Consider the following 71,130-nt stretch of genomic DNA (forward strand, 5'->3'; position numbering starts at 1 on the left):
CCCCCCAAAAGCTGATTAGTGATGCTCCTAGACATTTGCAAGTGCCCACTGGAAGACGAAACACCCCTCTGGTTGGGAACCACTGGGATAAATGAAATATATTATTAAAACTTATACCACTATTTTATTTACCTTTTTAATGTAGTTATTAAAAGCAGAAACGTGGCTTGTGTTGCATTTCTACTGAACAGCACTGCCCTAGACTGAGCATCTTTTTTAAAAAAATATTTTTCTGGGCCTGACCTGTGGTGGCGCAGTGGATAAAGCGTCGACCTGGAAATGCTGAGGTCGCCGGTTCAAAACCCTGGGCTTGCCTGGTCAAGGCACATATGGGAGTTGATGCTTCCTGCTCCTCCTCCTTCTCTCTCTCTCTGTTTCTCTCTCTCTCCTCTCTAAAAATGAATAAATAAAATTAAAAAATAAATAAATAAAAATGTGTTTAAAAAAATATATATTAAAAAATATTTTTCTGTATTGATTTAGAGAGGGGGAAGAAAGAGGGGAGGAGAGAGGGAAAGGGACGGAGAGAGAGAACCATCGATTTGTTGTTTCACTTATTTATGCATTCATTGCTTAGTTCTTACATGTGCTCTAACCCGGAATCAAACCTGCAAGAGCCTGGGCATCTTAAGAACAAGACTCTTGGCTTTTCATTACTGCACCACAGCACTGAGAACAGAGACCCTCAGGGCCCGGCACTGGGAAGGGGGCAGAGCCCCAGTAGGGAACGTTTACAGGTAGCACCTGTAGGTAATGGCCCAGTGAAGAGACTCAACGAGTAAGAGGAAAGAAATGGGACAGAGACCAGAAAGTCACAGGTCAGGCCCACACGTAGTGGAAGAACACGCTTGCAACAAACTCTGGGCCCTGAGGAAAGAGAATTCTTAGTAATTACTGTGAAATCAGTGGCTGCCTGGAGGGCGGACATACCTCTGCACAAAGACCACCTCAGAGCCCTATTGTCTTTTCATTATTATTATTCATTTTAGAGAGGAGAGAGAGAGAGAGAGAGAGAGAGAGAGAAAGGCGGGAGGAGCAGGAAGCATCAACTCCCATATGTGCCTTGACCAGACAAGTGCAGGTTTCGAACCAGCAACCTCAGCATTCCAGGTCTACATTTTATCCACTGTGCCACCACAGGTCAGGCCCTATTGTCTTTTAATTAAAAAAACTTCTCTGATGTCAAAACAATAGAACAGGGGTAGTCAACCCTTTTTATACCTACCACCCACTTTTGTATCTCTGTTAGTAGTAAAATTTTCTAACCATCCACCGGTTCCACAGTAACGGTGATTTATAAAGTAGGGAAGTAACTTTACTTTATAAAATTTATAAAGCAGAGTTACAGCAAGTTAAAGCATATAATAATAATTACTTATCAAGTACTTTATGTCGGATTTTCGCTAAGTTTGGCAGAATAAATCTTTATAAAACAACTTACTATAGTTAAATTTATCTTTTTATTTATACTTTGGTTGCTCTGCTACCGCCCACCATGAAAGCTGGAACGCCCACTAGTGGGCGGTAGGGACCAGGTTGACTACCACTGCAATAGAAAATAATGTATCATTTGAGGGTATTGACTGACTCACAGTCAGCACACAAGCTGCCAAGTCCCCTTGCCTTTTTTATTTTCTTCTGCTTTCCAGTTCTAATCCCCTTGGTCTGCCTTTCCTCAGTTCTTCTTCCCAGTCCCGGGCTCCCCATTCCACCCACCATGTCCCTCTCAGACCACAAGATCCCCAGAACATTACTGTTCTTTAGGCGCTGAGCCCGCCTTTCCGCCCCCACATGTGCCCCCAATCTACTCTAATGTGGTTGCATCTCCCAGGCTGGGAACCTGACACCAGCCCTTCCCAACATGGCTCCCTTCTGGATTCTTCTCCCGGTAGTTGGACCTTGTCATCGGTACATGATGTGTGGCTGAGTGTAATCTCTAGCACCAGGCACCTCCATTTCCTCTGGGCTGGCTCAGGGCCCCTCTCCCATCACCTAAGTACCATGTCCCCAGGAGGGAAAAGAGATTTCAGTGTTGTCACTTAATCCATTAAGTTCCATTTGAGGGAAGGTAACAAAAAATGCCAACTCAAAATGGCTCAGCAAACAACAGGTGGGCTGCTCCACCACTAATTTAGCAACTCAGTAACAGCCTTAAGAACCAAGGTGCTTTTCCTCATTTCCACTTGGTCATTCTGAGAGTGTCCACTTTGTCTTTAGAGTTGTTCCCTTTATAGCCCCAAATTACCTGCAGCCGTCCCAGGTGCTCCATCCATAGACCAGTCCAGAGGTAGAAGAACCATCTCTCCCTGTGTCTCTTTTGAAGCGTGAAAAACCTTTCCCCTAATCCCCTAGGAGACTTGTTGCATCTCATTGGCCAGAACTGCATCATGTATCTATAACTAACCAATAACTGGCAAGGAAAATGGGACCTCCCACCATGGTTAGCTGAGACAGTGGCTCTCAAAGCATGGTCTCTGGACCAGTGGTATCAGCTGATGCAAATTTTCTGACCTCTTCCAGATCTGTTAAATCAAAAATTCTAAAAGTAGAGTTCAGCAATTGACATGTTAAGCCCTGCAGGTGATTCTGATGCACACTGAAGTTTAAGAACCACTCGCATAAGCCAATCAAGACTTGCTTCTGGGTTAAAGCCCGCTGCCCTTGAAACATGTGGTTATGATGAATGATGGTGGACAGGCAAGCAAAATCAGAGTTCTCTTACAAAGAAGAAAGAAGCAATGGAAGACATAAAATAGGTAGCCAACCTCATCTGCTATAATCACCATGTCCATTTTTTTTCCTTTCTGACTAGAGAAGAAGCCTTTCTTTATTATAAGCTTTTATTGCACATACCCCATAACCACTTTGAATTTTTTTAGAAAGAATTTTTTTAGAAAAACTTTGGCTAACTCTATTTCTATACACGAATCCAACCAAAACAATAACCCTTTCACAATGCAAGAGTTTCATATTGTCCTCAGGACAAGTCAAGAAGGTAGAAAGAGCCTGACCAGGCAGTAGCACAGTGGATAGAGCATCGGAATGGGATGCAAAAGACCCAGGTTTAAAACCCCAAGGTCACTGGCTTAAGCACGGACTCATCTGGCTTGAGCATGAGCTCACCAGCTTGAGTGTGAGATCATTGACATGACCCCATGATTGCTGACTTGAGCCCAAAGGTCACTAACTTGAAGCCCAAAGTCACTGGCTTGAGCAAGGGGTCACTCACTCTGCTGTGGCCACCCCGGTCAAAGCACATATGAGAAAGCAATCAATGAACAACTAAGGTGCCGCAACAAAGAATTGATGCTTCTCATCTCTCTCCCTTCCTGTTTGTCTGTCCCTATCTGTCCCTCTCTCTGTCTCTCTGTTTCTGTCACAAAAAAAGAAAAGAAAAAGAAAAGAAGGTAGAAAGAGCAATTGTTACTTTTATTTTCATTTTCCACATGGGAAAACCGAAGCTCAGACAGGGCAGAATAACACAGCGACCACATTTCAGAGCCAAGCTTCACTGTGTCGATTTTTCTGGCTTCAACTCTTTCCCTCTAACTTCCGTGATGATACCACGCTGCCTCCCAAGGAAGCATTGCTAAGCAGAGGCTGCTGTGACCCAAAGCATCCCACGTCAGAGCTCTGCAGGGGAATGACCTCCTGCAGTCAAGTCATTTAGGGAGAACGCCATGACAGTTTTTGTGACTTTCATTGGCATGGGCTGCTCTGGTGCAAGACATCGGCCTTGCAACTACAAGCAAACCTAATGGCAAGAGGACGGGGCCCAGAGTCCCACACCACTGTTCATTGTGCAGCGGAGAGATTTTGCATGCTGCTGCCCAAGAAAATTAGCCTATTCATTAACACCACAGACTTAATGCGTGACCTCAAGGGCAGCCAAAGAGATGCTGCCTTGCTCACATTGAAATTGCCTAAGAAGATTATTTTTCTCTAGAAAATTCCAAAGATTTTTAATTTTATTTTTGGGAGCTAGAGAGAGGGATGAGTTTTAAATCCTAAATAAGAGGAGACTGGGGGAAGGGCACATATAATAGCCATTAAAATAAATTCAGCAGTGGCTTTTCAGCTAGGTGCCCAGGCTGTTGTGGGCTTGAGCAACCATCAAATGAGGGGCTCAACCCCCAAAGTTGAACCCCATATGGGGTACCTGGGTAATAGAACCCAAGAAACCAGGTGTCATGTTGCTCAACGCCAAGGCCTCTGGTCTCCTGCACTCTGTCTAGTCTATGCCTCACAGAAATCCCCTTTGAGTCCCGGGAGCACTTGTGACAAGAACAGGACTGGCCGAGACAGGGACCCTATGAGCTCTGTCACAGCCTGGGCCAACCCTGTCAGATCCTCTGCAGGTAGCCAGAGGCCCATGGCGCAGACAGTGGCATCTACTTTGAGATTTCCAGGAACAAAGGACATTCACTGAGAAGAATAAGTCAGTAGGCTTCAATGGAAACCCTGAATACAGGACAGAGGTGACATTTTCCTGATGTCCCTGGCCCCAAGACTCTCCTATGGAAATGGTCATCTCCAGAGTCTCTACTCCTGGCCCTGACACTGACTCCACTGCCTCCTATGTGCTCTCAGTTTACCCAGAATGGTGAGCTCGGAGCTCTGAAGTTCCGTGGGTCGGTGCTGAGCTCTCCAGCCCCCAATTCCAACATCACACCAACCTGACTTGTCTTAGAACCAATGCACCTGATTACAAGGATGCTGTCACCAAGACCTTCCTTTTTGATGAAGAGAAATCCCAGCTCCAGCTCCACTGGGTCCTGGCACATCTGCCAAGTCGTGTCCCTGACGTGTTCCTGCTGGAGCCCAGGTGGAGGAGGGCACGTTCCGCACCTCAGCCCTGCAGGAGCGCTGCAGTTCAAAGCCCCGGGAAGAGCTCCACCTAAGCTGGGTTCATGAATGCTTTATTATTGTTCTGCTGAGCAGTTACCCCCATGCCAAGCAAGTCGGAACAAGCCTTCTAAGCCGTGGTGATAGATGTTTGCAGGAAACCCAGGGGAGTTATTAATATTCATGTTCCCGTCACACTTTCGCAAGTCATGAAAGCTTGTTTTCTGTAACACATCATTAGGCGAGGAAGACAAGTGACCTCTAAGACTTTTGAAACACAAAGGTGGCCACCCAAGACCCAGAAGGACTGTGGGGGAGAGAAGACAAGGTGAGAGGCTTGAAGGTGTTAAACTTCCTCCTTCTAGCGACTCCCCAAAGACCCTTGCAGTGGATGCAGACCTCCATGGGCCCCGCAGAGTGGCATCAGGGCTGGTCACAGTCTCTCCCCTCTCTGCAGAAGGCAGGAGGACTCAGGGCAGGTGTCTGAGGTCACAACTTTGAGAGCACAGAGTGGGGAATTGGGACGTCCGAGCTGAGCCATCTGTGCATTAGGGCACTGGAGGACTCTGCAGTCTCAGTGTCCACGCAGCAGAAATCATGAGGGTTGAAACGAGAGCATTGGCTAAGCTCAGGGGAGACCGGGTTCCCAGCAACAGGAATTGGAGTGAGAGAGGATAGATGTGTCAGCCAATGGAGACAGGAGTAGGAGAGCCAGCGATGATGACTATTGGGCCTCTCCAAGCCACCCCCTGCCCCTGCCCCTGCCCACCCTGGAAGTGCCCAGTTCAAATACAAGCTGTTTATCACCCCATTTACACCTCAGAGCACTTCTCGCACTGCATCACAATTAGATGTGTAGCCTCTTTGTGCCTCAGTTTCCTCATCTGCAAATTGAGCATGATTCTTATAACCTCATTTTGTTGCAAGAATTAGAAGAATTGATATGCATAAAGATGCTTAGAATAACACCTGGCACATCGTACGCCCCATTAAATGAGCTATCATCATTATTACAATTAGTATTATTTATGCGTCCATTCCCTCAGCCGACTAAGTTCTGGAAGCAGAACCGTGTCTCATTATATCTGTTACCCCAAAGCCCAGCACCATGCCACGCACAATTGAATTGCACAACAAATACTTAGTAGGTGAATGAATCAACGTTGAATGGTACCTTCTCTAATCCTGCCCTAGTAGCAAAAAGCCTCTCTCCATCCTCAGGCTGCACAAAGCCATTTCTTCCTAATAGCGTTGGGCCGTTAATCCATTCAACAAATAATTACTGATCACCCGCTCTGGTCCAGGTGCGGTTCTGGGCGCTGACAACACAACACAGCAGAGAAGCACCAACTACAAGACCCCCAGAGCTTGTGGAGGGAGCTTAGCTTTTATGGGTGAAACGGAGGAGACAAGTGAAATAGCAACATAAACAAGTAGAGTATGTGATGTTAGATGATTTGTGCTGCAGAGGAAACCACTGTGGCAAGAATTCCAGGGAGCGGCCTTGGCAGGTTGGCTCAGTGGTAGAGCATCGGCCTGGCATGCAGGAGTCCCGGGTTTGATTCCCAGCCAAGGCACACAGGAGAAGCACCCATCTGCTTCTCCGCACCCATCTGCTTCTCCACCCTTCCCCCCTCCTTCCTGTCTCTCTTTCTCTCTCTTCCCTTCCTGCAGCCAAGGTTCCACTGGAGCAAAGTTGGCCCCGGGCACTGAGGATGGCTCTGGGGCCTCTGCCTCAGGCACCAGAATGGCTCCGGTTACAGCGGAGCAACAGCCCAAATGGGCAGAGCCTCGCCCCCTGGTGGGCATGCTGTGTAAATCCTGGTCGGGCGCATGCAGGAGTCTGTCTGTCTGCTGCCCCCCCAACCCCGCTTCTCCCGCTTCTCACTTCAGAAAAATACCCCCCAAAATTAAATAAATAAATAAAAAAGAATGCCAGGGAGCAGGGGAGCTCAGGGTAATAAGCCCAATGCAGAGAGAAGACTTGCCTGAGAAGGGATCCTCACATCAGCTGAAGCAGTGAGGGGGTCAGCCAGGAGGATGAGACTTCAGTTAGAGAAAATATCACCCACCTCTTTCCCTCCGGGAAGTCGCCATTAAATGAGGTATATATAAAATGCCCAGTGCTATGCCTGGTACACTATAATAGCTTTAAATGGCTATTGTAATCTTACTCCCTCCCCCTCCCCAACTTGCACCCTTCCAAAATGCTTCAAGGGAAACTTCTGGAGGAGGCACTACTCTGTTGATACTAGGGCAGCGTGGGTGGGGGAGGGGAGGAAAGGTATGAGTGACTTTTAATGTATGTGTTCTGCATCAGACCATGAACAGCTTACCACCGGCAACCTCCAACTCTGTAACTACGCCCAGCAGAGGACTTGCCACATAGTAGGTACTCCACGAATGCTTGATAAGTGGAATTGCAGTGTGGTGATGTGCAGTGGGCATGTCCCGCAATGTGCCTGCTTCCATGAGCCCGGCTAGGGTTCTCAGTCACCATGAGATGGTGACACTCATGGGACGAGGCTTGGCAGAGCCCTCACCTCCCAGGAGCTTAACTCTCTTGCTACCGTGTGTGTGCACTCCCTCAAATGCCACCTGGTATTGCAGGTGGCATGTGAATGGCAGACCACAAAGAGGGTCCAGGTGATTGTACTACAGTTTAGCTTTGTTGGCATTTAGATAAATCAGCCCTTCCTGTAATTTTAAACTTTAGCTCAGGGTTCTCAGAGAAGATATAAATTATTAAACAAAGGAAAGCAACTCTGGCTTCAGATCATATGGCAATTAGCATCACCTAGCACTGAGAAAAGTCACATCATGTGGTCCACGGGTCAGCAGAGGGAGCTTTCGATTTGGCAACGATGCTTGCATTCTGGCTGATGTTAATCTCAGATGTGCCTGGAACCCAGAAGGACTCATTAAAATGATGCGGGCATTTGCCTCCACTACCAGAGAAAAGAAAAGGAAACTAAAAAGAAAAAAGACAAAGTAAATCTCAGTTTAAGAACAGAGGGAATTCACACTAACTGTTCATTTTCTATGTACCACATGAGGTACATCTATCTATGTGTCATTTGAATTTTCACATCACGAGGTGGGTGCTACTAGCTCTGTTTTGCAAATGATGAGGCTGAAATTTACAGAGGTTGAGTAACTCACCCAAAGGCAAAGGCACCCAGAAAGTGGAGGAGCCAGGAGATGGCAGCGGACCGACCCTGTTGGCAGCCACAAAGTGCGTCCCAGAGGGTTCGTGGGCACTGAGCCACTATGCCCTGGGAATGGGGCACATCGGGGCTACCCCCTCTAAATGAGTACACTGGGCGGGAGCTTTAGCCATTTTAGTAACATCAGAATGATGAAAAAGATGTTTCTTCATAACAAACTGAGCAAAAGTCACAAGGTCCTGGGACACCATTTCTCACCCTTGTCTTCACTGTGGTCTCTCAATTCTGTATATACATGTCTCCTCGATTTGGTTTGAATCTGTATTGTGTGGATAGATACAGAGCTAAAGATATACAGTTTATAGGCCCTGTAAATATTAGAACCAGGCCATAGGAAATATTTGTTAAATTCATAAGTAAATTGTATCATAGGAAATAAAAGATTATAACTGATCCAACTAAATAGGGTTCAAAAGAGAAACGCCTATAAGCACTGGTTGTTTTTTTTTAAAAACTTCTTTTTTTTAAGATTTTATTTATTCATTTTTTTAGAGAAGGGGGGAGAGAGAGGAGGGGGAGGAGCAGGAAACATCAACTCCCATATGTGCCTTGACTGGGCAAGCCCAGGGTTTCGAACCGGCGACCTCAGCATTCCAGGTCGAGGTTTTATCCATTGCGCCACCACAAGTCAGACAGCATTGATTTTTTTGTTGTTGTTGTTCTGATTCCAAAGGTAAATCCTCCTCTTGGAATTCAGGAAGTGACAGGAGTTGTTGACACTGGAATGTGGGAAGAGAGAGGTTGAATTAATCAGCTATCAAAACAAAAGCCTTTATTTACCTAAGAGTCCCTCTTCCCCTGCCAGGCGCCTCTTAACCATAAAGAGTTTCACTTCTGGGGGTGATCTCCATAGAAATGACGGGAAATGTGGTTTTAAAAGGTAAACAAAGGAGTTAAAAAGACACCATTAGAAAGGTGCATAGGATTCCCAGGCTGGACTTCTGCTGGGCCAGGCGAATACTAACAGAAAGGAGAAAGAGCAGGCTACCAAGCCCAAGATGAAATTCTGAACAATGCAGGCCAGGAAAGTTGGGAAGAAAATGCTGCTTCAGAGATTCCTAGCAAGAACCTCCATCCCCCTCTAGAAAGACCACACACACACACACACACACACACACACACACACACACACACACACGGCTGCTGAGAATGTTCCTGGACTTTGATAACCTTCCAACAACCATTGTTGCCAGCTGCTATGCCCTTTGTCCCCAGCCACCTGCTTGGTGTGACACAGCCAGAGACTCCAGCTGAGCGTCCTGGGACCACCGGGGTTGACATTAGCCAGGTGATTTCTGAGCCTGAGGAACAAGCCAGCTCAAACATCTCACTTGGGATCACGCCAAACAGCAGCTGTCTGAGTAACAGCCCCCATCCCCAGTGCTGAGCAGAGGTTCCCACTGGACGAGAAGGGTCATTTCTGCTGTCGAGATATGGGCTGAGAGGCAGGGAGAAATACTCAGGCAAAAGAGACTGAGGATGTGATAAAGGCTGTGTGTTTCTTCCTTGGAAACTTCAAACCTTCTCAGAACCAAGACCTTTCTTCTGACTCAGTGGCTCTCTGCCATTCTATAGCTCATCCGTTTTTATAAAACAGCTAGAATGGATCAAACAGCACTATTACAAGTATTTACAAGTATTAACTCTAATCAATGCAAAAAATTCTATGATATGTAAAAGATCATTACTCCCATTTATGAAGAAGGTAACTGCGGCCCTGGAAGGTTAACTTGTCCAAGGTCACACAGGCCCAGAGCCCTCGCTCTTACCCACAACGCTACACAGTGTCTGCTATTAGGGTCCCAGGGACACACCCTTAGGTTTTATCTCTCTTGCTGTCATTGACACAAGTCTTTTCACGGGATATTCCTGTGTGCCTGAGGATTTATCCAATTCAGCCAACACAATAAAACCGTATTGAGCACCTGCTGGGTGAACATCGGGGCTAGATGCCGGGGTGGGCTCCACCTGGAGTGGGAGTCAGGGCCCTCCTCACTGCAGCCCACTCCCAAGGAGGAGGTGCCCTGAGACAGCACGCAGCTGAGAACACCAGCGGACCGGTGGGTTGTTCTGTGGGGTGAGGAAGAAGTTAGACACTCTCGCATCCCTGACCTGCTGTCTCTCCTCCGTATTTAGTCCCTGCCTTTTATTTTCAGATTGTGCCCTCATGTTTGGTTATGTGATGTTAAGCCTCTGGCTTCCTGCCAACACCTTCTCTCATATCTCCCAGGGGAACTACTGAGGCCAGCTCTGCTCTAGGCTGTATCTCCCTGTCTCCTTGTAAGATTCAGTTGGCCTTGTCCTCCTCCCTTCAGAATGGCGAAGACTTGAACGCAGCCTCAGAAAAGGGACCAAGAAGGCCTGTTTTTAGTCCAATTCTTGATCCCTTCAGGAGGCAAAGAAGAAACTATGGCTCACCCAGTGAAGCCAGCTCACCCAGGCCATGGGTTCCACGTGAGGGTCTTGGTCACCACCCAGTGGTAATCAGTAGTGACTGTCATGACTATTATCCGCCATGTCCTCTGTGTGTATCTACCTCAAACCCAGCTGCGGTGAACAGTGACTGATTGAGGACTGGGGTTTTCAGGATCCTATCCAAGGCAATATCCTTCTTGGAGACAGCTTTGGGATATGAAAATCAATAAATCAAGGTCTTCCCTATGTTCAAGGAACTGACAATCTGGTGGGGACGTAGACTTAAATGTAGGTAGCCAGATGTAAGGTTACAGAGAACACATAGTCCACCTGCGAACACAGAGGGGGGCATGATGGATTTCATCTAAAGCAATCAGAAGAGGCTTCACCGGCCTTGAAGGACGAGCAGGATTTTGACAGCAAGGGAGGGAAGCTCATTTCAGGCCAAGGGAGACTATGACGTGCCAAAGGGCACTGGGCTTTGAGGACGGTCAGTGATCGAAGCAGTGGGCGTCGGAGAAGCTCAGTGAGCGACGAGGCTGAAACCAGCGCACTGAAAACCTGAACTGTTGCAAAGGGTGTGGCCTCTGTCTTCTGACACATAAGCAGACGTTACAGATTGAGTATTTATTTTCCTGAGGACTCTTCACTACTTCTCCCGTGGCCCTGGGACTACAGAACCCGCTGCACTGACATGGCACATCTGCACCTGCCAATCTCATCACATCCCAAACCGAAAATGTCCAAACCGAACTCTTGACCTTCTCCCCACACCTGCTCCTCCTAGAGTCTTCCCCACTTTCCTGCTGCTAGAGCCAAATGTCCAGGAATAGGGTTTTACTCCTTTCTCCCACAGCCAATCCTAATAGCTCAACCAACCCTGAAATATATCCAGAACTCTACCACTTCCTCCCATCTCCATGGCTAGCAGGTTGGTCCCACCACCATGATCTATGGCCTGGATTAGTGCAAGAGCTTCCTGTCTGCCACCCGGGGTCCAGGCTTCACCCAACAGCCAGAATGATCCTTGGAAGGTGTAAGTCAAATCATACCAGTTACAACTCTGCTCAAAACCTGTCAGCAGCTCCCCTCTCATGGAAAGTAAAGACCTTGACCTGTACATTCTACATGACCTGCCCCTTCTCCCTTCTCTGTGATCCTCTCCTACAGCCCCCTCCCCCTGCATCACCCCCAGCATGCTGGCCTCTTGGCTGCCATTCACACACCAAGCATTCTCTACCCCAGGACCCTTACACTTGCTCTCCCCTTGGATGGGAATAGGGGTGCAATGTAATCAAAAGGCATCTTCTAAGAGGGAAGCAGAAGGAGATTTAGAAAAGAAGAGGAGCAGGCACTGTGAGTATGGAAGCAGAGATTGGAGTGGTGTGGTCGTAAGCCAAGGAAACTGGCAGTCACCAAAATCTAGAAGAAACAAGGAACAGAGCCTCCCCTGGAGTCTCCGGAAGGAAGCAGCGCTGCTGAGACATTGATTTCAGCCCCCTGAGGCTCATTTCAGATGTCTGGCCTCAAAAACAATAAGATGGTGAAATTTTGTTGTTTTAAGCCACAATAACAAAGTCTGTAGCAATTTGTTACAGCAGTAAAAGACTGATACAACTGGGAAGCCCTTAGCACCTGTCACAAGTAGTGAGGACACTGGACAAGGATTCTTGGATCTCCAAAATCCTTTTACTCTTAAAATTCAAAGAAACTAAAGGGGCTTCTTTAAAAAGTTATTTCACCCTGGCCAGTTGGATCAGTGGGAGAGCGTCAGCCTGGTGTGTGGAAGTCCCAGGTTTGATTCCCTACCAGGGCACACAAAAGAAGTGCCCATCTGCTTCTCCATCCTTCCCCCTCTCCTTTCTCTCTATCTCTCTCTTCCCCTCCCACATCCAAGGCTCCATTGGAGCAAAGTTGGCCTGGGTGCTGAGGATGGCTCCAAGGACTCCGCCTCAGGTGCTAGAATGGCTCCGGTTGCAAGGGAGCAACGCCCTAGATGGGCATCGCCCCCTGGTGGGCATGCGGGGTGGATCCCAGTCGGGTGCATGCGGGTGCAGGAATCTGTCTGTCTGTCTACCTTCCTGTTTCTAACTTCAGAAAAAAAAATTTTTTTAAGTTATTTCAGCTTCTTCTGCTTCTGGCTCCTTCCATGGCAAGATGTCGGAGACTGAGGTCAGCTCTGTGCCAGTTCCTGTCCACCCAGCTGGGCCTCTTTTGTGGCTAGAGCTTTAGAAGATACTGTTTCCAGGCCTGCCGATAAAAACCATCTTATTTCTTAAGAGCACTCGTATTCCTAACCTTTTCTTCCTTTCTTTTCTCCCCGGATGGGAGGACAAAGAGAAGACTTCGTGCTCTGGAGGAAAAAGAATTACCTGCAGGACTCTAAGATTGCCGTCCTACTGTGCGTGCCGTTCCCATCAAAATCCATCGTGAATTAAGAACAAACCAGAGCCTTCTGCTCGCTGTTTCTTTAAATAACCTTCTGCCTTCCCTCCTTGAGGAAAAGAACATTTTAACCCAAAGACTAGTATTAACTGTCATGATAATGTTTCGTGTGTGTACTCTCAAAGAGCGTTGGCATTGTTAGGCAGTTAATGCACATGACACCTCCCCCAGGGAGGCAGGTCAACACTGTTACGCCCTCCCAGCGACAGGGACCCGGGTGCCCTGAGACTCAGCACCCACTCACTCACTCACACACCTGTCAACCATCAGTCCTGCAGCCAGGGCTGGAAACCAGGTCAACAGAATCTCAGATCTTCCCGACAGGTAGGACCCTTAGCGGCCAACAGCCTTCAGAAAAGATTGTGTTTACAAAAAAAAAAAAAAAAACTATCAATTAATAACAGGATTCAAACAGAGTGTTCTCATTCTTCAGGGGAGATAAGACTCTTGAATGACAGAGAACAGACAACAATGCAAAATCCAAGGGCGATGCCATGAAGCCCAGGGAGTGAGAGCTGGGGAACTCAGAGAAAGCAACTGTGTCTCGGCAGAGTGTTTCTCACACACACACACACACACACACACACACACACACACACACGTTTTATACCAACTAGGATCCTGGTGGCTCGGGGAGGTGCTCTGCATTTACAGTCAGAGCTCACACGTACATGTTCTCTACCTAAGGACGAAGCTGCAGGAGAGAGAGCCTTAGACATGAAGACTCTGTTCCAGTGCCTGACCTGGATTTCAGAAATCTCCTCGAGCTTAGTGACAGCATTACTACAAGACTTACGTGGCCCAGCCTGGATCCCCGCTCCAAAAAGACAAGGCAGGGAATCACTCCGAGGGCTTGAAGCGTCTTATCATTAGCTGAAATGAGCTAAAATTATTTTAAGCAGCTCATTGTCTCACTTAAGGCCAGCTAGTGATTTTGGTGAATTTTTTTTCCCCAAAAAGGAAGAGATGAGTTAAAGCAATGAGATTTCACAGAACAATCAAACTTCCCCTCCTTCTCCCCCCCAAAAATATGAGGGACTCAGAAAGGATTAGTTTTGCCAAGTGAAGGCATTTTTTCAAAATGCTATCATCTACTACTGCCCTCAATTTATAAAAGAAAGAGCATTTTCATGTCAAATCAAGTAGAAGGGCCGAATCTCCGGATTCTAACAGAGAATTCATGGAGCTTCACGGAAACTCACTATGTTGTTCTCATTTTTCTCATCGTATCGCCAACTGGTGCAAACTTTGCAATGAATGTCCTTGCCCTAGCTGCAGACCTATGTTTGGAAATCTTGGGTTAAATGCTCAATAAGGTCTCCGATGCCTCTTAGTTCAGAGATCTCATTTGCCATTTTACCATTTGTGTGCAAACTCAAGGAAAGCCACGCCACATACTTGTTTTGTTCCTTGAAGCCACCATGACAGGTAGGGTGTACCTGCAGAGAGTAGTCTCTGAGGAAACAAACACTTTCATCCACCCACCTACTCATGCATTCATTCATTCATTCAACGTGTAAAGAGCGCTGACTGAATACCGGGGACTATTTTAAGAAATAGAGAAGCAAAGAAGAATCTCCAAGCCCCGCTGACACATAAGTCATGAAACACGGTGACCAAGTTGCAAGACACAAGAGCTGTGAAGAGCAGTGCGGGGGCCCATGCGGGTGTGGTCAGAGAGGAGGGCTCTGAGGGCATGGGGATGGAGGGATCGTGGGTGCCTGCTGCACCCACCACAATTCCCATATCGCACTGCGTACACCCTGGTAACGATGCTGACAGCAGGCGTAGCTGCAGATAAGGCAATGATACATCCCACTGTTCTAATTCTGGGACTGCTCTGCCACCTCATTAATATGTGAAAAGGTGTTAAAAAGCTGCTGATAAACAGTTGCACAGAGGCAGAAGTACTGGCTCCCCTCATACCTGCAAGCTTTATTGGCTCTCAGACACCGTGAGGGAAACGGGGCTTTGCCTGCATGGAGAAGACAGGTAATTTGCTGTAATCCTCCGCTTTACTGGCAGACATTTTGCCAAATCATGGCTCCCCAATCACAGTTTAAGGACACTTCTGATTTGCACAGCTCTGGAAACTGCCTCTTTCTTAGAAAGAACTGTCATGTCGACCGGCGTAGTTGTTTTTTAACAATCCAATTTGTCAATAAAACGGAAGATTGACTAGCTTCCATGCATGGCACGGTTTCTAATCACGGAATTTCTATTCACTTCAGAAAGCGTTTGATTAAGGAATTAGATACTAGTTATATGGAAATCAGTACAAGCCCTAAACCTACCAAGGCTCTTTTAGGTGTGGGAGGGTATTTTTATCCCAATCCAGAACCAAAGAGGGTCGTCTGAAACATTATAGCCAGAGCAGATTGTCACTTCTCCCAGACACCCCTCCCCAAGGCCAGTGGCAAAAGCCCCAATGTCCCTTACCTTGGGGATGGCTCTGCTCCCTATTTCTCTAGCTACACCCCCAGCTGGAGGGAAAGTCTCCATCCCCAGTGACGCTCGATTTCAATTACTTCCTTTCTGCATCTCCCATCTCTCCCCTTTCTGGTGACAGATTGATGGCCTCCTCAGATGCCTCCTGAGTGCACCCTGTGACGAGGGACAGCAACACTGAGCTGGCTGGATTAATTTCTGCCGTGTCCCTGTTCAGGCCGGGCCTGCGAGGCAGATTTCCATCCCTGACCTCCCCACCCCCCCCTCCCCACCCCACTCCCGCCCTACAGAGGAGTGTCAGCCTGGTGAGGATCCTCTCTGCCAGATAAATATTCAGCCCCTTTCTGCTTGGTACCAGGTGGCAGCTGCTCCTTCCCTTCTGGGTCGGGGATTATGTATTTGTGTAATTTTTATATCGTGTTTGTTTTTTGGGGGGGGGGATTGGCAGATGGCTTACTTCTCATTACGGGGGTGGCAGGGTGGGGAAGGACAGGTGTGACTCTCCGGGGCGTGTTCTGCTTGGTAAAAGGCAGAAAATTAGAAGGTAGCGTTTAAAAAAGCACAGAGAGCAACACTGTGTAATTTTAACTGAACATGAACAACAGCCTTGCATCCTGCAATTACCCAACAACATCCAAGCAGAGTTTGGAACCAGGTACCTTAGAGACGGGTTTTCTTTCTAGACGCATTTAGATGATTCTCCTGGCCCACACAGCTCCTTTGGCCGAGTTCCCCTGGACCCCCTCGCCAGCCCAGCCCCGAGAGGAGTGCAGAACTAGCCCCTTTTTCCCACACCTGGAAACAGTGAATGTTTTCTGGGCAGTGTTGAGAGTCCAGGTCTCAGACTTGCAAATGCAGCGTTAAGTGAAAGCCCTGGGTATAAAACTTGACCTAATTAAGACACTACCGGGGCAAAGCAGTCCAATAGCAATTACACAGGTTGTAAAGGGGTGAAGTACCTTTTACAACCAAGAAATGCTTCTGCCAGAAATGAGCACCCGTGAGGGTCAAATGAAGAGCTGTAAATGCAGGACATCACTTGCCTTGACCTCAAGCGAAGCACTTCCCTTCCATCAGCTGTCAGGAGGGCTGCCTGCCTGGTGTCTCTCCAAGGAGCCCTGGGCTCCCTCTTCCCAAGATCTCCATCAGTTTTTCAAAGCTGCAATGATCCGCTCCTTTGTGTCCCTTACTGAGCCATTCATTCATTCACAGATTATTTTTTTGAGCATGTAGTATATCCCAAGACTTGTCTTGGCTTCTAAAAGATGCAGAGATGGATCAAAGTCTAACAATAGGATGTACCCACCCCCAGTGTCCTCCTCTAGGCCAGAAATAATTTATAGACATTTTCTTGTAAACAGTTTTGAGGTTCTCAATGATGGGCAATTATTCATTTGGGTCTATTTTGAATATTTAGCTCTTAGTAGGCATCGACACCGGGCAAGGTCCTGGAAATATAAAGATGAGTAAGTTATCTCACCCCTGTCCCTGAGAAGTCACAAGTATAATGGCAGAACTAGTCATATGTATAAATACATAAGATAATGAGTAGCATCCCTCAGCGGCAGATGGGAAACAGAGGAATGGATTCACCCTAGCTGAGACAGCAGCATAGGACTGGGAAAAAGGTTCAGTGGTCCTGCTTTAAGTAAACAAGAGGTATGGATCTAGGTTCTGGGCCCAAGTGTATAGGTTCAAATCCCAGCTCCTCTACTTACGCTGTGATCTCAGAAAAGTCACCTGAACTCTCTAGCCCTCCATGTCCCCATCTGCGAAGTGAAGCTAATAAAGCCACCTCTCTGAGTTTTGCTAAGAGTTAAAGAAGACGGCGTGTAAAGGATGAAGCATGGTGCCTTCACAGCTCCATCTTTAGCTGTGAAATGTTGGTCAGGTTATTTTCACTCTCTGCTTAATTCCTTCATTGTAAGTTAAGAGAACTGAATACACAAACACATTGTAAGCTCTTACAACAATGTCTACCTAGTACATGTACAAGATGTAAGTTACTATTATTGATGTTTCATTACCACAAACACACCCTCAATGTAATCATGAAAAAGCGCTTCATTTGACAATGTGTCCTCCATCGTCAAAGGAAAAGACCTCCAGCCTGGAAATCAGAACTTTAAAGAAAAGGATTTAGGAAAATTGATTAACCTCTCCAGGCTATGGGCTTCTCATTGATAAGGTTCCCCCTTCTAGAACTTTCCCAGTCAAGCAGGAGCCTTAGCCACACAGCAGGAGCACCTAGAGCAGGCGTCCCCAAACTACGGTCCGTGGGCCTCATGCAGCCCCCTAAGGCCATTTATCCGGCCCCCTGCCGCACTTCCAGAAGGGGCACCTCTTTCATTGGTGGTCAGTGAGAGGAGCACTGTATGTGGCGGCCCTCCAGCGGTCTGAGGGACAGTGAACTGGCCCCCTGTGTAAAAAGTTTGGGGACCCCTGATAGAGCAACAGTTACCCTGGGACATATGGGTCAATTGTCACCCAACTCCCACATGAGCTCTTGGAGAGATGACTCTCACCCATCTATCCCATGGGAGGTCCTAAATCCATGTTTATTGAATGAGAAACTCCAATTTATTAGCTGAGGAGTTTGGGGACGCTAAGAAATTCAATTCACTTACATAAAGTCACCAGATTAACCACTGGGAAATGTGAGCTTAGAACTGAAAGTCTTATTGTGACTAGTAGTGTCTTCCCTGAGACTACAAAGTCAGCCTCGACAAAGTGATGGAGGAGAATGATTGGTTTTTTTTGCAAGTAATTCTTTATTTTAGGGATTTAGCATCAATTGCCTTTTCAATTGCAAGCTACTCCAGTGCATTCAAAAAGTAATTCAATTCAGCAAATGTCAATGTATCTGCAACTTGTCGGTAGTATACCTGTTCACAAAGCAAGTGTGACTGCATCCTGACTCCGGATATTAAGTGATGTGCATTATCGGGATGACTAATGGTTTATTGTCATTGCCTACAACGCAAAGAAGCTAAAAAAACTGTATAAAGGAGTCACGGCAGTGAGACTCTGGCGCGTTCTTATTTCAGTGGGAATCCATCCAAATACCCAGAGAGGTGGGAAATGAAATCTTGAAACCCAAAACACAGCGCTTTCTACTCCATCCAGGAAAACGAGGTCTCCTCCTGACCACGGATCATGATTGTGGAGCACAAGAACAGTGAAAAAGGAACAGTGATTCTCTTTTATGTTCCAAAATGGGCTCTTAGAACTCAGGGACAAGTTTTAAAAGTCAAGGCCTCTGATTTCCAAGAAGCAGGGGACATTAAAATTTAGCTAGTTTTCTAGCCAAAAGTTTGGGTTTCCGACACAGGATCTGTTGCATCCTCTTCTGGTGAGCGGACTCCGTGGGAAGCTACACAGTCTCAGCCACCTGGGAGATGCTTAACGCACAGCCTGTCTTCTCTCCTCCCTTGGCAGTACACAGCAATTGTGACAGACAGGAAACAAAGGGCTGGGGGAGGAGTTTAGGTGAAAAGATACCTCTGGGGAAAGATCCTAAAGGGATGGCCTGTGTGTGTGTGTGTGTGCGCGCGCGCTTGCACACGATGTCACACACGCTTGCCACCTTGGACCCTTTCCTTCGGAGACCTCGACTGCAATCCTCAGTCTTTTCCTGCCTCAGAATCCTGTAAGGGGCAGGAAGAAGCCAGAAGAGACTCTCTCATGGCCGTTTGGCGAGTCTAAATCACATGTTCTCCCTTTCAGATGCCACCCCGTGGCCTTTGTGATCACAGTGCACGATCACCCTTGTTCCTTCCAACTTCACACACACCCACCGATTCTCAATGCCACTTTGAACTCTAGCCAACAGATTCGCTCTTCTACACACTAGCAACAAACTGAACTTTGGTCTTAACCAACAAGAGGCGGTACAACTTGACCATATTCCATATCAGCCCCCAAATTATATAAGTAGATGAAACCCCTATATTATGAAGGGATGGCAAAGCACTAAGTTCTCTGAATATAGCTTTAAGTATAACTGTTATCGCATTAGGCAGTCATTTCTGTATTTATACGTCTCTCTTCCTCACTAGACTGTGAGTATCTTAAGTGTCAAGATCATCTTGTTAGGAAAGCTGTGCAATGCCTGACACATTATTCAATTAATATTTGATGAATAACAGAACAGATAAATGTACACATGTACAGGGACAATGTGGCTAAAAGCCCAGATTCAGAGGTCAGACTACCTGGATTCCAACCCCAGCTCCATCCTTAGTAGCTGTATGACCTTGGATAAATTGCTTAATCTCTCCCTTGTATTTTCAGATGCCTTATCTATAACACATTGAAATAATAATATATACTTCATACAATGCATACCACTGTGCCGGACACAAAATAAATACTCAATAAATATTACTATTGAAAATAAAAATGTGTGGGCACTCTAGCTACCAAAGCCTCTAAGTGTTTAGTGGTTGGATTCCCAACTCTAGTCAAGAAAAAGCCATTCTGTGAGCCTTCATTTCATACGCTGAGACATGATATAATGGCCTTGGAGAATGTGAAGGGGTTCCAGGCACAGGTGGTGGTGAGCAGCTGTTTCATCTTCACCGAGGACCAGCTGAGAGTCTTCAAAGAGCCACACGAGTGATCTGGGTATAAAGTATTAAGAATAGCTGCCTAATGTCGAAGGTATAACACTCTAGGCTGAAGCTACAAGGGAAGCCATGGAATCCCCCTCTCTTGAGATTCTTTAAAAATTGGATACTTAATCGGCTCTCTCTCCAAGATGGTTAAAAGCCAGGAAAGCATCTCACATTAAAATAACAAGCAGCTTGCCCAGATCAGTCAAGCTTGAGTTGCATTGCTGTTGACCTAGTTTCAGCCAAGTACTATTATTACCTGGAGATAGATACAAAAAAAAAAAAAAAAAAAAAAAAGGAAGAAAGTGTAGAAAGCAGAGTCTCCTGCTTAGTGAGACTGCAATGAAACATTTAATATGCTGCTAGTCCTCATTCAGAATAACATTCAGTCTCACTAAGAAGCCACTTCTGAAGGACCCGAATGAACAGTGCCTGGTAGAACTACTTCGTGGGAGTGCACCGCCTTTGGGACCATGCTTAGAGGCAATCTCAGAGAAGCACCTAACACCCTATTGTCTGAAAATCATGATAAATGTGCTTGCAGATTAAGATGGCAACCAAAGGGGGGACACTTCCTTTGCACTCTCTGCATCCCAGAAACTCCTGGGAATGGCAGACCCAAATTACACCCCTATTATTCCTGTCAAGCCCAAGTGTTTTGCATATTTCCTCTCGGGAAGAAAATATTCTGATTTTAGTGAAGAAGTGGGTGCCATCTCTTGCTCTTCCTCTTGGTTGCTCAGAGGGAGAAACCAAAGAGAGAGGAGATCTGGGGGTGGGTGGAGCTAGCCGAAGCTTTGACCCTGAGCATCTGGGGCTCCAGTGAAGGCTGGGGGCGGGGTGGGGGGAGTGTGTACCGTACAGTGACTGGGGAAACCCGGTTCGCTTGCAGGTTTATAGCCACACAAGGGGGTTGGACAGAAGGCTGGAATGGTTATATGTAATAAAGACACTTAAATGGAATTTAACGGTTTGTTCTCTTCCAAATTACTTAACATTAAGTTTAAATGTTTTCGTATAAATACTAAGTTATATGTATATTGCAAGATCGCAAATTCACCCATTACCACTCAATGTTTTAAGGAAAATGTCGTGTCTTTACTTATGAAAGCTATTCTTCCTCCAAGATCGCACCCCAGTGAGGAGTGGGGCAGGGGGGAACAAGCTTGCCAATTAATGGTATCTTTCTCTTCCCCTTTTAAACAGGGTCTTTGGGAAATTCCTTTGTTTCAAGAGAGAAGTCTGTTTATTCTCTTTCCCCAAACGGTGATGGGCCAATACAGTGGGCACTAACTATTCATTTTGGGCAACTGGTCTGGCCCTGCCCTGACCTGGTGTCTGCTGGGGCACAACGGGTCCCTGTGGCCTTTTGGGACACTGTGCAATCATCCCCTACAGGAGTCCACATACACCAGGCTGCAGTGAGGTCAGGCCCTGCCTCGGACCACAGTCACCCCCAAGGCCAAGCCGCTAGGCTCCCAAGCCACACTGGACAAGAGACCAAGCCAGAGCCAGCTCCTCCTCAAGGCTGGCAAGCCTTCTGCACCGCCAAGGCACCCCACGCTCTCGGGGTTTGGGGGGGCCTTCCCCACACGTATGTATTTCTATCACTACCGGCTCCACTCCCCAAACTTCTGTCTCACAAAGGAAGAAAATACTATTTTTCTCTTACGGCTCAGTTTTAGCACTTCTGGTTTTAACCAGCTGAAGCTATAAAACAATTGTGACCTTTAGCAACCTCATCAGCATCACCATTGCTAAGAAACGCTAAGAAACAACTAAGACCTCTGAGTGACCCCAGTTCTCACTGGACCCAACTGAGGGCTCTCTCCTGACCAACGAACCACAGGGCTTGTTTTAACCGACCACGCGCAGGTGAACGGGGGCATTCTGGCTCTGCCAGAGCACAAGCCTTCGATCATGAACTGTGTAAATGCCCTGACCTCCTCCCTTGCTAGTATCTAAAACCCCCCAATGTGCCCCCTCCGCAAATGTGTGCACTGCTGCATTTGCCTTCCCCTGGGAAGTAACCCATTCCGGTGCTCGTTCTGTTCATACTGTTGTCACTGGTTTTCCATTTATACATCCAGCAGGAGGAGGAAGTGAGGTCACAGGCAGGCATCTGACGTCTTCACCTTCCTCTTCGGTCCTCACTCTCCTCCTCTAAAGCGCTTCTTTCTATGGGGGGCAAGACTGCCCCCTACATCTTTGTGCCGGGGGGGGGGGGCACTGAGCCGTGTGACCCAGCACTGGTGGCAGATGGGATGTGGGAAAAGAGACAAGCTTAGTAATAAGGACATATATCGGGTAGTTTCAAAATACCGTTTCCATTATATACCTCTATCAAGAATGAAAAATCCATAGTTTAATCTGGTAGGCAACAAGACAGTCAAGATTTTTACTTATAGATTATATAATGATAATTTTTTTAAAAACCTCTTACATAGTGGTTAGCATGTACCAGGTGCTTTTCTACAAAAGACTCATTTCATTCTGGCAACATCCCTCTGTAGTAGGTGCTATCGCAATTACTGCCTTGTGTTAGAGATGAGAGGCACGGGCCAGTCTGGTAAGCATGGCCAAGGTGACAAGGTGAACTGGGTGTGAGCCAGGACTCAGGTCTAAGCAGGGTGACTCCCGGAGACCACCACTGCCGCTGTGCAGCCCTGGGTGCTGGCCTCCCAGCGTCCCGACCTGCAGAAGCAGCAGTCTTTTCGGGAAGAAAAGGGAGCGGCATTTACCGAGGGCCTTCGAGATGCAAAAACACTTAGGCATGCACTTCCTAATTTAATCTGAGAGATGAACAGACTTATTTAGAAAAACCAGAATATGCAATATTTAGTTAATGAAGTGATGACTTGCACCAGGGGAGCTTTTGTCCATATTTTCTTAACTGAATAAAATAACAACATTAGAGCAGACGTGGAAGTTAGGAGGGTCTGTCCCTCGATTCTTCATTGACAAAGGGTTCTGTCTAGCTCGGGCGGCCGGCCACACGGTGACGCCGTCATCAGGAGAGACTTCAGGGAAGGAGACCGCCCAGTGGGCCGCAGACAAGCATTTGCTATAAAATCATCTGGTTTAATCGCTACTAACATTAGTAGTGTGGCACATCAGAGTAGAAAACCTGTATGTACAATTACACTTACAAAAAATGTTCTTTGTGAGGGGCACTTTTCAGCAAATCTGACAAAACACCAAGAGTCACTACTATTTGGGGCCTGAAAAAACAGATGGAAATTTGCGAGACATTCCCCCTCCTCCCCCGCGCTCCGCTGACCCTCCCCTCTGAACATTGATTTGCAAACACCCGAAGCAGGGAGGGAGAGATGAACAGTATCACACACTCATTTCTCCTCTCTTAGGGAAAGGGGTGAATTTTTAGAAAATGTTTTTCCATCATTTATTAGACTGATGCTCCATCCATCTGCATCGTTAGGTTCAGCAGTTTCCATGACAATATGCTGTAGATGCCTACAGCAATCTAACTTGATAGCCAGATGCCAGAACGTGGGAAAATAGGACCAGCTAAGAAAGTAAGAGAAATATAATTAATCTGAACCACATAAAAATGTGCCCCAAACGAGGACCAACAGGGAAACTGTTGATGTGCCGCTGAAGAGGGAACTATGACAAGAAGAACCAAGTTTCCGTATAAAAACGTTTGCTAAGGAGCCGTGAACTGGTCTATAAGTAAGGTTGAGAAAGGAATCAAATTCAGTCCAGGGTGTTGCTCTCAGTGCCCTCCCATAATTCCCTGCGGCAAGGCCCGTGGTGTCCTCGTTCACTCCAGCAGTGGAATTTGCAGGTCTTGACTGGCCTGAGACCCTGAGCCACCATCCTCGGTGCCGCCACCAGGCCATCCTGCTCGCCTCCAGATTGCTAGCCAGCCCAGCTTTCCCATCTGAGGAAGTAATTTCCGTCGGGGGAAGCTGATCTTAGGAGACTGGGCTGATCTGTATCCTGGGGGACCATGTCCCCTTGCCCCCTCTGTGCCCAGTGGAGCCAATAGGCCAGCACAACCCTCCGGGGGGCCCCCACATGGCAGAGGGGCTGGGAGGCTTAAGAAAGGAGGGCGACGTCGAAGCTGTGCTCCAGGGAGACCCGCCTGGGATGGTGGTGGTCCGTCAGGGCTGGGTGGGGTAGCGGCGCTGGGCTAGCCGATTGGGCCGACTCAGGCTGGTCACCGCGGGGAGCTGGAGGAGGAGACACAGCACCCTGGGTTAGAGCCCCCAGCCTGCCTCCTCCCGGGGCCGACTGCTGGGGCTGAGCAGTCCGGGGGGTCTGGAACACTCCAGCTGCATCTGGCTTCCTCGTGCGATGTTCTAATGATTCACTTCCACCCTCACCTCTTAGGTCAGGCAAAAGAAAAGAGGGGAGGCCAGGTGACGCATTAGAGCTATCAGTGTGCCCGAGGAGCAGGGAGTTTAGCTTCTCTCAACGTCTGCAATGACCCCCGCACCCCAGGACAGAGGGACCGTGCACGCACACCACTGATGTCAACACCACTTGTGTCCCCTCAGTCTCAAGATTTAGGAAAGGTCAAGAGCAATACTGATAATTGCCACATTGACTGACCCTCTTCTGTGTACCAGGCAGTTCACATACACAGCACCCCTACCGAATCCTCACAACTGCTCGGTGAGGTAACTAGTACTCCTAAGCCCATTTCACAGATGCAAACACTGAGACTTAGAAAGGGTCAGTCAATGCTCAAGAATTCATGCACAGTAAGTGGTAAAGTAGAATTATAAACCTAAGTCTCCTAAATCCAACACCCGTGCTAAGCCCGTCCCTCCAGGCTTCCTTCCTTACCTGGGGGACCTGAGATGGGTTGTAGAGAGGAACAGACCCTGTCAGGGGCGGTGGGGGAGGCAGGCCACCAGGGCTGAAGTAGCACTCAGAGGAAACACCCTGTGACAGGAAACAACAGAAAATCCTATTAGCCCCCGTTCCCCAGATTCCAGCACGCCAAGGGCTCCCCGGAATGTCAGCTTTAGTCAGGAGATGCGGATGGGAAGGGTCTCTTGATAGAACTCAGGGAGCCTTGAGCAGACAAGCATGGTTCAAGTGGGCACAGCCAGCCCCCGGATCTGAACTGGCTACGCGGAGGCTCTGGAGCACGCAAGAAGGAAAAGCCACCATCAGTTATATTGATAGCACCATAAAAAGTCATATCATAATCTCTGAAAGGCCAAAAGTATTATATGAGTGCTCTAACCAGGCCACAGGAAATAAAAATGTCCTCCTAGCAATCAGCATGAAAGCGAACCAGTACAACAATTCATCAAGAATGCGTTACAGCCCCTGCCAAAGATGCTGGGGTACTCTGGCCCCTTCTGGGACACGGGCAGTTCTGCAGATTTCTTCTGTGGAAGCAGGTATCCGCTATATCATGTCCCCCCCCCTCAAACTCCATATGCTGAAATCCAAAACCCAGTACTTCAGAATGTATTTGGATATAGGGTCTCTAGAGAGGTAGTGAAGACAAAATGAGGTCATTAGGATGGGCCCTAACCCAGCATGACTGATGGGTGTCTTTGTAAGAAGAGCAAATGTGGATACAGCCACACCCAGAGGGAAGGCCGGGTGAAGACTTCAGGAGAAGGCCAACATCTCCCAGGCAAGGAGCGGGGCCCAGGAGAAACTCACCCTGCCTTCACCTTGATCTCAGATTTCCAGCCTTTGGGGCAGTGAGGAAATACCATATTTCCCCATGCATAAGACACACCATTTTTCAAAAAGTTTGGGGTCTAAAAACTGGGTGCATCTTACACAGTGGTTGTCGATATTTTTACTTGCATTTCCCGCTTTTTCATGCTTATTTTTTGTTTTGTCTTGTTTTCGTGGCAGAAACAGAGAGAGTCAGAGAGAGGGACAGACAGATAGGAAGGGAGAGAGATGAGAAACATCAATTCTTCGTTGCAGCTCCTTAGTTGTTCATTGATTGCTTTCTCATATGTGCCTTGACTGGAGGGCTACAGCAGACCGAGTGAGCCTTTGCTCGAGCCAGCAACCTTGGGCTCAAGCTGGTGAGCTTTGCTCAAACCAGATGATCCCGCGCTAAAGCTGGTGACCTCGGGTCTCAAACCTGGGTCCTCCGCATCCCAGTCCAACACTATCCACTGCGCCACCACCTGGTCAGGCTGCACTCATTGTTGAAGACAGTGATTCATCATCAGACACCTGAGGACAAGCTACTGGGTGGGAGTTTTGACAGTAATGAGGAGTTGTATGCTTTTTATGATGAATAAAACTTGAGTTCAATAACTTTATGTAATACACTCTTTTGCAAATTTCAGGCCCCCAAATTAAGGTGCGTCTTATAATTGGGAGTGTCTTATACATGGGGAAATACGGTCAATGTCTGTGGCTTTGTATAAGCTGCACAGTCTGTGACCCCTTGTCATGACAACCTCAGCAAACACATAGAGACACTCTCCCCACATTCCCCATGAGTCGGGCCCCCACACAGAAGGGTCAGTCCTTGTACACCCAGGCATCTGGTGGGGCCCAGCCTCCAGCCCGTGGGCTGCTCACCTGGGGCCCAGACACGTCTCCATTTCCAGTCACCTCAGCTGATCCCCCACCGGACGCTGGTCCTCGGACGTCACCCCCACCTAGATAGCAATGAGTGAGACCTATTTCCACTGCTCAGGACTGAGGAGTCCCCACTCACAGAAGGACCCCCCAACCCCGGGGAGCACAGAGCAGACCTCTGATGGCCCAGAGGACATAAGGTTGGCATACCTGTGCCCCTGGGGAAGGCGCTGGTGCCCGGCAGAGACAGGGGCTCTGGGAGAGGTGTCCGTGACAGGCCTGAGCCAGCCTGGGGAGGAGGAGGTGGTCGGCGGGTCTCCTACCCAGTGGAGAAAGAAAGGCGGTGCCAGAGGTTGACAAGGCCCTGCAGTGCCCGCAACGCTGTGGGGTTTCCTCCCCTAAACCCTGTGCCACTCCCTGCTCAATAACCCAAAGATCACGGGTCCTCTAAAATCAAAACTCCTCATTCTAACCTCAAAGGCCTTTCATCGTCTGCCTTTTCCCCTCATGGGACCAATTTATTTCCCATCATCTCTGTCCTTTCACAAAACTGCCCTTCCATCCAGGCTGGGGTGGAGTCCAGCACCACCTCTGGCCCTCTGGGTGCTGAGGAGCCATCCCCGTCCCCGGAAGGCCCACAGAGGATGGTGCCTCCCTGTGCTTCCGCCACTCACCTCTGAGTCTGGGCTGTCAGAGTCATCGTCGTCGTCATCTCCGGAGGGGGACGTGTCCTCGGTAGGCTTCGAGCGAAACCAGCTGAACCAGCCAAACCCTGAGCTCTGGGGGGAGGGGGTGTCAAAGGCCTACTGTAGGTGTGCGTCTCCTTCTGCATACGAGATTAGCCCCCCACAATGTGATGGCGGTGAGACGGGGACAGGACGCAGCTGAAGCCCAGACCGCCCTCTGCTGGGACGAGAAGGCTTAGTCCCCCCACTTTTGTGTTCTCCCTCCCCCCCCCCCCCCGCCTCCTACCTTTTCTTTCTGGGCAGTGTTCTGGGAAGACTTTGTATTGGTCTCATCCGAGGACTCCTCGTCATCCTCCTTGGCGGAACGGGCGGGGCTCTCGGAAGTACATCCTGCTCTGGGAGCGAGTGGCACCTGGAATTAAAGGGAAGAGGAGCTCAGTATCTGTGAACAAGTACAAACGAATGGATGAGTGAATGATGGTGCTTCCATACGATGGCTTTCACCATACCGATGTTAAAAATCCTATTTATGAATGACATGGGAAATCTCATTGTATAGTGTTAAATAACAAATAAGAAATAAAACTTCATACACATGCTCTTAGCCATGTAAAACCACACATTTGTGTGTATATATGTACCTACACACACACACCTATATATATATGATATATGTACATAAATACATGGAAAAAGTATTGAAAGAAAACCAAAACATTTGATTTTGGGATTACAAGTGATATTTGTTTCATTAGTTTTCAAGTTTTCTTAATAATAATTCACTACTTTTTCAGTTGGAAAAATAAAAAAGTCAAATATAAAAGTTTTTAAGGCCTGTAGCGTGTCCCTACCTGAGAAAGTTACGTAATGTGACCCTCCTGAGGGCAGTGCCACCCACTGCTGGGGGAAGGGAGCGTTCATTCAACAGCCAGGTTAATAGAATGATTAATTCGACAAAGTCACCTCTGAGACCTCACAGCCTCACTGATGTAGACTCTTCTTGGAAGTAAAGCAAGGTAGAAATAAAAATAAAGAAATACCCAGAATGGTCTGGTGTGATGGTGAGAAGAATGTGTCGGCCAAGCAGACCTGTGAGGCCAAAACTGCACAGTGCCCTGCCACCCTGTCCCGGGGACACGGGCTGGTGGGGACACAGGACACAAGACGAAACGAGGTGCCTCGGGGAAGGGCGAGCTGGTGCCAGGCAAGGAGGGAGTTTGCATGTGGCTAAGAAGCCAGGTGACCAGAACAAAACCTGCCACTTAAGAGTGGGCTTCATCTCTCACCTGAGGTTTGGAAACCATGTTTTCACCATCAGGATGCTGGAAGGTTTCTTGAGACACTGTGTTCTCTCCTGTGGCACCAAAAGAAACAAAAATTGTGATTTGCAGTTGAACCTATTCCATCCATCCTGGGGAAGTAACAGGGACAGTTGGCTTTCCTAACCGAACCGCAAAGCGGCGGGCACTCCACATCCATAACCATAAGCAGATCGCAGTGTGAGGACCACTTGCATGGCTGCCCCAGGACATGCTGGTCACTCTTCCTCTACCCTGAACACCTTGTTTGTTCCTTAGAAATCCTGGAAATCGGGGCCACATGGAGCTAAGACACAGAGGTCCAGCATGGCCATCCCCTCCACTTGAGTGTCCCATGTTGGATGGGCTCTTATCTCAGGCCTATGAGCTAACCTCCGGGCTCGCCTCCAGCACTGCCCTGGGGATGCTCAGCACTGCTCACCCCACTCAGCCCTGTTGTCCAAAGCCTGCTGGGCCTAAGACACTTGGGACCGGGTCAGCATCAGGCCTCTGCTGGCAGTGAGCTCTGGGACTTCAGTTGTAGGACTTGACCTTCACTGCAGCTCGGGGTGTAGGCGGCACCTGTCTACCCTGCAGCCTCTCTCCTAGAAACTATGTGATCCCGGAGAGGTCAGGAGGGACTGTGGCTGGGCTTGCCACGCTTGTCCAGCTGAGGGCTGAGTGGAACAGAGACAGCCATCTCCCCCGGGTGTGTGCCGAGCACGGGCACCACCGGGCTGGCGCACAGGTGGTCCTCGTCTTGTGCACTCCCCCATCAGGTCTTCACCAGCTGCCCAAGGGTCCCTGCCACTCCCCTGCCTCCTCCCCCCTCCAGAGCTCCTCCCCCCAAGCTGCCAGCCTAGCGTAGGTCTTACCAGGGGGCGGTGGTGTCTGCTGGGCTTGCCCCCAGGCCCATCCCCCGGGAGCCTCTGCCAGCGCCACGCTGCCACCGATCCCCGGCAGATGGGTCTCAGGAACCGAGTAAAGAGGCACCGGGACCCCTGTCTGCTCTGGATTTCCTCCTGCCGGGTAGGAGCCTGGCTGGAGGGGAAAGGGCGGCTGCGGGCTGGGCTGGGCCGGGCCCATTGGCTCCGCTGTTGGCCACATGGCTGAGGGGTCCGCAGTGGCTTCCAAATCACCTTGATGTCCCAAAAAAGTGTTTTCTAAGGACACAGGGCAAAGAGAAAGAAGTGAGGCCTGACATGTCGCGTACGCGTGGACGAATCACACCAGGCATGGTCCTTCCCATACCCTCTTCGGGAAGCAGTCACGAGGACAGGCCCCCGGGTGTGGCTGCCATCGTGTGGGGACAGGTCCAATGCAGCAGCTGCTGCACCACCGCTCACTGCTTATGACTTACAGTGTATAAAAGCATTCCCCTCACGACCTGGTACGACCTCTGAGCCTTAAACCTGTGAGTTAGGAGGGCAGACATTGCCATCTTATATAAGCCTACACTATTTTATTTTTGGATAAACTTTCTCCTTCCAGGATTTACTAATGGGCTTGAGTATTTAAAACTTAGAAAGACTCCAGTTGAAACGCAAATCAGGCCACAGAAACGAGGGCTTTGCCTTTAAGGAACTGGAGGGTGGGCCGTGGCAGGGCCCCTGGTGGTGCTCATTCCGGTTCCGCCATTCTGCCAGTGGGACGTGTACAGTGACTGGCCTGAGGTCACAGGATCAGGGTGGGTGGCCGACACACCTGCTGGACTGGGTGACAGGAGACCTCACGGAGGTGACTGTTCAGAGACACCCTGCCCGGCGACTCTCCAGCCCTTCACCTTCACAGGCTCTGTGACAGGGCAGCAGAGCCAGGAAACAAACCAGGGCCCCGCCCTGCCTGCCTTCCCCTCACTCAGCCCTGCGGGAAGAGCTCACGCGGGGGATGGCGGGAGTGGAGGGACGAGGCCTCGTCTGGCTCCACAGCGGCCTGTGACTTGGGGAAAGGGACTAGACTTAACCGGGAGCAGTCACGTCTGCCAACACAACACTCAAAGGCATCCGAGGGGAGAGGAGGCGAGTACGGAAACACGCTGAAACATGTTGAACATGTATGCGGCAACCGATAGCTCCAAAATCTCAACGGCTCCCAATGTCCCCAACACTAATGTGAAACAGAGGTCACGCCCACCTCTGGCCTCGAGAAATGTATTCAGCCAGGGAAACGGCAGTGACAGAGTTGAAAGAATTAGATAACAATATGCTGTAACAAGTATTAAAACCTGAATGTGAAGCAGTAACTCGACTCACATGGGAACTCAGAAGTGTCAGGATGACCGAGGCCGCAGGAGCTGCGGAGAAGGTGCCTGGACCTCTGGGTCAGACTGACACCAGCCAGGACACCCTCCAGGAAGGGAGGGGCAACGGCGTTTTAAGCCATGGTCTCTTGAATAACAAGACCCTGAGAGTCACCTACTTACACACTGTGCTCCTCAGTTTGGATACCTGTTGTTCCGCGGGCTCCAGAAATAACGGAGTGCACTGAACGGGCATCTCCCATGTCTCCGGATACCTTCTGCTATTTGAAATGAAGGAAAATCCGTTAAGCAACACAAAGAGAAACAAGAACAGGGAACAGGGTTTAAGAATTAAGTCAAAAATAAACCAGAGGGAGTGACAAGGCGAGGGAACCTCAGACGAATACTGGGAGTTTGGGGGGGGGGGGGGGAGTAAGGAGGACGGGGTGGCAGCCTCAGCCCTTCCTCAGAGCAGGCAGGGGCCCCAGGACCAGGGCCATCTGTGTCTCCCCCGGGAAGACGCAAAGGACAAGGAATGCAGTGTCCCCAAGGTGTGCAACACGTGAGGGAGCAAGGGCCGTGCTCGCCTTAACAGAACCCACCCAGTCCTTTCTCAGACGGAGTGGGAGAAAGAAAATTGAAGAAACCCTGTTCCAATTATTGTTACAATTACTACCGGCAGCTTTTGGAATCATCAGAACAAAAAAGGAAAGGCCCGGAAGTCTTTTAAGCAATTGCCCTGCATTACATGAAAGTGACGCAGGTCTGCTGTGATCCATTGTTCCTAACAGAGAGAACGAGGCCTTGATCGTCATGAAACATATTTTCTGGGACCATAGAGAGGGCGGCAAGAAAGAGTTTGACAAGGGTCCCACGGTCTCACAAGTGAACACAGGAAACCGTTTCCGCCCAGGAAAGAGGCCGCGTTCGGGAAGCTCAGTGCCACCCCCTCCTGCGTCGGGCTGGGCCTCATGGGGTGATGGGAGTCCTCGTGGCCCTCCATGGTTGGGGGCTTGCCAAGGTCAGTGCCTGCATCCGCTGTGTCATGGGGAGCTCAGGGGGAAACAAAGGCCCACACACTGACCCTGCTTCAGCCCTGCTCACCTCCAGCTCCTTGTGCCGCTTCCGGAGGTGCACGAGCCAGCCCGGCTCCTGGTCCCTGTCCCCGCGGCGTCTCTCTAACAGCAGAGGATCTGACAGTTTCAGTCTCTCTGCCAGCTGTGCCAGATTGCCAGGCGGGTCGGGGCAGAAAGCACAAGAAGGGACGGGAGGGAAGGAAATAGAAAAATGGAGAGAAGATGGGGGAACATGTCGTGAGGGAAAAGGAGAAAGTGCTTTAACTCAACTTGTACATTAGATTATAAAGCATCATCTAGAGAGTGAATCCAGTAGATGCTGTCCCCAAAATGGCAGCATACATAAACAATTAACCCATCTTGGTGTTTGATACTAAGTGCAGTAGGAGGAGAAATGAGTACTTGGTTTTATGTCACTGCAAAGCTCTCTGCTTTGTGGAAGTGCCTCCCAAACTTCCATGCTCATTGGGCCACCAGGGACTTTGGTAAAAGGCTAATTCTGATGTCAGAACTCAAGGTGGAGCCTGAGATTCTGCATTCCTCACGAGCCCCCAGGGGACACCCAGGTTGCAGGTCCAGGGACTACTTTGCATTGCAAGACTCTATTCTATTATTAAGTTTCAAAACTTTCCTACTCCTCCATTCTGGGTGCCTGAGCTCACTCCCAGCCTCATCTTATTGGCAGAAACCTCAGAGTGAGGAGACTCAGCACCACCGATGCCATTGGCTACAGAGCCCAACTCTTGGGCCTCGTCTAAAGCAAAGCAAACACAGACAGTCGGTGCCTTTTTGTTCTCCAGCTAATGCATTTTTCTTCACTTAATTGGAACAACTCTTTGCCTGATTGTTTTCTTCCCCAGGAACTGAAAGATGATGTGTTTGTTTTTGTTTTTTTAACTGTATCACACATGTGATAAAATATTCCATGCATTTAAAAGCATTTTAGTAAAGAACATTTCCTGTCTTGATCACTAAAATATATTATCTGAGCCCAGCTTTTATAATTAGAATGCTTCACCTAAACATGTAGTTTTACTGCACCAGGAAGGCAGATGCAAGAATGAACATCTTGCATTGCACACGCCTCATTCCCGGTCCCTCCTTCCCGTGCGCCCCGCCCACAGCACCTTCTCTGCACAGAGTCGGGCCTCGGCTTATCACATCTGGGCATGCATGCACGGTCAAAGGCGGCTGTGGGTCCCTGCTTCACAGCAAGCTCAAAGAAGATGAAATGTCGTGTCTAAGCTGCTTTACAACAGCTCGCTCTGAACGCTGAAGATAAAACAGCTGCAGAGAACCCTTTGAGAAGCTCACCTTGATGAGTTCCAGCAACAGCACAGGGTGACTGCCCTCTCCCTGGCTAAGGAGGGCTGTGCCAACGGCTTCGCAGTAATGCAAGGCCTGGGACGCAAGGCCGTAATCCGCCAGCCGGGATGCATAAAGGAGCTTATACACCTGCGGAAAGGAGCAGGGCCAATGACTCGTCCACCCAGGCAGGGAGAGGAAGAGAGAGATGGAGAGAAGACTTCTTGAAGTCAGCTGACTGCCAAGTTCCTCTAGCTCTGGCATCGAAATATCAAAGAGGGCCTTGTGCCATTCGTGGCATTCTATCTGTGCACGGGCTCACGTCCAAACTCAGCCTGCAGGTCCCAGAGAAAGGGGTGGAATTCACATCCACTCAGTCTCCCTGGGCCCAGGTCACCATGGAAATGCAGCCCATGTTCCTGGGAAGCCCCATGTACATGGGTGCAGGACCAGGTGCCAGGGGGACATAAATGAGAAATGGCTCTGGTGCAGGGGCTTAGAGCCCAAGGGAGCATGCAGATAAACATGGGCAGCAATCGTGAAGCACACATGACAGGGCATGACGAAGCATGAGGGCTTGGGAATCAGACAGACCCAAGTTCAAATCCCAGCTCCGTCCTGGGTGTGGAACTCTGGCTAGTCACCCTCACCCCGTGCCTCTGTTTCCTCCCTGCCACTTGGGGATAATACTATCTAGCCATTGGTTGTTGCAAACACGAAATGGATAATCTATGTAAGGTACTTAGAACAAACGACATGCAGGAAATGTGAGCCGACAGCACCAAGCCTCGGTTTCCCCTTCGGGAAAGGGCGTCATCACAGCAGCTTCACCGGATTCAAAATAACACACTAGAAGCATAGTGGCCCAAAGCCAGGCTGTGGGGCACGTTCGCTGAAACCAGCTCCTCTCATTACCCTCAGCCCAGAGACAGCAAGAACCGCGGGTCAGAACGCAGAGAGAAAGGGACTGAAGTCTGCACCCCAAGGAGCTGCTCCGCCCTGGTTTGGAGGACAAGGTGAGGCTGTGGGGGGAGCTTGGAAAGAAGGTACTAATAGGGTCGTTCTGTACACAGTACTGCACTCACTGTCAAGGTTCTGTTTGTGTCCCGTGTTGTGGGGAGTGTGTGTGTGTGTGTGTGTGTGTGTGTGTGTGTGTGTCTGTGTGTTGCTGCTGCCGTGTCACTCAAAGCGGGCACTGAAGCAGTTCTGAAGAACTGAGAGTGACCCAGGGTGCGGGTGGAGAAGGTGGGGAGGGAGGTCAGCCCTCGTGAGGACACGCCACCCGCACAGCCGAGGCCCCGAGGGTGTAAGGGGAGAAAGAAGGTGAGGGCCAGGGCGGAGCCGGGAGGGTCTCCACAGTGAGAGGACAGAGCAGAGGACCAGGTCAGAGAAGCAGGTTGGCAGGAGAGGGAGTATGGCCGCTGCCCACCAGCGGGGCGTCCGTGTCCACTCCCGGTGGGGTGGCAGTGGGGCCCAGGACAAGGGGGACCGAGCGCTGCCCGGCCAGGACCCCAGGCAGGAGTTCCACCCGTCGGGAGCCGGGCCAGGGCCTCCAGCAGAGGCCGCTGCAGCGTTCTGCCTTTCTGCCCTAAGGTGCAGAGGGTTAGGGGACCTACGAATAAATCCTGACCCTTCCCACGCTCGTGCTAACGAGGAGAGGTTGGGCGGTGACAGCGCAGCTCCTAAGCGTCCAGGGGCAGAAGGGAAGGTCAGAGGTCCGCAGCCCCGCAGGCTCAGTTACCTGGAAGGGAGGGATGAAGGACTGGGGGCGGCCCAGCATCTGGCAGTACTCGAAGATCTCCGTCCTCTGGATAGCCTCCGTGGTTGCAAACTTCAAAAACTCTTGACTGGAATCAGGAAATGACAATAAAAGAGACTGAAGTGGGGGTGCAGGGGCGGATCTGAAACCCGGTGGACAGCGGAACACCAGCTGCTCCCACCCACAGCCGAGCTTCCGTCCTGCCGAGGAGAGGGAGCAGGAAGGCCTGTCCTCTGCTCTGCCTCTGTCCAGGGACAGGACCAGACAGCCCTGCGGGGACGGGCGCCGTGCCACCTGCAGCAGGGGTCCCCTGCCCTCTTTGCTAGAGGGTCTTTATGACAGGCTGCTGTCCCTCCCAGCTGGACGGGGCACTGGGTCCTCCTCTGAAGGCCTGAAAGCCAAGGATGTGTCCCTGTCACAGGCCCCTCCCAACCTGAGCCAAAGGGCATGGAAGAGTGAGTGAGGGCGAGGTGGTGTTCCAGGAACTCTGGACAAGAGCTGGCGTGGCAGAGAATGGGGAGGACTACTGAGCCAAACACCAGCGATGGTCCCCATGCTGGGAGTCCACTCAGCCAAGGAGGAGGCAGACGGGGTGACTGTGACCTGAGGAGCCATCAGCGGCCCCGTGCCCCTAACCTCTTCCCCGACAGCTGCCACAGTCACCAGCTCTTCCCAGGGTTATGCCTCTACCTCCAGACCTTTCCTCAGACAACATGACATAGCAGGGAGACAGACAGCCCACACACGCTGATCGTCACGTTCGGCACAGACAGGCTGCTCTGACAAGCGAGCCACGTGCTACCAGAGACCAGGGCCTTGAGACAACCGGCAAGAAGATATGTGATCCTACACTTGTAGGCAGTTCGGTGCAGCAGTTAAAAGTCAGGGCTTTGCTGTTGCACAGTCTGGATTCCACGTCTGCCTTGACCCCACACCAGCTGTGCTATCTTAGACAAGTTACTTAACCTCTCTGTGCCTTGGTTTCCCCTCCTCTATAAAGTGAAGATTAAAAATAGCACTTTCCTCCTAGAGTAAAAGTGATGGAAGGAAATGGTGCTAATAAAATGACCAGCACAACGTAGGAGATCAGGAAATCTTAATTATTACTGGGACAGGAAGTAGAGGTCCAGAGTGTGGAGGACTGCAGGGAAGCAAACTGGATTTTTTATTTATTCATTGTGTAGGGGCTTATTAAAGCCCTTCTGTGTGACAGCTTAATGTTACAGCCAACAGAGTGTAAGGGAAAGGTGAGACTTTGAGGAGTTTGAGCACCAAGTCAGTGCAGGGGTGTAGGAGCTAAACATAAACTTCTTCCACTTCTCAGTTTTGCCCAAGGGTTGCCTAACACAGAGCCGCAAGCGCTCACACTAACATTTTGTAAGAAATAGTCCCCAGTCACGGTGCCAGGGCGCCACCGAGTGGCCATAGGGGCACAATACAACCAAGGGCACCCGCTCCCAACAAAGGTTCCCCTAGTGGTGTGACGCGGCCCCCGCTGGGCATCCCTTTGTCCAGACCCCCGCAGAACACAGTTGCAGAGGAAAGGACCAGCAATAGCTGAGATTCACACAAGAAAATTAAAAATGGAGCCATGAAGCCTAGCAGGAGCTAAAGCAATCCCCTAGAAGATATCCTTCCCGCTTCTCCTTTGCCCCAGAAGAGGGCGTACCTGTGGCTGCTGCCCAGCAGGGCCAGATGGTCTGTCTTCACGGTGTAGTAGCCGAAGGGCACGTGAGCCACCAGGTAGCAGAAGTGGGCTGCCTCCACCAGCCCCTTCCCAGCTGCAGGAGGAAGACAAGCCCCGGTCATGAAAATGCCCACATGGGGGGCCCATACTCTGGGGGGAGGGGGAGGGGAGACAGATGAAGTGTGGGCTCAGAGGTCAGAGGGCAGAAGCCTCTGACCCCGAAGAGACCCCAGACCCCCATTCAGCCTCTCTCCCACCATGTTTTTGGCCTCGGACATTGCATTTCGATTCTCATCAGCCAGAATAAGGCACTATTTCCCCTCCTAATGGATTTTTTTTTCTTTTTTTCTTTTTTTTTTTTTTTTTGTATTTTTCTGAAGCTGGAAACAGGGAGAGACAGTCAGACAGACTCCCGCATGTGCCCGACCGGGATCCACCCAGCACGCCCACCAGGGGCGAAGCACTGCCCACCAGGGGGCGATGCTCTGCCCCTCAGGGGGGTCGCTCTGCCGCGACCAGAGCCACTCTAGCGCCTGGGGGGGCAGAGGCCAAGGAGCCATCCCCAGCGCCCAGGCCATCTTTGCTCCAATGGAGCCTTGGCTGCGGGAGGGGAAGAGAGAGACAGAGAGGAAGGGGGGGTGGAGAAACAAATGGGTGCTTCTCCTATGTGCCCTGGCCGGGAATCGAACCCCGGTCCCCCGCATGCCAGGCCGATGCTCTACCGCTGAGCCAACCGGCCAGGGCCCCTAATGGATTTTTGATTGGGAATTTTCTAAGCACTGTAGTCCTTCAGGAGGGTGAGAAGCAAGTAGGGAGACCTACACCTGAGCAAAGACGTGGAGCATTGGGAGGAACGGTTTTTAAAGCAGGCTTCTCGGGGCACTAATGCACTCTGCTGAAACCAGACAAGAGAAGGCTTTTCCCGGTGTTCATAAAATCACTTTCATTACCAAGTTGTTCCCCGCTTTAAAATGTTCTGCCATGCATGTTCTGTGACCTCAAAATCGAGTTACTTCAACTCGGAAAAGTACCTCGCACGGAGCCCGGCACCCAAGGAGGGTTTCACGAATGTCAGCCTCCCCTCCTACCTGGCTGAGGAGTGACCCCCCCATCTGACTCACCACAACCTCACACAAAGCTGTTTCTTGTTTAACAGAGCGATAGTTCACAAAGCTCCACAACAAGAACCATGATCTCCAGATGTCCTGCCCCTTAACCAAATCTGAGAGCCACTGATCTGAAACATTCCATAGCCCCTCAGTGTCTATGAGGCCAGGTTCACAGCGAGATGACGGAAACAAAGACCACACAGTACCCAGGGAAGTTCAGGCACAAATACAACTTCCTGCATGGTTGAGCTGGGTCACTGCGGGACTAACGGCAACAGGAGCCGACAGGCCCCACGTCCTAACTCATCTTCAGGGAAATCTACCCAGAGATAGAAGATACCCTGTTCCAAGGAACCTCCCATGGCAGCAGAACCCCAGGCCCAGGGCCTGCACTGGCTTGCCGCAGAAATTCTGCGAAACAGAGAGGCCAAAAGGACACTCCTTTCCCTGGAGTTTCTGTCCCCAACACACGGAGGCTCCTGGGTAAAAGGCAAGCCGGAGGTGTAGACCCGGGCCCTACACACAACCTGAGGACCGAAGCACGGGATGTGCTAGGCCCGGAGCCACCCTGGAGGAGAGGAAGGGGACGGCTCTGGCTGCAGCTTACCCAGGGTGTCCCCCATGGTGACAATCGTGCGCTGCTGCAGGTCCAGGTCCCCGCCCTGATTCGACAGAATCACAGCCAAGTGAGGCCTCCAGTCTCCCCACTGCTTGTCCCCACAGCACTGAAAGATAGCAAGGGAAAAAAAATGAAGATGTACTGAATAACGGAGCACGGGCCAGAAGGGAGGTGAAGGTTGCTGTCTATTTCCTGGTGTGGAGGAGTTCGGGGAATGCCCACTATACTGCCTGCAAGGCTGCCGTTCATTGATTCCAGGCGAAACCCCTAGAACGATCAATGGATAGGCAGACAGAGAGACACATATGTATATACATACATACATACATACATACGTAGGGATAAGATACATAAATAAAAGGACACTATTAGTCTCTAAGTTTCAAATTTCTTCCTGGTGACCCCAATCCCAACAACTAGAGACAAAAATGAAAATAAAACCCTCATGTTCCAGTGGGAGAAGGAAGGTCAAACACCCTGGGCTCACAGGGAGAGGAGTCTACATTAGCCTGTTAGAAGTCAGGGGAACAGTGAACTCCTTAATACTTTACAAATGGCTAATGTTTTCTGGTTTTCTAAAGCCCTCTCACATACATCACCTTATTTAATCTTCACAACCGCCCTATGAAATCTAACTTCTATAGCCACTTGGAGAATGGAATAAACCAAGCCAAGTGGTCCAGCCAGCACTCAACCCCCATTCATTCCCAGCCGAGGGCTATGCCATCCTCCCTCTAGTGACAATGCAGGGGCAGAAAATGTCCACCAGGGGGCAATAGAGCGTAAACAAAGAGTGGAAGTTCAAAGAATCCCCACACAGCGGGTGCTTTTCCTATCTTCTGGCTCTTGTGCTATCCTCCTGAATGAAGGGAAATTCAGGGCAGGAAACATCAATAAAGAAACAACACAATGTCACAGAAATAACACAGGCCCTGGATTCAGGTGAAGGAGACCTGCCTCCTACTAGCTGTTTGACCTCGAGCAAGTATCTTAATGTGTTTGAGCCTTTGTTTCCTCATCTCTTAAATGGAGATCCTATTTCTACCTAAGAGGGTTCTTGTTGATTGTAAAATAAGACAGCCAGGTAACGCATGTAACATAGTGCTTCTTCACACTGGGCTTGTGCTTTATAAATTCCATATAGGCATAAACACGCACACACGTGCACACATACAAGCCCAGCAAAGGAAAAAGGTGATTTGCAGACCAGTCTATCTTCCAGTTGTTACCAGAAGACTGGCCGTAATAACTAAGCTCTGGAGGTCAGAACAATTCACAATTACTTGGTCTTTGTAATGATCCCAAGGAACACAAGATGCTCTGTCCAACTCCATTTTACAGTTAGGCTTTGTTTCTCTGGGCAGTGCCCTGTGAGAGCCAATGGTGATGATAATAAAGCCCAGCACTAACAGCAGTTCTCACCTACTGCGGTCTGGCCGTGAACCACACCCAGGGCTAAGCGCTCCTCTGAGGAACAATCACACGCTTTGGGCACTACTATTATCCCCACCGTAACATGTGGGCCAGGCCCTCTCTTGCTGGAACTTAAGAAACCAGAAAAAGAAAAGCCTTTGCTAAAAATAACACAACTTAGCAGTCATTCTTCTGTCTCCAACATAAGTGGTTTTTAAAAGTCACTGTAAAGCAGACCAATTGGGGGTGGGGGAGGGGAGTAAACACATATTAACTTCAAGGAGTCAAGCATAGTGGTTGACGGGTTCAGATATTCTCTCTCCTTTAATTTTCCCAATAACTCTATTGGTTAGGCATCCAAATGCCTACCAACATGAGAAACGGAGGCCCTGAGATTAGGACTAAGGCCAAGTTCGCAGCACGGTGAGGAGCAGGGTGGAGGTTCCACCTGTGCTAGAAGCCGTGTCTGTTTCCCAGGGGCCATGCTTTTTTCCCACTGCACCGCTCACTGCAAGTCACTGAAGTCTCGTTTTACTAGATGCTATGATGCTGGGAAACTCTCAAACACGAAGGTCAAACAGGGCATTGGAACGTCACCGTGACTCCTCAGTTTTCTCACCTAAACACAGGGAACATGCAGCTAACTCTACCATGACACTGAGGCCCAAGGGACCATACGCTGACGACATCATTTCCTGCGTTTTATGACACGATGCAATCTCGCTGCAGAGCACGAGCACCTAGCTGAACCGTGCGGCACGCTCCACGTTCCAGTGTAACCAGTTGGTTTAACGATGGGGCACAAAAGCCATCACTTCCCTTTTCAGTTTGGTGGAGTTTGTGTGCAAGCAATAAGAAAAACAGAAAAGCAAAAGTGTCGAGTCTGTTATCATTAAAACTAGGAGTCAGCGGAAACCCCAACCTCGAAACACAAGAAAAGCTGCTGGAGTGATGGTGAGTGGAACAGAGGTGTGCTCAGGAGGAAGCAGAGAGAACACCGGAGAGGGGACCCCACACCATCTCACCAGCCAGCTGAGGAGAAGCAAAGGCGGTGCAGACATCCCGAGAAAACTCCAGGAGGCGCCGGAAACACTGGACGGCCTGGAATGGGGCCCCGGTCCCTCCCAGCACAAACCTCCCATAAACAACTGGACCAGGGAAGACTCGACTTCTCTAAAGAGTCTGTACAGATATACTGCAGAGGTAAAGGGAGAGAAGTAACATAAAAAAATAATAAATGGAAAGTAGAAAGAATATTCACCAGAAAAAAAATGTTATCATAAAACATATTTTATCATGAATTTAAGTAAAAGAAAGTAATGAAACAACTCCTATGAAGCAAGAGCCTAAAGCCCAGTTATAAATGCTCAAGAAAGAGATGGTGGGAACAGAAAGGGATAAATGTGACCTGCAGAGCTCGGGGAGGAAGTGTAAGGAAAATAAACCCCCAAAAACCAAAGAAATAAGGACAAAGAAGAAAAACAACATTGATCAAACACACAATAAGAGACATGAGGGGTGGAAAGTAAAAAAGAAGAAATAAAGAAATAAAACAAATTTTAAAAGTATCTGAATTAAAGAGAAAGTTATATATATGAAATATGTATAAATGGGGTTCCTGGGGGGGGGAACAAAATCAAAATAATGGAACAAAACAAATACTGAAGGATGTAATTGAAAAAAACTTTTCTGAACTGTGAAATGTGAACATACATATTAAAAGAGCACGCTGCGTCCCAAGAAAACATGGACCGGGACAGAGAGCCCACCCAGATGTAGCGTAGTTAGTTACTGGACTTCAAAGATAAGGAAGGAATGGTGGGAGCAAAGACGACCAAGATGGAAAATCTACCCGGCTTGCCTCAGACATGCTCTGAGCCAGATCCAGCGCTAGACAATGTGGAAAATCTAGTGTGTCCAGCACTGAGGGTCAAGGGGCAGGGGAGGAGGAGAAGAGCAGGCCGGGGAAGCCTGGAGAACAGTCTCACAACAAAGCAGGCCACTGGGCCGCTGTGCGAAGGGCACGGTCCCTGGAATCAGACACTCCTGGCCCGATCCCGACGCCACGGCTCACTAGCTCTGGGACGGTGGCTCCTTGCGCACCTCTGCACCTTAGTTTTCACGTCTGCAAAATGCGGACAGTAATGACTACCTACGTGTGTTCAATGAAATAATGTGCATAGAGGTGCTTAGCACAAGGTAGGTGATTAACCAACAGTGGTTTTGACTTTTACATCTTCAAAGCCATCCCCTGCTTCCAGAGCAGTCCCACCCCCTGAACCCTTAGGCTGCTGGGGCGGTGGAGGCGTCCTGTCACAAAGGGTACCGTGGCTGCCTGTGGGATCCTCCCCGACATGAGCTGGAAGAGGGTCTGCAGTGGGTCGCTGAGCGCCAGCGTGCTGGTGAAGCTGCAGAGAGAGGCAACCGTCAGTGTGGACCAAGCCAAGAGACCCTTGACCCATTACAGAGGGGAGCAGGCCTCGTACATATTCCCATTTGAATTTAGCAGCTCCTTTTGGAACAACTTTCACCTTGCTTTCTGGTTTGTGCCTTTGCCACACCCACTTTTTTGGGGGGGAGGGGGAGACAGAATTTTCTCTCCAGCACACACCCCAGGCGGATCTCATTGTTTGGGGACACTTCCTGCACTTTGACAAAGACACCCTCACTCTCAAGGAACCATTCCTGCAGGCCTTCCTCCATCACGGAGGGGACCCACCAACACTCCAAAGAGCCCTGGCAGCCCCAGTACTCACCCTGAACCTCTTCTCTGCGGGCCCCTCCTTTCCAGCCCCCTCAGCCCCCACGCAAGCCCGCAGCCCTCACAGCGGGTTTTCTAGCTCATCGCTTGCCTGGGTCTATAGTGCTTTTGCTTACAAGCACTAAATAACCATTTTCAGGAACCAAAGAGGCATACAGCAGAGACCAGCAACGGTCCTGGGGACAGCAGACCAAGGGATATGCTCAACAGGGGTGTAATCAGCTCTGTCGCCGATCTGAGGCTTACACATACTCAGAAAAAGATTATTTTTAACAATTCACTGGGTGCTATCAAAAATCAATGGCCCAGGGCAAAAGTCTGTAGCAGAGATGTATGCTACAATGTGGAGTGGTGGCGTGCTCGTTTCCAAAACCCAAAGGAAAATCATCCCTCCCCAAACGGTCTTTCATTGAACAGCACCCTTGCCTAGCCAACTCAGAGCTCGTATCCTGACGAAGCTTCGGTGCTGTTTACCATGGCAGTCCCTGAACAGAATGGGGTGCACGGTGGTGGTGCTGGGCGCTGGGAAGCCTCAGGGCTAGAATAACAGACAGACTCCACGATAGCATCGTGAAGAATGGGCTCCCAGGGAGTGTGACAGCCAACAGCCCCACAGACTGAATTTAGAGGAGAGTGTCCAACTTCTTAGCCAAGTCTGTGCTCAACAGGATGCACGGTGAATTTATATGTAAGTGAAGCGAGAAGGGTAGTTCACAGCACTCATCAACGCTAGAAGGTGACTACTATGAGGTCACATCCTTCTCACTGTCTGACCCAAGCCTGCTTCTTATGGGAGTGTTCCCCTACCCCAGGGTTCCTGCCACACATCTGTCCCATGGATGCTAACGAGCCTAAAGGACTTGTTTGAACACCCCTCTCCAGCACCCCCTACACCTACCACCTCCATTGGATCCTGGTTCTCTTTTGCTATTTCATCCACCTGACTCCAGACTTCTGGCTGTGTACCCACACCTCCATTCCTATTTCGTCCTGGTTTGGGCACCTGTCCTGGTCCACCTGGCACCCAATCTCGATGTGCCAGTGTGACTTCTGACTAAATGGACCCCTTTAGTCTCGTCATCTCCCACTGGTCTAGAAGACTTCCAGTTCTAATTCCCAGTCCCACACCCCCCTTCCTGCCGTAGCTTCCGGCCCCGCTACCCCGCACCCCGCCTCCTTCTCAGCACCCATATCTCCACTGCAAGGCCAAGCAGCACATGCACCAGCTCTCGGTCCTCAGGCTCAGTTAACCTTCAGTGATCGTTCCTACTCCCTCACTGATGGAACTATCCAGAAAGCCCCTCCCAAAGAGAGAAGACTACAGCAATGTAAAAACCCACTTACTTTTTAGAAACCCTGACTCCGGGAAACATCACTAAAATGCTTTACTCAGCTTCGCAGGTAGAAAGAATGTGCCTGTGCCCAGATTATAAGCACCTGGAGAAGGGATGTGCTGTGTCCGGCTCAGAACAGAGAAGCTGGAAGGGAGCTTGGAGTGTTGGGCTTCTTCTCAGTGCATCCTGCATTTCTCCCCACCGTCACCCCCACACTCGCCGGGGCGGCCGCCCTGCTCCACTGGTATCCGTGGCAAGTCCCCAGCTCACCCACTCATGACCCAGCTGTAGGTCCTCGGGTCCATCTTGCTGGAGAGGAACAAGGCGTGGCCCCACAAATGGTTCTTCATGGCCCACTCCAAGGCTTCCTGGAAGCAAACCATCACATTCAAGGTCGCCTCCCTCTCCTTCCTCTAACAGCAAGGACTAAGTACCGTGCTTAGGTACCGCCCCCGCCCCAGCACTAGAGGCAGGGCTTCCCAAAGACTCTTTGAGCCTCACATGTGAACATGAAAAAGGAATAGTGGGAAATGGGCTTTCATCTGGCATGCATTTCTAAGTTGTCCCTCTCTCCAGCCTCCGCTTGGCCAAAATCCATGATGCTATTTCACTAGCTCCCCTCAAACATGGCTTCCCGTTAGCCTTATCGCTAGCAAAAGCCACATGATTCTTTTAGGAACCTGAGTACCAAAACGAGGGAAGCACCTCACCCCAAGGACTGAGCCTCAAAATTCAAGTAGCAACATGATTCACTGGCCCTCCTTATCCGTGGTTCCACGTCCCCAGGTCCAACCAACCTCATACACGGCTGGAGAAAAAATTGGCACAACCTCTACCCAGGCGATTTTTCCATACCTACCAGAATTGCAAACCATCTATTCTCTGACCTCACAACTCCACGTCTAGGAATGTAGCACACATATATTATCTCACACAAGGCAAAGTGACAATGGTTCTTCATTACAGCATTGTTTATAATAGCAAAAGACTGGACATAATCTATATGTCAACCTATGAGGGTTTAATTAATTATAATTTATCTACAGACACCTGTGCAGCCACTAGACATAATGAATAAGATCTTTATACATTGTAAGGAGCACAGGGTCAGCAAAATGTGACCTGAAGGCCACATTCAGCCCGCAGGCTAAGAGCAGTTTTTACATTTTTTAAACGATTAATATTATTTCATGACACATGAAAATCATATATCATTCACATTTCTGTGTCCGTCGCATGTTCCTGGAGCACAGCCACAACCATCATTTACATGTTGTCTGTGGCTGCTTCCACAGACATGAGTAATTTCAACAGGAGCCCAAAATATTTACTGCCTGTCCTTCCACAGAAAGTGCTCGCCAAGATACTTTGTTCAGTGGAAAACAGAAGTTGATGAGTGGTAAATAGTATGCATAAAACAGGAGGAAAATAATCATATATACATAAACTATTTCTGGATATTTCAGAGAGAAATTGAGTGGCTGGGGGCTGGGGTCACCATGTCTCCACAGTATCTCTTTTTGTCTTTTGATTTTTTTTTAATCAAATTGATTTTAATCATATATTCAAATATTTAAGTTAATTTAAAACTTTTGTAAAATGTGAGTTCAACCTCAAAATTAAACAAGCCATAAAAATAGGTAAATACAGTATGTGAAGTGATGGATATGTTAATTAACTCAGTGGGGAGGATCCATTCACAATGTGTGTATATAAAGCATGTATATATATCATTTATATTACATAATCTTGTACACTTTAAATATAGTACCATTTCATTTGTCAATTATACCTCAATAAGAAATGTTTAATATACAGTTTTATAATTTACATATCAAAAAATTAAGCAAGATATCAGTTCATCTGCAGAATTAAAGTATTCACTATTGATAGGCATACTTTAGATCTATCTGGTGGGGGTATAGTTTGTAAACAAACTTTCTGAAAACTAATTTAGTGTATAAATGAAGAACTTATAAAAGGGCATGGCCTTCAGCCCAGTAATTTTAATTCTAGGAATCCTAAAAAAATAAAAAATAAAAAAATAAAAATAAAAAGAGCCACCAAAGACTTATGCAACAGATGTTCAAATTGTTTTGAATTTTCAGAGAACCAGACCAAAGCTCTAGTCAGCCTCACACTGAGAATTTGTCTCATGTTAAAATTTATTTCTCTAGTTACCTAAATGATACCTGAAGTGAAAAATGGAAAAAAAAAATGTTGAATTGGGAAATTCTGTGGAGTTAAGCAGGTTTGGGAGGGAGACGGAAGTTATCATTCACTTAATTATTTCTGATCAGGAAGATCTAATATTAGGTCTGAGTCACCCATGTGAGCCCTTTGACAGCCCATTTCTCTGTCATCCTCAAGAGCAGGATCTATTATAACTATTAGAATAAATGCTTGACATTTAAAAATAAAGATATTCAAATTGTATAACTTAGAATGAGTGACAAAGTTGCAGACACCCTACATAATCAACAAGAATGAATTGGTTAAATAAAATACGATGCCTCATATGATGGAATATTTTAAATGGTGCATTTTAATGCCATGGGATTATTTCACCATATAATTTTCAGAAAAAAAGAAATATATATATATGATTTAATTTGATTTTGAACATATATGCATAGAAAAATGCTAAGGTAAACATCAAAATATTAGCAGGTGTTATGAGGGTTTGGGGGGTTTCCCCTTTTGTATTTTTCCAAAGTTAGAAGCGAGGAGTCAGTCAGACAGACTCCTGCATGCACTGGACCAGGATCCACCTGGCATGCCCACTAGGAGGTGAAGCTCTGCCCATCTGAGGCATCGCTCCATTGCAACCGGAGCCATTCTAGTGCCTGAGGCAGAGGCCATGGAGCCATCCTCAGTGCCTAGGCCAATTGCTCCAATGGAGCCTCGGCTGCGGGAGGGGAAGAGAGAGACAGAGAGAAAGGAGAGGAGGAAGGGTGGAGAAGTAGATGGGTGCTTCTCCTGTGTGTCTTGATTGGGAATTGAACCCAGGACTTTCCACACGCTGGGCCGATACTCTACCGCTGAGCCAACTGGCCAGGGCAACAGGTGTTATGTTTTAATAGCAGGATTATGGGTGCTTTTATTTTCTCCTTTGTACCTTCCTGAGCTAAAGTGCTATAAAATAAGAATATAATACCTAATTGGAGGCAGGCTGAGCAGTGGGGACAGACAGTGCTTACTTTTTTAAAAGCCTGATTTGGGGTGGGGGCGGGGGTGCTTGCCTTCTTTCTTCCGTAGTAGAGCAGTTTGGTGAATTTCTCCACGACCTGCGCAGGCGTCTCCACACTGGGGGGGACCTCCCCGGTGAGCAGGTTCGGGGTCCCTGAGCTAAGTGCCGGGCGGTCGTCGTCGGCCAGGTTGATGAGGTTGGCCACGGGTGGCTGCCTCTTGTACCTCTCCAGCTTCCGGCAATCCTGCACCAGCAGCTCCGCAATGTCAGACCCCACCATGGACTGCAAGGCAAAGAGGATCATCCTGAGGGAGAAAAGGCCCTGTCTGTCCTCACGGAGGGCAGCCCAGGCTGCAGAGGTCGACAGCAGAGCACCCGCCTTCTTCACGAGGAGGCCAGCTCTGGACTGCTGACTCTGTGACTCAGGTGCCACAGAGGTCACCAGAGGCATGCACACTCCCACAGGTGTATTACTGGCTGGTGTGCAACCCAACAACGACACAACAACCCAGGCACACTGCCATGATGATTGAGCAATGGGGCAGGGAGAACTGGGTTGCTTCTTTACTATTACCTTTTATGATCATGCCATAAGCCAAATCTTAGTTATCCCAGGAGGGCTTACATTTCAGCCCCGCCTGCTCCTGCCCACCCAGCAGAGAGGCCAAGCTCACCCCATTCTGCCGACAGAGGAGAACCAGCAGTTGCCACAGGAGGGCGGAGTCTCGGCTCCTCGGTGTCTCGGATTTGCGGCTCTGGGTGGCTTTCTGCTGGCAGAACGTCATGATGTCCACCTTGTGAACGTCTTCCCTGAGGAGGGATTTCGGGGAGCGAGGGGTGAGCAGGCAGAATCCTGCCCGTACAGGACCGCGGGCCCCTCCCCCAGTGCAAGGGTGCTGGCTGGGTGGGGACCGAGATGAGGCCCGACCACCCAGGACCAGGACGGAGGGCGATGAGCCTGTAGCTACAGGACAGCCATTTCCTTGTGGAACAGAAAGGAACTTCAGATATCTCATGTACACTCTCTCTATTTTACAGATGAGGAGACTGAGGTCCCAAGATCTAAAATCACTGCCTACAGTAGCTGGCAAGAGCACAGACTTTGGAGTCAGATAACCCTGATTTTATATATAGCTTGCCACACTTCAGCTCACACAACTTTACCTCCTCTGAGCCTCCCCTTTTCCCCTAAGACAGGGATAATTTTTTAAAATCTACCTCTCTACAAAAAGAAAGGAATTAGCAAATTGTGCAACATATATAAAGTACTCAATAAACAGGCGGTATTAATTGCTTGAGACCATTCAATAAAATTAACGCCCAGTTGGAACCAGTACCCTAGCACCAAATAGCCAACCCAGTGCTCTGCCCAAATCTGCACACCTGAGTGTAAGAAACAGACACACTCATTTCACTTTAAGGAACTGTCAACATACTAGATGGGGCTTCTCTTGGAGGAGAAGATTCAGGAAAAGAATACGTTTATATAATGGTGTTGCTATTTAAAGGGCTTCCACGTGCATTCCGACTTGCATCTCACAGCCCTTCCCTGGAGTAGGAATGGCTAGTGTTCCGTTCCATCATTTCTTAAAGGGAAAACTATAGCTAGAGAGAGCAAACTGACCCATCCACCAAGGTATCTCTAGTTAGCAGGATGCCTGGAGCTAGGATCCAGGTCCTCTGACACCAGCTGAGACTGCATAGCAAAAGGCATCTTGAATATTTATCAGAAGTGACCAGGCATTGAAAAGCAGTTCTAGCTCAATGCTGCAGAGGGCAGGCTTGCACACCCTCCAGGAACTCACGCGGACCAGGTTATCTCTTCAGAAAAAGGCAAGCCTTTTTCCCCAGTGATCCACCTGTGAGTGACTTCCCAGGCTGTGCTCTACCTTTCCCCTCGTGTCTGAGAAGTATGTGGAATGCTAAGAGTTCCTACCATGTAGCGTCTGCAGAGTGGAACTGATTGCAGAATTGTAAACCTTCATGTTAAGTTTTCTTTCTGCCCCTCAATGACTGAAATGCTAGTCAGAAAGGCACAGGTCCACATGTGGCTTTGTCTGGTAGCAGAGAAATTCTACTCCAATAAGGAGAGACATTTTCTTCCAAAGAAGCCGAGAACAAATCCCCCGAAATCCTAGTCTGAACCGGAGGACTTTGTAGATTCCAAAAGCCCTTCCTCAGCTGCTCTCGTGGTCCTTTACCTGATCAGAGGTCCTGAGAAAGTTCTCATCTCTTCTTGTTCCTCAGAATCATTGAGAATAACCTGGAACAAAAATTAGATTTGCTCTTCAAGACTATGTCCACCTGGCCCTGGCCAGTTGGCTCAGTGGTAGAGTGTCGGCCTGGCGTGCGGAAGTCCTGGGTTTGATTCCCGGCCAGGGCACACAGGAGAGGCGCCCATCTGCTTCTCCACCCCTCCCCCTCTCCTTCCTCTCTGTCTCTCTCTTCCCCTCCCGCAGCCAAGGCTCCACTGGAGCAAAAGATGGCCGGGGCACTGAGAATGGCTCCTTGGCCTCTGCCCCAGGCGCTGGAGTGGCTCTGGTCGCGACAGAGCGACGCCCCGGATGGGCAGAGCATCGCCCCCTGGTGGGCATGCCGGGTGGATCCCGGTCGGGCGCATGCGGGAGTCTGTCTGACTGCCTCCCCATTTCCAGCTTCAGAAAAATCCAAAAAAAAAAAGACTATGTCCACACAATAATGCCCCTTTCAGTCAAGCCCAGTATCCGGACCCAAAACTGCAGTCACGAGGTGTGCCTCGGTGCCACATGGAGAAAGCAGAACCAAAGTGAGTTCTCCCGTTGCTGAAACGGAGCCAACAGTATCTCAGAGAAAACACAAGTCTAACACCACTTCTCACAGAGAAGAACCCTACCCATTCCTGCACACACCACCCGACCCACAGGGCACACGGCCCATCCTGGAGATGCCCAGACTCAGTCAAACACAGCAGGGAGCAGTGTGCTGGTGTGTCAGGGGCACAACCCTTGTTTACCTCCACGCTGTGCAGTTCAACAAGGGCCGTTTGCCCGTCACCGGGAAAGCTGAGGCGCACAAACACAAGCTGACCTCCTGGCCCAAAACTCACAGGCATGTGGGGGACGTAGAACTTCATGGGTGCCTTGGGACCAGCTGCTGGGACATCCTCTGACCAACAGACACAGGCGGACACTGTTAGCATGCTTATCTTTCTTTCTTTCTTTCTTTCTTTACTTTAGAGAGGAGAGAAAGAGAAGGAGGGAGGAGCAGGAAGCCTCAACTCCCATATGTGCCTTGACCGGGCAAGCCCAGGGTTTCTCACCGGCGACCTCAGCATTTCCAAGGTCAACCTTTTATCCACTGTGCCACCACAGGTCAGGCAGCATGCTTTTCTTTATTTAGAAATATGCCACAGACACATTTCTGTCCAAATTCCACCTGGGACCAGGATAAGACGCTGGGTGGGCTACATCCTCAGAAGCCACCGAGGCTTCAAGTCAGATTTAAGCCCCGAGAATATGTCAGAGTACAATGCAAGATCGGCTGGTTGGTCCAAACAGTAATGATGCACGAGGAGACTCTTCAGTGGTGGAGAGAGGCCGCCACTCTTGACAAGTCATCCACATGCAGACAAACCAATTACGCGTGGCGGCCTGCCCTCGCTTCACCTAAGTGACTCCAGTCCTCACTTCCTTCACCTGCTACTTAAAAGCACCTAGGAGTGCCTGGCGGTGGCTAGGGGCAGGGTTCCCTTCCAAGAATCAGCTGTGATGCAATCGCCAGTACAAGAGACAAGGTGGGAGATGGAGCCAAGTTGGCCTCTCAGCCCAGGAGCCCCACGTGAGCAGGTGAGGCGAAAAATGACCCACTCTTGGAAACCAGAGGAAAGATGTCTTTTCAAGAGGCTTGCCCCACCCCCCAGCCCTCTTCCCATCAGACTCAAGCAGCGCCCCCAACCCGTTCAGTACCCACCAGCCGGAACTGGTCTCCAAGCCGCTGAGGCCACGGGGTCATACAGCTCAGTGGCATCTGCCATGTACTGGCTGAGCTCGTAGCCGCTGGAGCTGAGGCCAGACTCGTGCTGCTGCAGAAGGTTGGACTCACCGGTCAGTGATAGCTGGAAGTCAGAAACAATGAGAACACGTGGAAAGAATCAGCAGCAGTTTCAGAGAGATAGTCCTTCAGAGGAACAGAATTCAAACTTCCGCATAAGTACAGTGAATGAGGATGTGTTGAAAGAAAAGAATGGATAATTCAATTGGCAAGTGTTTGCTAAAGGATATATATGGCCCAGTGGAAAGAGTGCAGACCCTGGGACTAGGAAGCCTGGATTCAAATCCCAGCTTTGTCAATACCAAGCTGCTAGGACCTAGTGACAAATGACTTAGGCTCCCCTGAGCTTTGTACCGTCATCTGTTATATAGATCATTACAGTATATCTGCCCTGCATAGTTCATCATGCATTTATTCACCAACTATTTAATGAGCACCTACTATGCTCCAGGCACTATGCTTTCTCTGGGATTACAGGAGTATACAAGAGGTTCATGGAACCTACCTCCTGGGAGGATACAAATAAAACACTGAAATGCAGAAGCTCTCTGTACTCTACAAAGTGCTGTACCTGTGTGTGGCTGCTGTTACTGTATTGTTGTTCCTATTAGTCCTAATAATACGTGCCCTGCCCTGCCCTGTCCAGCATCAGGTATACAGAAGAGACTGTTCTCAAAAATCATATAACTCCGCCCTGGCCAGTTGGCTCAGTGGTAGAGCATTGGCCTGGCGTGCAGGAGTCCCGGGTTCGATTCCTGGCCAGGGCACACAGGAGAAGCTCCCATCTGCTTCTCCACCCCTCCCCCTCCTTCCTCTCTGTGTCTCTCTTCCCCTCCCGCAGCCAAGGCTTCATTGGAGCAAAGTTGGCCGGGGCGCTGAGGATGGCTCTATGGCCTCTGCCTCAGGTGCTAGAATGGCTCTGGTTACAACAGAGCAACGTCCCAGATGGGCAGAGCATCGCCCCCTGGTGGGCATGCCGGGTGGATCCTGGCCGGGCGCATGTGGGAGTCTGACTGCCTCCCTGTTTCCAACTTCAGAAAAATACAAAAAAAAAAAATCATATAACTCCAATTGGGGAAACAAAATTTATACAAGACTGTCAAAAATTAAGAACTTGTCTCTATAGTGTCTTTGCATCTTTTCCATAAATCTAAAGTTATTTCAAAATAAAAGTTTATTTAAAAAAAAAAATGTTAAGAGCTCCATTATATGGACCAGGCGGTACACACAGTATGATTTTAGAAGACAGAGAAGGACTTTTAAAAATTCAGTGAAGGTTTTGAGCTCTTCTTTCCAGATCTGGATGAAAAGATTCCAGCAACTTCCCATGCCCTGTGTGAACCAAATTGCGAGACCACTGGGGTGCTGGCGGCAGCCTCCTCTCCTCTTTCCCCGCTCCTCTGAGTGACTTGGGAGACATTTCTTGATCCAGCCAAACTGACAAAAATGCAAAAGGGCCAGATAGGGCCCCAGGCCCTTCAACTGAAACAGGAAGCGGGGAAAGGGGGAGGAAGGAATGAGGACTCTGCCAAGAGGGGGGGGGGATCTGGACCCCTCAGTCTGCCAGCTGCTGGAGACCCCGAGCCCCGAGGGCCCTGCCCTGCCACTGCTGGCAATGTCAGGGGTGAGGCGCTGTCACAGGCCACCAGCGCCCACGTCACTTCAGGTTACCTTCTTTGTCTGGGCCCCAGTTAGCAGGCTCTCCGGAAACAGGTCCTCAGGCCTCTCCTGTCCAGAGCTGGAAGCAGGACTGTCTTTATAAGGGTTCCCACTCTGCAATCTGCAGCAAAATGACAGGGACAGGTGAGAGGGGTCCTGGGCCAGCCACAAGGCTGAGCTGTGCTCTGCTGGAGGCGGCTCAGTTGCAAAGTGGGGCCAGGTGGCAGGTCGGCCCGTGTGCCGGGAAGATGCACTGTCCTTCCATCCACCATGCCCACCTGTTAGTACCAGACAACTAGGGGCTCCTGGGCTCCCCCGTGCAGTGGTTAGATGCTGCCCCAAACCCTGCAGACAAAGGCTGGTCCCTGCAGCCTGACATCCTGGAACGGCTTAAATCAGAGCACTTGGGTTGGTGAGTTCCAGGGTAAAGGTGCCAGGCCTAAGGGCACCAGGACAGGTGCTTATACAAAGGCTGTTCCTGTTTCCTTTCCCTGTTTACCTTAACCCAAAGGATGTCCCTTTCTCAAGGCACAGAGTGGGCAGAGGAGAAGCATCCCAGCCCAGGAAGGACCCAATCATAAGAACTTGGACAAGGCCACATCTGTTCTGAGGCCAACAAAGAAGTAAGGCCCTCCTTTATCTATTTATTTATTTATTTATTTTAGAGAGGGGTGGGGGATGGGCAAGGACAGACAGGAAGGGAGAGAGATGAGAAGTATCTACTCATAGTTGAGGTGCCTTAGTTGTTCATTGATTGCTTTCTCATATGTGCCTTGACCGGGGGGGCTCCAACCGAGCCAGTGACCACTTGCTTAAGCCAACAACCTTTGGGCTTAAGCCAGCGACCCTCCACTCAAGCTGGTGAGTCTGTGTTCAAGCTGGATGAGCCTGTGTTCAAGCCGGCGACCTGGAGGTTTCGAACCTGGGTCCTCAGCATCCCAGGCCAATGCACTACCCACTGTACCCACTGTACCACTACCTGATCAGGCAAGGCTCTCCTTTAGAATGAACCTCAAGTAACAGGACCTGGACTAGCCTAGGTTTGGGAACCACATCTCAGAGTTAGGAATCTCTGCTCCCAGGGTTCCTGTGAGCAGCTGGCCTGGCCCATCCTGGGCTACACCTTCATCCTGGGAAGAGAGCTCCCACGTCCCCACCACAGAAGCAGACGGACTACCGAAGAGGAGGGCCCAGCACCAGACGCCGCGAGATTTCCCGGACACAGTCTGAGTCCGGCTGAATCCTGCCAGCCTGGCCTCTCCTTCCACACTTACTGGAACTGGGTCTCACTATGTGCTCCAAACGGACTGTTCTGCTTCTCACGGTGATGTTCACTGAGGTGCTTTTGATCGCGATAATCTTCGTGCCAGATGTAAGGACTTGCTTGCCTTGGCGCTGCACCCTCAGAAAAAAAAACAACAAAATAAATCCGGTCACTTCCTGTTACAGAAGGTTCAGAAAGATGCTGGCAAGTGTGTCTAACCAAGCTGGGAGGCTGGGTTACTAGAGCACAGTAGGTACAAAACATGTTTGCCAAACAGTGAAATAGATAAGTGAGAGCAAATCATGACAGTCCTCCCTGAACCAATCAGCATGGCTCTATACAACTGTACAGTGGAGGGGATCGTGTGTGTGTGTGTGTGTGTGTGTGTGTGTGTGTGTGTGTGTGTGTTTTCAGTGCTGAAACAGACTTCTCTTTGTTAGCAGCCATTAGCATGTATCTAAAACCTTACTCTTGTATAGGTTATGAATTCCTATCTGTACCCTCTGGCAAACGACGGTCAGACTCATTACAGTCCAGTCACACCCTTGATGACTTCACTGCTACTTAGTCAGACACTATCAACTTGGCCATAATGAGAAGTAGAAGAAAAAAACGTGGATGAAGTGCAAACTATCCATAATGTTAGCAACATAATGATCATTTCAGTGCTATCATCTGCACGCACGAAGAAAAATGACTGCTTTCTATCTCGTCTCCTGGAGACATCAGGCAGTCGTCTCTCTGCTGTGACCTCATCTGGCTGAGACAGAGGTGGGCAAAGGGCAGGAGTTCTTTCTACCTGAGCAGAGCAGGTGCGCATGGTGAGGCTCTGAGCCTGCCTCCCCTGGCCTCTGCCCCACCTGTCAGCTCAGCTGTACCACTGCAAAGGCTTCTGGGAGATTATGCCATACCTCTTTCTTCTTGTTGCTGCTGTGGGTGTCCACGGTAGTAATGACTTCCATAAGCATAGTCTTCCCTTAGAGCTGGAGAATAGTAGCTGTGATACGGATCCTTAGCGCCTGGCCTAAAATGTCAAAAAGAGGGCCAGTCAGCCTGACCAGGCAGTGGCACAGTGGATAGAGTGTCAAACTGGGACACAGAGGACCAGGTTCGAAATCCTTAGGTCATCGGCTTGAGCGCAGGCTCATCTGATTTGAGCAAGGCTCACCAGCTTAAGCCCAAGGTTGCTGGCTTGAGCAAGGGGTCACTCACTCTGCTGTAGCCCCCCAGTGAAGGCACATATGAGAAAGCAATCAATGAACAACTAACGTTCCACTACAAAGAGTTGATACTTCTCATCTCTCTCCCTCCTGTCTGTCCCTATCTGTCCCTCTCTCTGTCTCTCTTCTCTGTTTCTCTCTTTGTCACAAAAAAAAAAAAGGCCAGTCAAGGATATGGGTGGTAAAGCAAGAAGCCAGTGGAAGATGGGACAAATTAAACAACTTTAGAGGACAGAATGGGGACCCCCAATCTAGGATCTGCTTAAAAGCCACAGTTAAGTCTATATCCTGTAAACAGAAAATCCAGATTCAGAGCAGGAGTAAGATCTTTGTTTCAGAACAAGGCTGGCATTTCTGTAGCAAAACCATAGCCAAGAGTGTCCCTCTTCCTCTCCGTGACCCCTGTTACTCTTCAGGCACGCACATCGACCGCACAAGATACTGTCTCGGACAGCCCCTTCCGAGGCGCCTGTGTGAGTATCCAGCATGCCACAGTGATCCCATGCATGTCACCGATGGAAATGAGATGCAAATGTCAGGCTGGACTGTCTTAGATCTGCTTGCCTTTGTTGCCTCTGTCCTTAACAGACCTTCCTTTGAAAACTCAATGATACAGAGTGACTGGGTAAAAGGAATGTCAGGTTGTTAGTATTTTTATCAATTAAAAATACTTTAGCACTCCAGAGGGGCAAAATTCCTTAACATAGTTGTCATCATTTCAACCCTGAATCTGTAGGCAGGTAAGGACCACCTCACCTGGAAAAGCTAAGGTAAACTCAGATGGCATCCAACCTTCCATAAAATATTATATAAGTCCAGCACTATCAATTAGAACTCAGGATCAGGAATCCTAGATTCTCCAACCCAGAATGACCTCTTTGAGACCCCTTTCTTCTGAACTTGGAGCCTGCAAGCTTATATCTGCTTTCTATGAGGTTGATTTTTTTTTACAGTTCCCATTCATTCATCCAATGTATAGACGTATACTGTTTTCTGTATGCCTACCTCACTCTAGGTACTGTTCTAGGTACCAGGGCTCTTCTCCTGCTACTCCTGGGTTGGAGTGGTCCACAGACAATGAGGAGGTGTTTATAGGGGTCCCTAGGAAGTGCTTTTCCATTGTCTACATATCTTCATTGCCTCTTACAGTTCTGGAATAAGAGGGTCCCATCTGCTCTCTTGAATTTCACCGTTCTTTCCTTCTTTCTACCCTCTCCCCCTCCTCTAACACCCAATCACACTCTTCCTTAAGGAGCCCCACTAAGAGATACAGAAGGGGAAAAAGTCTCTTCAGTCACCAAAACCCAATTTGGGAGAGAAAAGGGTTTAGCTAAATCAATGCAGTAAGGAAGAGAAGGGGAAAAAAAAGAGAGAGAGAGAAAAATTAAAGGAAAAGGAAAAAGGAAAGAACAATCTGCTCACAGGCACTCAGGAGAGCTGGGTCAATTCCAAGCTTTGAAACCATACCTGGAATATAGCTGAGTGGGATAGCCACCTTCGTAATAGTCAAGCCTGGACACAGGCGGCTGCCACTCCCCGGGCCTGGCCACATACTGAGGTGGCTCCTGCTCTGCCCTGGGGTCCTGCTGTGGCTGGGGGCTCCCGCGGAAGTCTTGCCACTGACGGAACCTCTCTCCGTTGTGCCAAGAGTGAGGAGCAGGCCGAAAGTATCCGTCCCTCCGGAGGCCTCGGTCTGGACCCTGTGACGGTGCCGGGGGCCTCCCGCGGGGCTGCGGCAGCCGCTGGGGAATCCAAGGTTCCATCCCCGACCTTCGGGGGTTCTCTCTTATTTTGAGTCAGTTGTGTAGTATTTTATCTTCCTGTAGACAAAACAAAAAGACTCCCAAAAATTATCATTATTTTAGGTTTATAGCCAAACATGATGGTTGATGGATTTTGTGAAAAAAGCATGTAGGGTCCTCAAAATCTTCTATCTGAAACAAACTATGTGGACACTGATACAGAAATTTCAGGGAGAAAATAACCTCAAACAGATATATGAAATAAATAACAGGCTGGACAACTCCATTGATGTTATTTTAAAAATTAAAAGGTATAGTTAGCTGGAGCAATAATAGATGTAAGGCATGGGAGACAGAACAGTAATAGACAAGGCTCCAAAACACTTTCAAAGTATTGCAATTAAAAAAGTGTTCATTTATTCCACTAGCCAATATTTATTCAACATTTACTATGAAGGCCTTACGCTTTCATGGGCCTTAGAGCTAGACCAGAATTCAAATCCTATCTCTGCCTCTTATTAGCTAGTTAATTTGTTCAGGCCTCAACTTCCTAGCCATAATGACTAGCTTGCAGGGTGACCGTCAGAATTAGAGATAATTTATAAAGTGCCCACTTCATTGCCTGGTCTACGGTAATTGTTCAGTAAATAGTAGTGAGTGTAAAGAGATAAAGATTGGGGTAGTGTGAGCAGCTTGAAGACATTTCCTAAACAAAAAGAAGCTTAAGAGTTGACCTCAAGAGACATGTTTTCTGAAACCCTATATTCACCTCTTAGAACTCAGCCCTCTGACACAGCCCTCCCCACCTCTCCTCCAGGGTGCCAACAGGACAAAAGTTTGGGATTGCTTCCATAACCAACCCTGTCTATGGAGATTTAAAAACCTGGAAGTCTCTCCCCAGAACAAAGTTGATTTTCCCTACTTTAGTCTTCAAAATGGAAGAACACTCCAGAGGACAGCCTGCCTCCTGAGCTCCTCGGCCCCCTGCCCAGAGGAGAACCGGCTCCCAGCTGTGTCCAGAGGAAGAGCACGCGCTGACCTTCCTCCTGCTCAGGGGTCCCCCAGGGTCAGGGGGGCGGCAGCTCCGCCAGACCCTGTGTGTTTCCTTCTCTGGGAACCATTTTCTGGCTGAAAAAGTCTGATGAAATCCAATTAACTTGCTCCCACTCCTGAAACTCCCAGCCTGAAATCAAACTTCTTATCGGAACAAAAGCTCAAAGGGTATGTGTTGAAATCGAGATGTCACTCAGCTCAGATGCCATGGAGCCAGGGTCCAGTGCTGGGAGCCGGGAGCTGTACACAGAACAGACCAGGAGAGCAGGGTGCAGGAGTTCCTCCCTTTAGGATCCACGCCCGCCCAGGGATGCGGGCCCCCTCTCTCTAGAAAAAAAAAGCAGGCTTTTCCCAGGGAATTCCAGCAAAGGCGCATGCCCCAGACACAGTAAAAAAGTGTGTGGATTTTTCCTGAAGGCCCATGGAACTCAATACTTAAAGCCTGGAAGTCTCGCTCGCCTTGTCCCAGGTATTTCACTAGAGAGCCCTCCCTGCCCACAAAGTCACAATGCCCATTCTCCTCGCCAAAATCACATCACTTTCTTGCTAAGAGGTATCAACTCCAGAATATGAGGCCTCGGGTTATAATTAAGAACAACAGCTGAAAGCACCTACGATTTTCAGAATAAAGGCTACATCGACCCTGACAAGTCACACTTGCGCGTTCACAGAAATGACCCTCCCCGGTCCCGGTTAGGGCACACTGCCTTTCCTAACGTGCCGGCACAGCAAGCACAGGTAGGAGAGAGGAAACAAGGGAGCCAGTGTTCCCACACACCTGCTCTGAGGCCTCCTCACCTTCCTCCAGCGCTGCTCCAGGAACCCGGCCCGAGGCTGCCTCCTCTCCCCGTGCTGACTGTCAAAGTCCAGGTGCCACATCTACCAAGACTCACCTGGCCCCCCAGACCTGCAGCCAGTCACTTACCTTTGCAACTGCCTGACCTCCGCGGAACTGACTCGCTGGGGCAAAGTACAGCCCGGCTGCCGCCTGCGGGACAGACCTGACTTGGCGTATTTGCTCAGAACCCTGTCCGGGGCTGGTGCTTCCGTTTGCCTGGCTGTGGGCCGAGCCAGACCAGCTCACATGTGAAAGCATCCAAACCCCCCAACAGACAAGGAAAGAGGCACCAGAAAGAGAAAACCCAGCAAACCCACAGGCAACCTGGCCGGGCCAGAAAAGCACCACTGTGGGGCACTGATTCCTGGCTCTGCCCCTGGCTGGCTGGCTCCATGACTTAACCCCTGAGTGTCTCAGTTCTTCTCTGAAAGGGGAATGACAATTCTGAACTCACGAGGGTCACTAGGAGGATTGTTGGTAAAACCACACACGAATAAATAAGTATGCACTACACACTGGTATTATCCTTTCCTTTTAGAAGAGGGGAGGGATTCCCCCTGGTTGAAGCAGAAGCACCCCCAGGTGGGTTGTAAATATCCGGTCTGTCTCATTCATGTTTTTTTCCTCATTCACGGTCTTTTTCTCATTCATGTTTCTCTTTTCGGGTTCCAGTTGTGTATCAAGTGTGTTGTTATCTAGAGGAAAGCAAATTTAAATGCCCAATATTGAACCAAAGGCACTGAAAAGTTTCCTATCACTTTAAGAAAATAACTTCTTGGCCCTGACCGGCTGGCTCAGCAGTAGAGCGTCGGCCTGGTGTGTGGAAGTCCTGGGTTTGATTCCTGGCCAGGGCACACAGGAGAAGCGCCCATCTGCTTCTCCACCCCTCCCCCTCTCCTTCCTCTCTGTCTCTCTCTTCCCCTCCCGCAGCCAAGGCTACACTGGCCTGGGCCCTGAGGATGGCTCTATGGCCTCCGCCTCAGGCACTAGAATGGTTCTGGTTGCAACGGAGCAATGCCCCAGATGGGCAGAGCGTCGCCTCCTGGTGGGCGTGCCAGGTGGATCCCGGTTGGGTGCATGCAGGAGTCTGTCTCTCTGCCTCCCCAATTCTCACTTCAGAAAAATACAAAAGAAAAAGAAAAAGAAAATAACTTCTTGCATTCACAAAATGCATTTTTCTTCAGCATTATTAAGGTAAAAAAATGCGCTTGTGTCTGCCTTTTTTTTTTTTTTTTTTTTTTTTTTTTTTAGATTTTATGTATTGAATTTTAGAGAGGGAGGGGGAGAAGTGGGAAGCATCAACTCATAGTAGTTTCTCCAGTTTGTGACTTGACTGGGCAAGCCCAGGGTGTCATCATGCCTGCTTTTAAATTAATATAATACTTTAAACTGCAGAAAATCATGTGTTATACCTTAAACTTACACAATGTTATATGTCAATTATTTCTCAATAAATTGGGGGTAGGGGGGCACAACAAAATTCAGAATTTGCTCTACAAAGTTTATTCTTCCTTTCAACAAACACTTACTTAGTCTTTATAAGATACCAGGGTTTGACCCACATGAATATGAAGGACAGAGTTCTTGCCTACAAAAAGTTTGGAGCAAACTAACCTCCCATGTGCTACTAGTCCAGGAAAGACCACCACAGGTTTCATGATCAGATATGCTAATGTCCCTAAACTATTACATTTTTGTCTCAGCTCCTCAACAAACTCCTAGGACCTGGCCACCAAGTATAGAACCCTCTGACCATGGACATGGTTTCTCCCCCCACTGGTGGGCCCTGAAGTTGGCTCATTCACAGCTGTGCTGCCGTTTTTAATCATCCTAGGAAGAGGTACCGGAGAAGGACACATGTGGACAGCAGGAATAAGAACATGGTTGATTATGACACAGACTCAGATAATATCCAATCAAGTGGCCTGATATATCACACTAACACTGCTGAAAACCTGACACAACTCTTTTGGCTTATAACTCAACATTACTCCTGCCCAGTAACACCAACTACATTACTGGGATGTTAACTCTGCAACTTCCCATTATTGATGATAAAACTAAGATCCTGAGAAGTAAAATAATTTACCCAAGATCATCAAGCTAACCAGAGGCTCAGCTAGGGTGATCTTGGTGTGCAGGAGTTGTCTTGCACTGACTTTACAAGGGCTGATTACTACAGATGCAGGAATTGTGTGAGCCAGTAATAAAGCCTTTGCTAACTGGAAATCCAACATGGTAGAAGTATTTACATAGAAACTGCCTAGTGCCGCCTGACCAGGCAATGGCCCAGTGGATAGAGTGTTGGCCTGGGTCACAGAGGACCCAGGTTTGAAACCCCAAGGTTGCCGGCTTGAGCGTGGGCTCATTCAGCTTAAGCGTGGGTCGCTGCCTTGAGCATGGGATCATAGACATGACTCCATGGTCACTGGCTTGAGCCCAGTGGTTGCTGGCTTGAGCAAGGGGTCACTGGCTCAGCTGGAGCCCCCTGGTCAAGGCACATATGAGAAAGCAAGCAATCAATGAACAATTAAGGTGCTGCAGCAAAAAATTGATGCTTCTCATCTCTCTCCTTTCCTGTCTGTCTGTCCCTATCTGTCCCTCTCTCTATCTCTATCTCTGTCTTTCTCACTAAAAAAAAGAAAAGAAATTGCCTAATGCCGTAAATCCAGGTGGTTGCGGTTGTTTTCAGAGAGCCGGTTTACCACCATACAATTACAACCCCCAACTCCTAGCTCCTAATTCAGAGTTCTTTCAACCACAGAACTGTCACAGCCTTCATTGTGTATCTCTAGTTTAAACATCTAGCTCAGTTATTCCAAATGCTCCTCTTTGTGACATCCCAAAGCATCTTTAATTATCTCAAGAGTCATTATGGAACTCCTCAAACACTCACCAACCAAAATTAATTTTAACTAGCTTTAATTATTTTATAGACATATGGCATGCAACCGTTCTATGGGTCATGGAGTGACGCAGATCGTGGTGGGATCTCGCTACTCCTAAAGGTCTGGGATGTATCAGTCTGCCTTGTCCAGCCCCACACATCTGCAGTTACTAAGTCTTTCAACCTGGCTCAACTCCTCCTGGTTTCTAACTGAATTCACCCAGTTTGACAAACACAGTAGCTGCTCATCCCCACCAGGAGGAGGACTAAAATTGGTCTTGCCACCCACGTCCTGGTTGTGGTGCCCCCGCGTGATCTCAGAGGAACACTCATGCTGGAACAGCTTCATACTGTCCCTTCCCCAAGTGTCCTGTCCTCCTGCCTGATTCCTGCTTTGCATTTCAACTGTTGGCCAGATTGGAGCCCTGGCCACTTGCTAATTTATGTGACTTTCCTTTCCAAATGCCAGACCACCGATGAGGATCTTGCTTCACACGGGAGTGACTACCTGGGTTTGACACCTGTCTAACAAAGGTATTATCACTGCTGATAATGCTGATAATCTCTATCCACCAGGTCAGGGTCAGTATTTGGTAAGAGACTGGAGAAACATGAAGGTTTGGATTGGCCAGTGCAGAAAATAGGGGTGGGCTTTACCTAGGAACATGTCCTCAGGGTAACAAGTGGCTTAGAATTGCAGCCATCATTGGGACACCTGGACAGACTTGGCACTCCATGGGGATTTGACCATCTGTGCTTCAATCCCTGCTGTAACCACAGTGCCAAGAACAGTGCCAGACATGTGACAAGAACCCAATAAAGATGTCATCTGCAAATGAATGAACACCTTACATTTTTTTAACAGCAACAACCTAACTGCATGATTTCATCCAGGAGTTTTCACACCGAGTGTAGAGTTAAACTTTGATAGGAAGTTTCTGGGGAAAGATAAAGAGAATGCTGAAGCAGTGAGCTAAGGGGATTGGCTGGAGATTGACCAAAGCAATTCTATGTGGGGCATACCTGAGGCAAAGCCAGAAAGAAATTACCTGCATACTTTGTTAAACTACGTGTACCCAAAAGACACACTCCAACAGGACAGTGAAAGGAAACCATTCATCACAGTTTTAAAAACCTTAGCTAAAGTGGGAATGAGTGGATAATGTCCACACTGCGTTTCCAGCAACATCTGATGCATCAAGGCTCCCTTAGTCAGCCAGAAGCTCAGATCTCTGACTCCAAGAATGAATCAAGGGGTCAAGGTTTAGTGGAGAGCAGCCTCGACTCCAGCAGAACCATGACTCGGAGCCAGCCTGGGACAGACAGAGCTTGTGGCCCCGGCCAGTGCCTGGCTGCCAAGGCTGTGACCCCTTCCTTCAGGGGAGCTGGGTGTCAGAAAAAAACGCACCACAGCGTGTGCCACTCAGCAGTCCAATTATCAGGAAGGATGTGTGCCTGGAAAACGAGGTCTGAGGGCCAGAGACGATTAGCCTGGCCCAGGCACCGTGAGCTGCCAGTGCCAATCCTGGGGCTGTTGCTCTTAGCACAATCTCGGGAGTGAAGGCTTGGGCACAAAGTGGATTTCCCACAGGATTCCCACAGACTGAGGAATCCTGTGTATGAGTCCTGATGAAAGGGCTCCTTTAAACGCCACCCACCAGGCTGCCTGCAAACCTGCCCTCCCTGGAGCCACCTGTGCTACCAAGAACTAGAGAAGCAACATCACTCAGGAGGGAGAATGACTCTCTTCTTCCTTATCAGCCCGGGGCTGGCAGCAGCCTGCCCTTCCCACCCCACCCCCACTCCTCTCCACCCCTCCCACCTTACTGCTGCCCGTGCACCAGGATGAGTGGGGTGGCAGGTAGATACAGCTATAACTCCTGACCTCACATCCAGCTCGGACACGCACAGTGACTCACACACTCAACAAAGGAAATAAAGGGCCTTAACGTGCTTGGAGTGTTCTCCGAGCCCCCAAGGCCAAGAGGACATATTCCCAGAGGAGCAGTACCACTCAGGGGCCCCAGAATAGGCTGCCTGTCTGTAAATCTCCCCCCATTCTCTGCTGGGTGCGTGAACGCGGGCAAGTTATGCTGTAGCTCCTTTTCATTATCTGTATGGTGGGGATAATAATAGAACCTACCCCACAGAGCTATTCTAAGAGTATAATTAGATTAAAAACCTACAAAGTACTTTGTGTACAGTAAATGCTTAATAAATGTTAACTGTCACCTCTCCCTGGTCACACTATAAAGTGCATAGACGTGTTCTGCACACGTGATCAGTAAGGAATAAACTGAGTACCCACTTCTGCTGTGACATCTATGCTTCCTTCTCCTCCACACTTAATCCAGTGCCCCCTCTGAGCCATGAGATCAGGGGAACACAGAGAATCCATGTCACATGATGACACAGGAAATAAAGAATGGGTTACTTAAAGTAAGAACATCAGATTTAGCAACTTCAAGAAAGTGCAACCCAACGCTTCTGACAGGTGCGTACATGTAACCCCAGGGACAACGCAGGATGCCGTAGGACAAGCACCAATTGTACCGCACAAGCAAGTACAAAATATGTTTTCACTTTAGACAAACATAAATATACATTATTGAATATTATGGTATAAAATTCAAATTTGTGTTAGTTTTTACAAAGAAACAGGAGACGTCAAAGAAATTTTATATTTGCAATGGGACAGACACATACACACACTTTCTTACCCTGCACCCCCCCCCCCGAAGTCTCTCCCTGCTGCTTGGTGGGAATGTTTGAGAGACTCATTCCAAACAAGAGCAGACATTCAAACACAGAACCAACGATCTAGAAAGAATCCATCCCTGCAAGTGACACGGTGTCTGAGCGAGGGAAACGCGGCCCTCGCGCGCACGCAGCTGTCTTGGACGGACCGGTTGGACGGACCGGTTGCACTCCAAGTTCTGCACCGCTGCATAAAAACCCTCCCTTGTGTAGGACTCTCTCGGTTTACCTGGCACAGAAAGCATCTGTTCTCTGGTGGAGCAAGGTCCTCGGGCTCCTTATAGAAACACCCCCCCATGTTTCAGAGCCAAGAGGCTCTTCCTGATGCACAACACACAGGCATGGCTCAAGCTCTCTGAATAGGAGAAACTCTTTCTTCTCTTTGCATAGAGGTCAACATGACACAGCAGCCTTCACCTCTCCAGCTCCCATAGTCCTGTTTATGTGCCTTACAGAATGTCCTTCCCTCAATCATTCTGGGGAGTAGCAAAGGCCTGGGGGAAAGGAAATAGGACTTGAAACAACCTAGGTTTAGTTTAAACTGTGCCAGTTCCCAGCCATGTGCCTTTAGGGAAAAGACTGCTCGAGGACTAGGAGCAACAGCTCCCTTAACTTTAAAATTAAGTCTAGAAAGTACCTCACAGGGCTGTGGTGTGGATGAAATGGAATAATGTATGGGAAAACGCCAAGGAGCCTGTTAAATAGAGGAGTGGGCTTTCAGCAAGTCTTTGTCTTTCCCTTGCGCAGGTTTCTTACATTCTGTTAAAGGTGTGACAAGCTAACCTGTCTACAAAGCTCGAGTGTGGTATGGCAGGGTGTTCAAGAGTTCAGGTTTTGGGGTCAGAGGTGGATTTGAGACCCAGTGGCTCCACGGACTAACTAGGAGACCTCAAGCCAGTTACTTAACCTGTCAGGCTAAGTATCTTCATTTGTTAATTGATTGTGTAATAATCTCTTCACAAGGTTGTGGTAGGATCAATGAGATAATGTAATATTCATAGCACATAGTAGCTGCTCAGTTAATGGTTGACAAAGAGGTGACTCTAGGAAAAGCACTCTATGCCTGCACAGTGAGTGTTCCAGAAATGGTCAGGGTTGTTGCTTTAAAAAGCAAAGCAGAAGGATTACTTTCTAGGCTGTTTAGGAAGTACATTCTTATTTAGCACTTATAACAGCAGTTCGTATTTAATTTTTATCTTGGCTGTTCTTTATTATTGACTTAAGTCTCTAATCTGAGGCTATTGTTTTTCATTTTCATTCTGCCTTCTCTTCTACCATCATAATACATGGCATTCACAGTTGTCCTCCACAGAGATGCCAGCCCTGGCTCATTGGCTTCATTAACCGGTGGCATCGGTAGAGAGTTTTTCCACTTGGGGGCAGTAAAAGTGAAACCAGAAAGGGTAAGAGGTCACACCAAACTCACAGAGTGTCAGTATCAGTCACCAAGGGGAGGAAAATCAGAGTTTCTAGTCAAAGCTTTGTTCAGAAGAGCTTACCACAATAGCCATATGATCTAATTAATGCAAAAATGCAATTATTTAAAAGTCCATTCCACCCAAATACAATGATTACAATTTTCAGAGCTACCAGTCAGTGGAAATAGGTTCACTCGACCTGGTAGACACAGAATATAATCATAAAAATAGGAACTCAAAGATCAATCTCTGGATGTTCTTGTCCCACTTGTTATTCAATGAAGGCACATGCCACTTTGCTGGTTATGCCTCTGCCCACTGTCTCATGGACAGAACCAGCCCCATGTGTGTGCATAGCGTGAGGGCATACACACGTCAGTGGCTCTCACATCCTGTTCTCTCAGTCTGGAATAAATGGCTGCAGATAGAGTTTAGACCCCCAGGAGTGCCGTTTTAATGCCAAACTTAGCACATCAGGACAATTTCCAGAGGAGCTGCTTATGAGGACAGAAGACAAAGTTCAAACTTCAGTTCCTGGAGGACAGGAGGACACTGAAGGGCATGACAAGATGATGGAGAAGTTTCCTTTCTAAGCATAAATGTATGTCTGCAGCCATCGCAAGGGAGATGACCAAAGTGCATTATTTTTTGGGAGCATTCCATAAATGATGTTACAGATTCTCTGCACGCTGAGTAGATAAATACTTACTGCCTTTCCCGATATTGCTTCTATGGCATAATTTCCATACAAGCTTCCTAAGAGTATTTCTTTTTTCACTAAAGATGCATTATGTTCTATGTTTCCTGACATTATGACACTAAGACACCATGTCCTAGTGCTGGTCCAAATATCATTCATTGAATGAATGATATCACTAAATCAATCTGACTGAGGTATACAGCTTTACCCTTGGAATAAAAAAATTACTTATTTCACTCCACAAACAATATTTTTATTTATTTTTTAAAAGTTATTTTTATTTATTCATTCATTTTAGAGAAGAGAGAGAGAGAGAGAAGGAGGAGAGGAGCAGGAAGCATCAACTCCCATATGTGCCTTAACCGGCAAGCCCAGGGTTTTGAACTGGCGACCTCAGCATTCCAGGTTGAAGCTTGATCCATTGTGCCACCACAGGGCAGGCCACAAACAATATTTTAGACAAATATTCATTTACTACTCATTGTAATACTTTTCCCCTGGATGAAATGACTATAGTTTCTCTCATAAAGGACTATGTAGAAGGAGCCATTAAAATGCATGTATGCACTCACACTGTGCACACACTCAGGCTATTTCTGTCTAATGAACAGTGGCAGAGGCATAACCAGCAAAGTGGTATGTGCCTTTATTGACTAACCAAGAAAAGGGTGAGAAACTAAGTAATTCGTGTTATCTATTAAGTGACTACTATGTGTCAAGCATCGTTTCAAGTGTTGACTGCAGGCCACTCTAAGGGACCAAGGTGAGCTTGTTCCTTATCTTCCCGGAGTTTACTGCCTAATGGAAATGCAGACAAGAAACAAGGGAATGGGCAGGTCCAGTGGGCAGTGCCAGGAGAGGAGGCAGTGAGAAACAGATGAAGCACACAGCCAAGAGGCCAAATCTGGTCAGAGGAGGCTTCCCGGCAGGAAGCTGTCTCAACTGAGCCCTGCAGGATGAGAGGGCAGGAGCCTGGAAGGGGGGGAGGAGAGCTGGAGAGAGGATGCTCCCAGCAGAATGCGTACCGTGGGCTCAGAGGTGGAGGAGGGCCTGTGCATTCAGCACATCATCAGCGGGCTCAGTTTCAGTGTGGTTGGAGCCTAGACTGAATGTCTGGGTCCCCCCAAAATTCATATGTTGAAACCTAATCCCCAAGGTGACAGCATTAGAAGGTGGAGTCCTTGGGAGGTGATTCGGCAGAGTCCTCATGGTAGGATGACTCTTATAAACAGACCCCAGAGAGCTCCCTCACCCTTCTGCCATGCGAGGACACTGTGAGATAATAACAGCTGTCTATTAGCTTGGAAGAGGGCCCTCACCATTTGTGGTGGGTGGTATTTATTCCTTAACACATTGCTTCTTTCCTGAAGATTTGTAAGTAGGTGTTATCAGGTTTGATTTAGGCTTTATCGGCACACAAGTTATCATTAAAATTATGGATATGGATGAGATTGTCAAGGAAGAGTACAGACTTCAAAATAAGAAAATAATACCTTAAGGTAAAAGGTAGAGAAAGAGGAGTTCACAAGACTGAGAAGGCAGAGTTGAAATAGCATCAAGGAGGCCAGGATGGAGGGAGTGTCGAGAAAAAAGAAGAGGTAAAGAGAAGAGATACAGCAAGAGATCAAGTTATATAAGAACTGAAGTGTCTACTGGATTCCATAGGGTTGTTGGGATAGTCAGAAAGGGAATAGGACCATAAGGAGGGACCATGAGTGGCTGGTCATTGGCTGATTGGTTGGCTGGCTGGTATAAAATGGGAGACCTTCAAACATGACTACCTATGGTGGGAAGTCAGTGAGAAGAGAGACTGAAGAGACAGGGAAATACAGAAAATGAGTGATGGATGTGGTCTCTCAGGAGCCAATGGGGACAGTGCTCATAGCCCAAGACAAGGGATTACTCAGAGGTCTGGGAGCACGCTTCTGCCATTGAGAAGGGAGGTAGCGAGAGATGTATGAATTTAGAGATTTACCTTCTAATTCATACATATATCTACTTGACACATAGCCCTTATGGTGATGGTACATCTTGAATTTTCTATGATTACCCCAGTTAACAATGAAAACACCTTTGTGTTGTCAATATAATTAAGATCAGTTAATGTCCAAGTACCTTCATGTACCTCATTCATTTTCATTCAGAAAGTGTGACCAGTGACTACACAGTGACCTGGTAGTGGATAATTTTGAAAGCTAGGCTAGGCCAGGCTGATGGGGGAAAAAGTATACATACTCATTATATTAAAGAACTTTACTTTATCCATCATTCTATTAAAACATGTTAATGAGACTTCCACAATTTCTAAAGCCAAAAATGACTGAGTTAATGGTGATGAATTTTAGTGATGAGGGATGCATCATATAGTCACTGGTGGTAGGTCTGGTTTGGTTTTTTTCTTTCTTTCTTTCTCTCTTTTTTTTTTTTTTCTTTTTGTATTTTCTATTCTGAGAACACAGCCTGGTTTATTTTTGAGCTAGGTTCATTTCTTTCAAACTGTAGCCTGTGGGTCATACTTACTTCAAGCAATTTCATTTTCCTTAGTATCAGGCTTTGTGTCTTTGTCCCTCAAAAGTTGGCAGCTGTTGGACAGGTATTTGTTACAATCAATAACCATTTGAAAATAGAAACTCAGATATGTAAGATGAGTCGCTACCTTTTAGACATCTTTCTTGGAAGCCACCTTTCCTCCTACCCATATCACACTGTAAGGAGGCCCACATACGGGGATGCTTCAAGTTTCTGTTATAGAAATTCACAGTTTGAAAAACCCTGGTTGGTGACAGGTGAGGTCCAGTTCATCAGTAAAGCGCCCATTTCTAAATGGGATGTGGCGTAAATTCAATGCTGTGTGAAAAGCTGTTGAGGAAAGGAAAAACTCACACTAGGTGATGAATCAACTACTGAAGGGGTTACCCTTTCCAACCCACTCACTGTAGAGCACAGAAGCTGAAGCCCAGAGTGCCAGATGGTTAATTGGGATCAAAGCCAAGACCCGAATCCAGGCCTCCTGACTCCCCTCCCACTGTTCACTCCTCCTCTCATAACATCTGTTTTTCCTGCGGGACAGCAAATTCTGCAGGGCCAGGGACCTCTTCAGCTGGGTGTCCTCAGAATAGAGGTGACAACCCAAATATCTGTTAGTAGGTTAACTACAACCAGTGTGCACTGCTGTTGGTCATTTGTGAGGCTTCATGCAGAGCTGAACATCAAAGTTCTCAACAGAAGAAAAAGAAGTCACCAACCCATAAACACATGGTTTATGAACTCTGAGCATCCCAGGACTCCGGATGTGAGTTTAGGGTGGAAGCCTTGGGAACGTCAGCTACAGAGCCACCTCCCGCTAACGGGATCTGTGCCAGGGTCTCATTACTCCTTGGGTTGGCAGACACCACGCCCCTAGCCATCTCTGCAGCCTGAGACCAGAAGTTTCCACATTGCCTCTCAGTCAGCTCTAACCAACTTGAATTCTCCTTGAAATATTTAACAGGCTTTCTCCTCTCCCCTAAACACTGTAACTGCTAAGCTTCCTTTCATCTTCCCATAAGCAAACCCGCCTAAACTTTTACATGAATTGAAATCACATGTCCTTTTGCACATTCTCAGTGCATTCCAATCTTCAGGGGACAGCCCTGGCCAGAGTCTGCAGGCACCTCAAGGGGTTAGGTCTGAAAGTGGCATGAGCTACAGTTGAAGTTTGTTTCAAACAAGACCCAGTGAAGTCCACCATTTCGCTGAAAACCATGTGTCAGCTTGATGCCTTTCTACTCTGGCTGAAACCAACAGCTTCTCAAATGAATCTGCTAGAAGGGTTTCTAACAAGAATTATATTCCGTCTTAGCATTCTTTAGTTTGGGTTGGATTTGGGTTAATTGGTTAATGGTGAAAAAAAGTACTTACATTGTTTGCCCCTAAATCAGGAGTTGCTGCTGCTGCTTCTGTGCTATCTCATCCTGACAGCCTGCTGTTACTCACAGCTGGCAGACACTGTGAACTGTGATGCCACGTCAGCTGTCCGGAACCTTTCTGCTTTGGCCATGGTTTCCCAACGGAATGATTTCATTTGTGGACCCTGAGGATGGAAACATGATCTGACTGCCATCTTGAGAAGGTCTGAGTCAAAGAAGCCACTACCAGAGATTACAGAAAGACACCACTTAAAACACTTCTTGTAACTAAATTAGAATTTCAAGGAGAACTTAAATAGTATATTAACTTTCTAAACAAGCATGACAGCAAGTTATTAACAGACCAAAGAACCAGGAGTAGAAACTGAAAAAGTTAAATTTAATGACTTCTAATTAGTATTATGGGTATCAGTTCATTAAAAAACTATGATGTTGGAGTGGCCAAAAACTGAAAAAGTGAATGCTCATAAATAGGGAAATGGCTGAATAGACATTTCTGTCATGGAATATTAGGGTCTCTAATAACAAATAATAAATTATAACTACATTAGTTGAGGTATTTCTATGGCTTATTGAGCAAAAAAAAAAGTATGATATACTATTTGGGGTTTCTATGACATATTATCAAGTAAAAAAGTATATTATC

The 71,130-nt window shown here is 48.5% G+C and overlaps 1 protein-coding gene across 5 annotated transcripts; it reads right to left on the minus strand.

The window, feature by feature from the left end:
* Positions 1-22,375: 22,375 nt before the first annotated feature.
* SEC16B (SEC16 homolog B, endoplasmic reticulum export factor) lies at positions 22,376-59,043 on the minus strand. 5 transcript variants are annotated; one of them, XM_066361609.1, is made up of 26 exons: positions 58,902-59,043; positions 56,649-57,001; positions 54,873-54,985; positions 53,972-54,092; positions 52,710-52,818; positions 50,958-51,102; positions 50,002-50,153; positions 49,211-49,272; positions 47,684-47,819; positions 47,062-47,292; positions 44,090-44,187; positions 42,051-42,132; positions 38,300-38,417; positions 36,566-36,677; positions 34,879-34,984; positions 33,147-33,287; positions 31,861-31,974; positions 30,965-31,037; positions 29,393-29,680; positions 28,506-28,573; positions 27,506-27,631; positions 27,208-27,312; positions 26,744-26,852; positions 26,534-26,613; positions 24,809-24,907; positions 22,376-24,189 (listed from the first exon to the last, which is right to left on the minus strand). In XM_066361609.1, exons 2-26 carry the CDS (start codon positions 56,942-56,944, stop codon positions 24,121-24,123), a joined length of 3,153 nt encoding a protein of 1,050 aa, XP_066217706.1. In that variant the 5' UTR covers positions 56,945-57,001; positions 58,902-59,043; the 3' UTR covers positions 22,376-24,120. The 5 variants fall into 5 exon arrangements, with proteins under 5 accessions (XP_066217706.1, XP_066217704.1, XP_066217707.1 ...); XM_066361607.1 differs by lacking the exon at positions 58,902-59,043 and adding an exon at positions 58,775-58,897; XM_066361610.1 differs by lacking the exon at positions 58,902-59,043 and adding an exon at positions 58,755-58,886 and having other exon boundaries at positions 30,965-31,034.
* Positions 59,044-71,130: the final 12,087 nt, after the last annotated feature.

Source organism: Saccopteryx leptura, chromosome 2 (assembly GCF_036850995.1).
Source record: "Saccopteryx leptura isolate mSacLep1 chromosome 2, mSacLep1_pri_phased_curated, whole genome shotgun sequence".
NCBI classification, from domain to species: Eukaryota; Metazoa; Chordata; class Mammalia; order Chiroptera; family Emballonuridae; genus Saccopteryx; species Saccopteryx leptura.

Bases quoted from the DNA above. Each gene is read 5' to 3' on its own strand.
- SEC16B (XM_066361609.1), bottom strand. From the start codon at position 56,944: ATGGAACCTTGGATTCCCCAGCGGCTGCCGCAGCCCCGCGGGAGGCCC. The intron at 42,133-44,089 runs GTGAGCTGGGGA...CTCTCTCTGCAG, and splicing joins TACAGCTGGGTCATGAGTGG to CTTCACCAGCACGCTGGCGC. The intron at 27,632-28,505 runs GTGAGAGATGAA...CTTTAATTCCAG, and splicing joins ACATGGTTTCCAAACCTCAG to GTGCCACTCGCTCCCAGAGC.